Genomic DNA, 72089 nt, shown 5'->3' with positions numbered 1-72089 from the left:
GTTTGTGTGTATTATGGTGTGTATTATAATTTCACATCATAAAAATGTATCCTCGTTCCCCAATCAAATACCTTCATCGATACCGCAAAATAAACTGACAATCCGGCAACCTTCATAAAATTCAACATATCCTTGTATGAACTGCATTATGAAAGAAATGGTGTAATGTACATGAAAAAGTGGAGCCTTATTACTCACACCTGTCACCATCGTTCATCAGACTCGCCTGGACTCCATCACCTGCCTGATTACCTGATTATCACTCCCTAGGCGTTATTGATTATTTTCCTATGATTCATGCCTGTACGCTACTCTTGTTTCTTGTTTTGTTCCATGTTCGTTTATTTATTAAATTTACTCCCTGTACTTGTTTCTCCGACTCCTAGTGTACATGTCACAGGCCTACTGTTGCCTAAATGAAAAAAGAGCCTTTCTGACTACGAGTTCACCAGTATCACAAAGTATTAAGTGAAAACAAGCATAGAAAATAGTATTGGAATGAATAAAATAAAAAAATAAACAACTTAAGGCTACTATTACACTATTATAATTAACCTTGTTGATTAACAATATTGGATTTTTAACACATTTTTCTATATAAATAAATAAATATGGGACACAAAAAAAGGCAGTGTAGAACACCATTGCCCATCATGCATTGCTCTAATAACTTTTAAAAGATTGTGCTGAAGTGCCCTACAAAAAATGATTTTCCTATGAATGAAGTCGCACAAAAACACACAAAATCCCCATATGGGGGAGCCAACAGGAGTGGCATAAAGGGAAATCGGGTGTTTTCTACGTACATCCACGGTTGTCATGATCCAGTCACAATTCATATGCAATGTAGGCTATGGGATGGGAACAAAATTGTGCAAACAATTTGAGAGAAATAAGCTGTTTGTGCATATGAAACATTTCTGTGATCTTTTATTTAAGATCATGAAACATGGGGCCAAGACTTTACATGTGTTTACACTTTACATTTGTTTAAATCCTGTTCTAGCTGTGTGTGGCAATTTGGTGCTTCTATCACCAAAGTTACAATCCAAAAACATGGCACAATATGGGTGATTTTGAGTGGTAGCTGGTGCTTGCAAAGTTGGTTATATTATACTGAAGAAAAATATAAAACGCAACATGTACATTTTGGTCCCATGTTTCATGAGCTAAAATAAAAGATACCAGAAATGTTCTTATTAAAAGTCTTATTTCTCTCAAATTGTGTGCACATGTTTTTTGACATCCCTATTAGTGAACATTTTTCCTTTGCCAAGATAATCTATCTACTTGACAGGTGAGGTATATCAAGAAGCTGATTAAACAGCATAATCATTACACAGGTGTACCTTGTGTTAGGGGAATATAAGGCTACTCTAAAATGTGCAGTTTTGTCACACTACAATGCCACAGATTTCACGGGAGCATGGAATTGGCATGCTGACTGCAGGAATGTCCACCAGAGCTGTGGTCAAAGAATTTAATGCTAGTTTCCCTAACATAAACTGCCTCCAACATCATTTTAGAGAATTTGGCAGTACGTCCTCACGACCGCAGTCCACGTGTAACCATGCCAGCCCAGGACCTCCTCATCCGGCTTCTTCACCTGCGTGATTGCCTGAGACCAGCCACCCAGACAACTTATAAAACTGTGTGTTTGCACAACCAAAGAATTTCTGCACAAACTGTTAGAAAACGTCTCAGTATGACCAATACAATTTGATTTGATTGGGAAGCTCATCTGCATGCAAGTCGTCCTCACAAGTGTCATGACTTTACTTTCATTAATCTGATGACTGTTATTTATCTAATCAACTAATTATGTGTAATTGTTACCCAATTAAATTAATCATATAACAATTACCTCATGAGGAATTTGGGGCACCACGAGAGTGGTTCTTTAAAGAATTACATCTCCCGAATTAAACTTGAAATGTCTTTACCTATTACATCTATAAACAGTCAACTTATTAATCATAACCTCATATCATATCATCATTCTGAACAGTCATAACCTCCTGCATTTGCAAAAACCTCAGCCCTACTTATGATTCAGTACTACACAAATTGGTATAATTATTTATTTACTATCTAACAAAATGATAACACAGGATAAACATACACACGTGATATATTACAAACAGATTCCTAGCGGACTGACACAATATTGCAGCTTGTTACAAAAGGACGAGAGAGAGAGAGGGACAGAGACATACTTTTGGACCTTTAGAAACTACTCTCACATTAACCACATACTTTGCAAACGAACCGCCACCCGTTTCGTGTAAGAAATCATGAATGTATTTACGTATAAATGTCTTGGTTCGTCGTGTAGTCCTGAACAGAACTACAGAGTTGATTTCCCTTCCATTCGCTCCTGAAACTGCCTCTTTGAAGATAGGCAAGCCAGCCGTGTTGATGGTTCCCATTGGGTAATGAGAGTAGCGTACTACAGTGATTTGAGAAAAGAGGTTGAATGGTCCCACTTAAGTTCACTTTTCTAGATGCTTTACTTAGGACAGCTAATCAGCCGTACCAGTGATTGTCCGGGAGGTGACGTTATCGTCTCTACCTCATGTTGAGATTTCAGAGTTCAAACCACTTTGGACGTGAGCTGCAGCTACACGCCTCTCTGGTCTCAGACCTCACTCAAGGGGGCAGTGACTACTCACTTGTACAAAGTTATAGAAACAATTCCCTAACATCACATCCCTCTCAACAAAAACACTCTCATTGTTTTTCATTATTTCATACACAACGTAGAGGACGGAGACTTCGTATTTGTAGTGTATATACTTTAAGTTACAGTATTTCCTTCTTAATGACATAATAAAATAACAACCGCAATTACATCATTATTCTTTAGATATTCTCTGACCATTCCCCACGTTCTATGTTAGAAATATTGCTCCAGGATTCGCTTTAGAACATGTTAGAGTTTCGGCGGAAAAACGTCTGTGTAGACAAATGCACGTTCCTGTGTGAACATTGGAGAGGAATGATCTCTGTTTGATTTGCAACAGGATGTGAACTGTCAACCCCCCACCAGTTTCACCCCCCCCCCCCCCTCCACGCGGAGGAGATAATGGGGTCTGGCCAAAGTCATCCACTGCAAAGCTGACCTGACTCATCTGGTTCCTCAACAGTACCGTCGTGTCAGTCATTCTTGGAAGGATTTTGCAAGTTGCAATCCACCACAAGAGTGACCACGTGGTGTCCTGTTTTGTGGATCATCATGACAGTCCTCCTCTGGTGGTTTAACCTGGTAGAATTTCTGCAAGCTGCAGACCACCACATGAATGGCCATGGGATGTCCTGGTTGTGGATCGTGCTAGGGATTTTTGCCATACAAGAGACCACAGGAAACTTCTTTGATCAGAGGTTAGTTTGTTTAATAACGATTGCAATCCGGAATGCAACCCAGAGTATACACTTACAGTAATTTGCAAGTAACACACTCTGTTCTCAAGATGGGGTTTACCCTTTTTATCTCCTACTGAGGTTTACCGTGCCCAGGGTGATGTCCTTTAACTTTAATACCATATAAGCTCATAAGTTCATAATTATCAGTTGCTAATACAAAGATGTCTCTGCTAGGTGGAGTTCAGCTATATCCTTATTGGCAGTTAATTTCCCAATCCTTCTTCCTCTTATTGTTATCATGTGCCAGCAGAAGTAAGACTGGAACATAGTTACAGCAGGAACTGAAAGTATAGTTTCAACAAACAGGCATATGACTTTTGTACAGTTGACCTCTTTATGCACTTGCAAGGTGTCTACCACTGATTCTTAATCTCAAAACTAAAGCAAAACATGAATCATTGTACTTTTGTAATTTCAGGTGTTCCTATAATGTACAGATATTATACAATTTCTTTCAATCGTCGTTCCGGACCTGTCGTCCAGTTGTCCAGGCTGGTGGATCTAGGCAGTAACTTAGACAAGCTTTAATAACGCACAACATTCACCCAATATATCATTACATTTCTTCCCCAAATGAGCGCCATTGTGGCACTAACTGGTGGTTGTATGGGGAACTTGTTTGTGGTAGTATCACTTTCTAAGTGTCAAATAACATTTTATACAAATGAATTAACACACAATCAAAAGATATACAAAATCTAACACTTTAAATCATCAAATTGGACTCTATTCTACATACAGTTGAAGTCGTAAGTTTACATACACTTAGGTTGGAGTCATTAAAACTTGTTTTTCAACCACTCCATACATTTCTTGTTAACAAACTATAGTTTTGGTAAGTTGGTTAGGACATCTACTTTGTGCATAACACAAGTATTTTTTCAAACAATTGTTTACAGACAGATTATTTCACTTATAACTCACTGTATCACAATTCCAGTGGGTCATAAGTTTACGGACACTAAGTTGACTGTGCCTTTAAACAGCTTGGAAAACTCCAGAAAATGATGCCATGGCTTTAAAAGCTTCTGATAGGCTAACTGACATCAATTGAAACAATTGGAGGTGTATCTGTGGATGTATTTCAAGGCCTACCTTCAAACGCAGTGCCTCTTTGCTTGACATCATGGGAAAATCAAAAGAAATCAGCCAAGAACTCAGAAAAAAATTATAGACTTCCACAAGTTTGGTTCATCCTTGGGAGCAATTTCCACGTTCATCTGTACAAACAATAGTACGCAAGTATAAACACCATGGGACCACGCAGCTGTCATACTGATCAGGAAGGAGATTCCCAAGGAACCAGACCCTCTCCGGAAGTTGCTGTAGCCCTACTTGGGATATTTAGCCTACATCGGCTATTGGTTGAGATGCAGGGCCTGTTCTAGCTTGGTATGTCAGGGTAGGCAATTGGAAATTGGAATTGTCAATGGGAATGCATTTAGGTTATTGTTTATTGAGATGCATGAATACACCATATCAAAAGCTTGATTTTATGGCTGTTTTAAACAAATGTCCTGCAATTCTATGTAGTAATGATTTACAGTGCCTTGCGAAAGTATTCGGCCCCCTTGAACTTTGCGACCTTTTGCCACATTTCAGGCTTCAAACATAAGGATATAAAACTGTATTTTTTTGTGAAGAATCAACAACAAGTGGGACACAATCATGAAGTGGAACGACATTTATTGGATATTTCAAACTTTTTTAACAAATCAAAACTGAAAAATTGGGCGTGCAAAATTATTCAGCCCCTTTACTTTCAGTGCAGCAAACTCTCTCCAGAAGTTCAGTGAGGATCTCTGAATGATCCAATGTTGACCTAAATGACTAATGATGATGGTTTGTACAAATAGTAAATAGGCCTATTCCTCAAAATCAAATACATTTGAAGAATATTCCCCCAAAATGCAATGAAGTCTAAAGATGAATCTATATGAAATTTCAGTAGGGTCATCAACATCAAAAGAGACAATAGGATTATGTTTAGTAGGGAGAAAAAAATCTAAATCTCAACAGCAGAGGGCAGTGTTGTAACAGAGTCAAGCGACAGCACTTCATGAAAACATTTTGTGATCTTGTCTGGGCTGGACAATCCTTTTCTCCAGCCCAGCACTAAAACACTGGATTCAGCTAGTGGTCAACGAATCATAGTTTTATATTTTTACCTCCTTAAAACACTGTTAGTTTAATGCAATAACTGGGAACATAAATAACGTCTCTTCTGTAATCTCTCTCAATGTTGAATTTGCTACCTGTAGGTAATGTGTTACCTATAAACTCTTGTAGACACTAGTTCAAGGACAGGTATAAGCCTGTCTGGCAAGTGACACTAGAACTTTATTGCAGGTTGTAATGTGAAATGCTGCCAGCTTGCTATCCAAAGGCCTAAAATTAGAAATATAATCAGAAAATGTATTTGTCCGGGAATTTTTCTTATGTTCAAGAGCACTGAGTAAAATACAACATTATTAAATTCACTTTCTAGTGAAATTATTTGTATTTATTTAACTAGGCAAGTCATTTAAGAACAAATTGTTATTTACAATGACGGCCTACCGGGGAACAATGGGTTAACTGCCTTGTTCATGGGCAGAACGACAGACTTTTACCTCGTCAGCTTGTGGATTCAATCCAGCAACCTTTCGGTTATTGGCCGAACCACTAGGCTACCTGCCACCCAAGCTAACACTTTTACAAGTTAATATTCTGTTAATAATGTTGTTGGCTCATCCTATACTTGTATTTGTGGTCAAAGCATAAATTGGAGAGAAAAAAAAACACTTCAAAAACCCCACCTCAAACCTCACAAAATGCTTGCTATTTCCTCATAGATGAAGTCATTCTCCTGAAGAAGATGAGCTGGCCAATCAGCGGTCTACTCGCGTTCATATTTTTAATGACCAGTATACGCCGTCATCGTTCTGTTGTTGGGGTATGCCCACACCATTCCAACACATAAAAGCTGCTTATTTTTTTGAAGGAAAAATAATTCACTCATATTGTAAATAATTATAGGTCACATTTCCTAGAAATCTGGAAACACAAGACAGTTACTTAAATATTCCACAATTAGACAAATGACATAAATGCCTAGAACCACATACATGAAAACAGATTGAGCAGATGGGACTTAAATAGTGTGATACTAGTTAGACAGACGTGACCTAATCTTCACGAGCCTCTGACGCTTTGCCCTGGATACCACCAATATCACATGAAACCGTGTGATTTGATTTGAAAACCCATGTGAAACTGTGACTCCACATTGATAGTTCTGTTCTATACATGACTGGCTGCATCACATTTCAGGGTACTCCCGCTCATAAGACTTGAGAACAAACGGCACACTATAATACCACATACAGTGGGGCAAAAAAGTATTTAGTCAGCCACCAATTGTGCAAGTTCTCCCACTTAAAAAGATGAGAGAGGCCTGTAATTTTCATCATAGGTACACTTCAACTATGACAGACAAAATGAGAAAAAAAATCCAGAAAATCACATTGTAAGATTTTTAATGAATTTATTTGCAAATTATGGTGGAAAATAAGTATTTGGTCACTTACAAACAAGCAAGATTTCTGGCTCTCACAGACCTTTAAAACCTCTAGTGACTCCCCATCCCGCATGAGGGAGCGTAATCATTGACTGACACTAATTAGCATAACGCAACGGACATAAATATTCCTAGAAAATATTCCTATTCATGAAAATCACAAGTGAAATATATTGAGACACAGTTTAGCCTTTTGTTAATCACCCTGTCATCTCAGATTTTCATAATATGTTTTACAGCCAAAGCTAGACAAGCATTTGTGTAAGTTTATCGATAGCCTAGCATAGCATTTTGTCCAGCTAGCAGCAGGTAACTTGGTCACGGAAATCAGAAAAGCAATCCAATTAATCCCATTGTTTACCTTTGCAATCCCATTGTTTACCTTTGATGAGCTTCAGATGTTTTCACTCACGAGACTCCCTGTTAGACAGCCAATGTTCCTTTTTTCCCAAAATATTATTTTTGTAGACGAAATAGCTCCCGTTTGTTCTTCACGTTTGGCTGAGAAATCTCCCGGAAATTGCAGTCACGAAAACGCCGAAAAATATTCCGAATTAGCTCCATAATATTGACAGAAACATGGCAAACGTTGTTTATAATCAATCATCAAGGTGTTTTTCAAATATCTATTCGATAATATATCCACCGGGACAATTCGTTTTTAGTAGGACCGATTGGAATAATGGCTACCTCTGTATTTTACGAGAATCTCTCTGGGAGCATCAGGTGACCACTTGCGCAATGTAGCCGCTTACGGGTATTCTTCAACATAAATGCGTAAAACTACGTCACAATGCTGTAGACACCTTGGGGAATACAGAGAAAAAGTAATCTGGTTGATAGCACATTCACTGCTCAATGGGGACGCATTGGAACGCAGTGCTTTCAAAACATGAGGCACTTCCGGATTGGATTTGTTTCAGGCTTTCACCTGCAACATCAGTTCTGTTATACTCACAGGCAATATTTTTACAGTTTTGGAAACTTTAGAGTGTGTTCTATCCTAAGCTGTCAATTATATGCATATTCTAGCATCTTGTCCTGACAAAATATCCCATATCCCACTACGGGCACATTATTTTTCCAAAAATGAAAATACTGCCCCCTAGTCACAAAAGGGTAGAGGCTCCTCTGTCCTCCACTTGTTACCTGTATTAATGGCACCTGTTTGAATTTGTTATCAGTATAAAAGACACCTGTCCACAACCTCAAACAGTCACACTCCAAACTCCACTATGGCCAAGACCAAAGAGCTGTCAAAGGACACCAGAAACAAAATTGTAGACCTGCACCAGGCTGGGACGACTGAATCTGCAATAGGTAAGCAGCTTGGTTTGAAGAAATCAACTGTGGGAGCAATTATTAGGAAATGGAAGACATACAAGACCACTGATAATCTCCCTCGATCTGGGGCTCCATGCAAGATCTCACCCCGTGGGGTCAAAATGATCACAAGAACGGTGAGCAAAAATCCCAGAACCACACGGGGGGACCTAGTGAATGACCTGCAGAGAGCTGGGACCAAAGTAACAAAGCCTACCATCAGTAACACACTATGCCGCCAGGGACTCAAATCCTGCAGTGCCAGACCTGTCCCCCTGCTTAAGCCAGTACATGTCCAGGCCCGTCTGAAGTTTGCTAGAGAGCATTTGGATGATCCAGAAGAAGATTGGGAGAATGTCATATGGTCAGATGAAACCAAAATATAACTTTTTGGTAAAAACTCAACTCGTCGTGTTTGGAGGACAAAGAATGCTGAGTTGCATCCAAAGAACACCATACCTACTGTGAAGCATGGGGGTGGAAACATCATGCTTTGGGGCTGTTTTTCTGCAAAGGGACCAGGACGACTGATCCGTGTAAAGGAAAGAATGAATGGGGCCATGTATCGTGAGATTTTGAGTGAAAACCTCCTTCCATCAGCAAGGGCATTGAAGATGAAATGTGGCTGGGTCTTTCAGCATGACAATGATCCCAAACACACCGCCCGGGCAACGAAGGAGTGGCTTCGTAAGAAGCATTTCAAGGTCCTGGAGTGGCCTAGCCAGTCTCCAGATCTCAACTCCATAGAAAATCTTTGGAGGGAGTTGAAAGTCCGTGTTGCCCAGCAACAGCCCCAAAACATCACTGCTATAGAGGAGATCTGCATGGAGGAATGGGCCAAAACACCAGCAACAATGTGTGAAAACCTTGTGAAGACTTACAGAAAACGTTTGACCTCTGTCATTGCCAACAAAGGGTATATAACAAAGTATTGAGATAAACTTTTGTTATTGACCAAATACTTATTTTCCACCATAATTTGCAAATAAATTCATTAAAAATTCCTACAATGTGATGTTCTGGATTTTTTTTCTCATTTTGTCTGTCATAGTTGAAGTGTACCTATGATGAAAGTTACAGGCCTCTCTCATCTTTTTAAGTGGGAGAACTTGCACAAATGGTGGCTGACTAAATACTTTTTTGCCCAACTGTACACAAACAACAGCATTATTAGGAACAAGACAAAAAACTGTACCGTCCAAGAAAGGACAATTCTATATTATAGTATCAAATGTGTTCTTAAAACTATATTATATAATTATACTCACCTCCCTTTAGATAATCCCTATCTTTATGTCATCTGTGATGGCATTGAGACAGCAACAGGTTGCAGTGTGAACGGCCGTGACCCACTAAACGGTTGTTCATTAGGCCAGATCAGTAGATTTCTCTCAAGGACATTTTGTATGTTCTTCCAGCTGTTTTTACGACATTACTAGAAGGACATCCACACATTGGAGTTGTTCAATGTTAAAAGCATTCATTCACAGTTACTATCAAGACAGGTCAGTTAACTGAGGATCTGTCACTCAGAAATCAGGCCTGGAATGTTCTGGAAATGTTGAATGAATTATTTTCAATCTTACTTTTTTAGTACGTAACATTCGATCAAAAGTCAAAATGATCAAAGTCCTTCCAACTCTGAACAGGATCTTGAGCACATCTTTGTGTAATATATCATACTCATTTGAGACTTTATACTTGGGCGCTTGGGAGCACACTGTGTTTGTCTATTGTTGTGACTTAGATGAAGATAAGATCAATTTTGATGACCAATTTATGCAGAAATCCAGGTAATTCCAAAGGGTTCACATACTTTTTATTGCCACTGTATATTATGCTGTAAATATAGATCACAGTAAGACCTACCATTTTATTCACAAAACCTTGAACCAGTCCTGCAAAATTATGTATGCTTCCGAAAGCACAGGATATTCCCTAAATTTAGGAAACAAGTAATCTACTTTTTTTAGGATACATTTTGACTGGATAGTCAGTACAGAGGGAGACAGATCTCAACAAAGCCACAGAAAGGAAGGGCACCGACAGTGGCCAAGCAGGGCTTGAACCCCCCTCGCCTGGAGGCATGTGTGTTGGTTAGTGTTTCCACTACACCCGACTGGTACAAGAATAGCACTTCTTTTGTCATTAGTGGTGTATCCAATTGATTCATTTACTTGCCTTATTTAAAGATGAATCAAATATAATGGGACTATGATGCAGCATGTCCAGTGGTCCCTGACATGTCTGGGCTTTTCCCAAGATCCCCAGGGATGAAGACACAATGGTCTTCTATCCCCCTCGTGAATCAGGAAATACCAGCAAATGACTCTAGCTTTTGTTGATTATACTGCATCCCATGGGTGTTCCCAAACTTATTTTTGATATCTGAAAATTCTCGCAACCCCAGCCATGTGAAAACAATTCTGTAATTAACAGCCAATGTTAACTTTTTTTATTTGGGGCTATGGCAGTCAATTGAAAGACATTCTAACAGTATTTCTGATTGTCTTCTCAACTCACCATCACATACTTTTAATGTGGGGCTATGACAGTCAATTGTAAATGAGTCTGACATAATGTACCTTATCTCACCACCACTTATGAGATGGATGTGCTTGATGCATGTCACCTCTGAGCTTCTCAAAGCCAGGGGGCGTGGTCGACAGCACGCACCTCATCTCTGCTGTCACATCCAACTTGGATTGATTTTTGGTTTTAAAGCAGACAAGAGCACTGATGGTTCTTTCAAGACAACTGGGAACCCAGAAAAATACGAGGTCAAATCATGACGTCAGTGATCTTCAGGTCGGAAAGTCGGCGCTCTCGAAAGAGGCCCGAGATTCAGAGTTGGATGACCATCCAAAACTATTTTTACCAGTCGGAGCACGTTTATTTCCAAGTTCCTTGTTGTCTTGAACGCACTGATATCGGAAGTCAGAGAGTTCAATATATTTGACCTCTCAGCCTCCCTATCAAATCAAAAAAATTCAAGCAGACAACCTAAGAAAATTAGCAACAAATGGTTTGGTGAAAAATGCAAAAACCTAAGAAAGAAATTGAGAAACCTAACCAACCAAAAACATAGAGACCCAGAAAACCTGAGCCTATGCCTTTACTATGGTGAATCACTAAAACAATACAAAAATACACTACTGAAAAAGAAGGAACAGCACGTCAGAAATAAGCTCAATGTAATTGAAGAATCCATAGAATCTAACCACTTCTGGGAAAATTGGAAAACTCTAAACAAACACGAAGAGTTATATATCCAAAACAGAGATATATGGATAAACCACTTCTCCAATCTTTATGATTCTATGACAAAGAACAAACAACAAAAACATACATGATCAAATACAAATCTAAGAATCAACTATTAAAGAGTACCAGAACACACTGGATTCTCCAATTACATTGAATGAACTACAGGACAAAATACAAACCTTCCCAACCCAAAAATGCCTGTGGGGTTGATGGTATCCTAAAAGAAATTGTAAAATTTAGAGACAAATTCCAATTGGCTATACTTAAACTCTTTAACATCATCCTCAGCTCTGGCATATTTCCCAATATTTGGAGCCTTGGGGAAATCCTCTGCATTATCATTAACAGCAGACTCGTATATTTCCTCTGTGAAAACAATGTTCTGAGCAAATGTCAAATTGCTTTTTTACAAAATTACTGTACAGCAGTGTAACGGTTCTCTTCGGGTGAAGTAGAGGTGGACCAAAATGCAGCGTGGTTTCTTTGATTCATGTTTAATGACAAAACGATAAACACTACAAAAACAATAAACGTGAAAACCCCCAAAACAGCCCTATCTGGTGCAAACACAGAGACAGGAACAATCACCCACAAAACACACAGTGAAACCCAGGCTACCTAAGTATGATTCTCAATCAGAGACAACTAATGACACCTGCCTCTGATTGAGAACCATACTAGGCCGAAACATAGAAATAACCCAAAACATAGAAAAACAAACATAGACTGCCCACCCAACTCACGCCCTGACCATACTAAATAAATACAAAACAAAGGAAATACAGGTCAGAACGTGACAGGCAGACCACATATTCACCTTGCACACCCTAATTGACAAACAAACAAACCAAAACAAAGGCAGTCTTCTCATTCTTTGTTGATTTAAAAAAAGTTTGACTCAATTTGGAATGAGGGCCTGCTATACACATTTTTGGGAAATGGTGTTGGTGGACAAATATACAACATTATAAAATCCCTGTACACAAACAACAAGTGTGCAGTTAAAATTGGAAAAAAACACACATTTCTTTCCACAGGGCCAGGAGGTGAGACAGAGATGCAGCTTAAGCCCCACCCTGTTCAACATATATATCAACGAATTGGCGAGGGCACTAGAACAGTCTACAGCACCCGGCCTCACCCGACTAGAATCTAAAGTCAAATGTATACTGTTTGCTAATGATCTGGGGCTTCTCTCCCCAACCAAGGAGGGATTACAGCAGCACCTAGATCTTCTGCACAGATTCTGTCAAACTTGGGCCCTGACAGTAAATCTCAGTATGATTTTAAAAAAATAATGGTGCTCCAAAAAAGGTCCAGTTGCGAGGACCACAAATACAAATTCCATCTAGACACCGTTGCCCTACAGCACACAAACTTTACATACCTCGGCCTAAACATCAGCGCCACAGGTAACTTCCACAAAGCTGTGAACGAGCTGACAGAGAAGGCAAGAAGGGCCTTCTATGCAATCAAAAGGAACATAAAATTTGACATACCAACTAGGATCTGGCAGAAAAACTTGAATCAGTTACAGAACCCATTGCCCTTAATGGTTGTGAAGTCTGGGGTCCGCTCACCAACCAAGAATTCACAAAATGGGGAAAAACCTAATTGAGACTCTGCATGCAGTTTTCTGCAAAAATATCCTCCGTGTACAACGTAAAACACCAAATAATGAATGCAGACTAGAATTAGGCCGATACCCGCTAATGATCAAAATCCAGAAAAGAGACGTTAAATTCTACAACCACCTAAAAGGAAGTGATTTCCAAACCTTCCATAACAAGCAGGTCCTGGGGCTCTGTTCACAAAAACAGAGCCCCAGGACAGCAACATAATTAGACCCAACCAAATCATGAGAAAGCAAAAAGATAATTACTTGACACATTGGAAAGAATTTACAAAAAAAGTGAGCATACTAGAATGCTATGTGGCCCTAAACAGAAAGTACACGTGACTGACAAATAATTAAGGACATCTTTGACTTTTGTACTTTAACTATTTGTACATCGCTACAACACTGTATATAGACATCATATGACATTTGAAATGTATTTTGTAAGTGTTAATGTTTTATGTTTATTTCACTTTGGTTTATTATCTATTTCACTTGCTTTGGCAATGTAAACATAAACTCAGCAAAAAAAGAAACATCCTTTTATTCAGGACCCTGTCTTTCAAAGATAATCCTTAAAAATCCAAATAACTTCACAGATCTTCATTGTAAAGGGTTTAAACACTGTTTCCCATGCTTGTTCATTGAACCATAAACAATTTATGAACATGCACCAGTGGAACGGTCATTACAACACTAACAGCTTACAGACAGTAGGCAATTAAGGTCACAGTTATGAAGTCTTAGGACACTAAAGAGGCCTTTCTACTGACTCTGAAAAACACCAAAAGAAAGATGCCCAGGGTCCCTGCTCATCTGCGTGAACGTGCCTTAGGCATGCTGCAAGGAGGCATGAGGACTGCAGATGTGAGCAGGGAAATAAATTGCAATGTCCGTACTGTGAGATGCCTAAGACAGCGCTACAGGGAGGACAGCTGATCATCTTCGCAGTGGCAGACCACGTGTAACAATACCTGCACAGGATCGGTACATCCAAACATCACACCTGCGGGACAGGTACAGGATGGCAACAACAACTGCCCGAGTTACACCAGGAACGCACAATCCCTCCATCAGTGCTCAGACTGTCCACAATAGGCTGAGAGAGGCTGGACTGAGGGCTCATAGGCCTATTGTAAGGCAGGTCCTCACCAGACATCACCGGCAACAACGTCACCTATGGGCACAAACCCACCGTCGCTGGACCAGACAGGACTGGCAAAAAGTGCTCTTCACTGACGAGTCACGGTTTTGTCTCACCAGGGGTGATGGTCGGATTTGCGTTTATCTTCAAAGGAATGAGCTTTACACCGAGGCCTGTACTCTGGAGCGGGATAGATTTGGAGGTGGAGGGTACGTCATGGTCTGGGGCTGTGTGTCACAGCATCATCGGACTGAGCTTGTTGTCATTGCAGGCAATCTCAACGCTGTGCGTTACAGGGAAGACATCCTCCTCCCTCATGTGGTACCCTTCCTGCAGGCTCATCCTGACATGACCCTCTAGCATGACAATGACACCAGCCATACTGCTCATTCTGTGTGTGATTTCTTGTAAGACAGGAATGTCAGTGTTCTGCCATGGCCAGCAAAGAGCCCCAATCCCATTGATCACGTCTAGGACCTGTTGGATCGGAGGGTGAGGGCTAGGGCCATTCCCCCCCCAAAATATTTGTGAACTTGCTGGTGCCTTGGTGGAAGAGTGGGGTAACATCTCACCCCCCATTATTAAATGTCTTATCCGTAGTGACCCGTGAATGCATTCGGTCACATGGCAGCTCGATCAGCTGTTCAATTTCACTTACCGGCATGTCAACTGGGCCAGGATCACAGTCAAACAGATTGGGAAGTAGGTCCAAAAGTGCTCTTCCAAGCGTTGGAGGAGAATGATCATCACCCGTGTGGGACACTCACTTGATGCTTGATGCTGTTTTCTGTTAGAAACATGCACAACCGAGGGAAGGGGGTTAGCTTTTGAAAGACTATTTCCAATAATAATAATAATTCCCTCTGAATCCCCTGATTCGGTCACTCATCTGTAGAATGTTTTTGTATTTCCCCTGCGTGCTTGTGTTCCGTTCGTTCAGTTTCACAAATATGTCTATTACATAGGCAATGAGAAACATTTTCTTTTCATTACACAAAGTCAACCAAGTCTGTTTTTTAACGTCCATTTTGAATGAAAACAGTTTCTCTCTCAATGAGAAAAAATCTTTACAACACTCCCCCTCGATAACCACCAAGCCTTGGTGTGAAATAGAACATCGTCATGCTCTGATCCCATATCTCCACATAGTTTTGCGAACAGGCGTGTGCACAATGCATGTGATTTGATGTAGTTTACAATCAAAGTTACCCTGCTGCAGTATGTCTTCGAGTTCTGTGCTAGCTCTTTTGCCGCCAGTTTCTCTCCATGTATTGGAGAGAAATGAGTCCATATGGCAGAGGGAGACACATTCACATGCAGAGGCCTGCCCGCTTTCCCGCCATAGATGGAGACCCATCTGTGCAAAACGCCCACCATTCAATCCCATGGAATCTGTTTTTCGTCAATATAGATACGCAGCACACTGAACATAGCCTGTGACATTTCATGCTCGGGAATCGTGAAACACAACAATATGTCCTCGTGAATAGCATCCCCCAACATGTATGGCAACAAAAGTCAATGCATGGGCATTTCGGCCCTCACAGCTAACGTCAATTTGGAGAGCTTAAGCTGGGGAGTTTTTGAGTCGTTCAGTCATTTTCCTCTTGATTACTAGCAACAGCATACATTTTTTGATTAACAGTGTTAACTGACAAAGGGTATTGATGTGCCTTTGCCTCCCCACACCTTGTTTTCATCATATCATTTGCGGCGGTTAATATCAAAGTCTCTGCAATAGTGTGTGGTTTCATAGCGTAGCAGGCCTGCCCAGCCAGAACTGATTGAATCGGCCTGGAATCTGGTTTCGGGTTCGACCTATGTTCAAAATGAGTGACTGCCCAGAATCGGCCCAAGTACATCGGGCAATTTTCAATAAATGTATACAAAATTACACAAAGTTACTATTATACATTTTAAACATACAAATTATACCCATCCACAATTTGTATTTTTTCCCCCTTTTCGTTATATTCAATTGTCTTGTCCCATCGCTACAACTCCCGTACGGCCTCGGGAGAGGCAAAGGTCGAGAGCCGTGTGTCCTCCAAAACACAATCCCGCCAAGCTGCTTCTTGACACAATGCACGCTTAACCCAGCCGCACCAATGTGTCGGAGGAAACACCAGTGTGCATGCGCCTGGCCCGCCACAGGAGTCACTACAGCGTGATGGAACAAGGACAAACCCCGGCTGGCCAAATAAATGACATTATTACGTGCTCCACCACCCATGTTATCTACGTGATTAAATGTCCATGTGGGCTGTGTTATGTAGGTCAAAATCTCTCCTTCTCTGCAGAAAATGTGTGAACATAAAAGTTACATTAGGTGAAACGGTTATCCAGTGGCGGTACATTTTAATGATCAAAACATGACATTTCTACCTTTTAGATTTTGTGGCATAGAGAAAATGAAGATATCTGACAGGGGAGGTGATTTAAATAATCCTCTGAGCAAAATATGTTTGGGGATTTTCACCCTACAGACATTTTTCTAAATGTCTTAATGATAAAATGCCTATGTATGTTATGTTGTAAATGTGAACATGAATTAATGCCCCCATTTATTAAGATTACTCTGACTTTTTTCTTGCGCTGTACCCAATGATTTAGGCTAAAAAGGCTCAAATGCAGCACAAGCCACCAAGTAGCCTAATGCTGGTGAGGAACACCCTTCGATCTCCTTATTCTGGATCATTGTATTTGAGAAATGCATTATTGTAAAAACAATTGACATGTCCAATCTTTTATTGCAGATAATCATCTTGGTCTCTCACATGGATTAACCCTGGAGCATGAGGGCTCAAGGCTCCTTCTCTCTTAATTGAGCGATTTCCCCCTCACAAAATCATTGCAAAGGATCAGAACATTTTCCTGTTGCAGATGCAAGTATGAAACTCTCCATTTAGAATTTTGGTTTCAAGTTTGGTAGAAATTATATTGTGTTTATATTGTATTTGAGTGTAGAAAAATGCTGCATGTTGCTGTTTTTTTGGCCTTCCCAAGCCTTGACTAAAATCTGCTCTGAAGTGCCAGAGGGGAAATGGCAAACTAAAACACCACACAAGCCTTCAAGTGATTATAATGAGGAGGACGCTTTACAACGTCAGCCAACCCCTTATTCTCATTCTAGATCAATGTATCCGGGAAAGGTATTCTAATTGTACTAAGAATTGCCATAATGCTGTCCAATATTTTACTGCAGAGAATCTTGAGCATTCATGCTCCGGAAATTTGGGAAATGAGAAATGAGAGATCCCCTCAAAGCGTTGCAAAGGCTCAGACCGTTTTACCAAGCCGGAAGCAAGTATGACACATTTCGTTTTAAACTATTTTTAATAATATTGATAAATGAGGCTGTTATATTTTGAAGTGAACAAATGTCAAACTATGTTGTTTCAGAATTTTAAAAAAATTGTCCTATACAGTGGGGTAAAAAAGTATTTAGTCAGCCACCAATTGTGCAAGTTCTCCCACTTAAAAAGGATGAGAGAGGCCTGTAATTTTCATCTTAGGTACACTTCAACTATGACAGACAAAATGAGAAAAAAAAATCTAGAAAATCACATTGTAGGATTTTTTATGAATTTATTTTCAAATTATGGTGGAAAATAAGTATTTGGTCACCTACAAACAAGCAAGATTTCTTGCTCTCATAGTCTACATAGCATACATAGTCAAAATCCCACAAAGGGGAAATGGCTGCCTAAATATGATCCCCAATCAGAGACAACGATAAACAGCTGATTGGGAACTGATTGGAGCTGATTGGGAACCATACCAGGCCAATATAATCACCTAGTCACACCCTGACCTAACCAACATAGAGTATAAAAAGCTCTCTATGGTCAGGGCATGACACATATATAAATCTGAAATGTCATTGACTACTACATGCCAGACCCTTTAGGGTCATATTGTAACAGGTTTTGTTTTTTCTATTTGTATTTTGAGATGGCACATGGGGGCACATGGGGCGCACCGATTGGTTTCACTTCGTTGGTGAGTATTTGTTGTACCTGTTCTGGCTTGTCCATCTTGTTGGTCGGAAGGTTTTTCACCAGGGCTGGCCCAGGTGATATTTAAGAGTAGCTGGCCCAGTGCTCCATTTGAGCTTGAGAGATGTGGGGAAAGCTACGCTTCACCGCAGCTGAGCTGAGAGTTGAAAGAAGCCTGAGTTTTCCCTGTTCGTTTTGCTCCATGTTATTTTTACTTCCTATCCTAAGTTGTTGTGTGTTTTTCTTTTCATTTGTTTTTTCAGAGAGAAACCTAGTGGGCATCCATGGTGGCTGTCTTTTAGAACCCCTTACTAGTGGCTTTGACAACTTTGTGGGCACCTGCATGGGTGCCTTTCCACACCATCAATAATTGTTTATTTATTTTACCTTTATTTAACTAGGCAAGTCAGTTAAGAACAAATTCTTATTTTCAATGACGGCCTAGGAACAGTGGGTTAACTGCCTGTTCAGGGGCAGAACGACAGATTTTGTACCTTGTCAGCTCGGGGATTTGAACTTGCAACCTTTCAGTTAATAGTCCAATGCTCTAACCCCTATGCTACCCTGCCGCCCCAATGGCGTGGTGTCTTTCATGGTTTGGGCTAGGCCTCTTAGCTCCAGTGAAGGGAAGTCTTAAAGTAAGCATACAATGACATTCTAGATGATTCTGTGCTTCCAACTTTGTGGCAATAGTTTCGGAAGGCCCTTTCCTGTTTAAGCATGACAATGCCTCCATGCACAAAGCGTGGTGCATACAGAAATGGCTTGAGATTGGAGTGGAAGAACTTGACTGGCCTGTACAGAGCCCTGACCTCAACCCCATCGAACATCTGGGATGAATTGGAACGCCAACTGCGAGCCAGGCCTAATCGCCCAACATCAGTGCCCAACCTCACTAATGCTCTTTTGGTTGAATGGAAGCAAGTCCCCACAGCAATGTTCCAATATCTAGTGGAAAGCCTTCCCAGAAGAGTGGAGGCTGTTATAGCCGCAAAGGGGGGGACCAAGTCCATATTAATGCCCATGATTTTGGAATGAGATGTTCGATGAGCAGTTGTCCACATGCTTTTGGTCATGTAGTGTACATGTTTAAATTATTTTCAAAAAACTATTGGCCTTCTCTGAGTGCCCATGCTATTTCCTCCTTGAAATCATGAATATTATTTGCGTAGGCCAAAATCATATGAGCATGTTAATTTTTATGACTCACATGGTCAATATTGATAGACTATACAGTTTATTGTATACTAACAAAGTCTTATAGAGCTATTACCATGGTATTTTGTTTTCTATCATGTTGGTGCAACACAGTTCCTCAGTTGTTCCTATCCAATCAAATGCCTGGGATGAACTGTGCCCTGACGGTTACTAGAATATGACTGGTGCTGTAGGAAAAATAGATATCAAATGTGTAAGGCCCAAAACACTGAACAATAATATAAATGTAATGAAAATTACAAAATATCCCCATGTTTCATAAGAACCCACTCCACTGAGCAATTATCAAAAATCCCCACCACGCCCATATGACAACTGATCTTTATTTTCATTATATCCCTTTTCACAATATCCTCAACATATCCCCATCAACCTCTCCCAGCTCTATTATAAGCCTTGTTTCCTAATCCTCTACTGCAAGCACCCTCTTTGTTTTCCTGTCAACCGGACATCCAGATTGCTAGAGTGTGGAGTGTTTGCTGTGTCATGTGGCACTACAGTGCCTCCTCTGTTCCTTATGTGAAGACACAGCTAGCACATTTAGTTTGTTGGAAGTTGTGGGAACATGTGTTTTTGGTTTCACATTGGTTGTGGGAACGAAGCCATACGTTTCTTGACTGGTAAAACTGATTTCTAAATTGTTTTACATTATGAGAACCGAAGTGAACATTTAGTCTCCCTACAACCTAACTTTATTTTTAGGTTGTAGGGAGTTCTGAGAATGTTTTACTCTGGTTCCTTAAGTTTTTCTGGTAGGTTTTATTTAAAGCTCCAATGCAGTCGTTTTTGTCTCAATGATATAATTTCTGAGTAACAATTAAATGTGCAATATGCATAAATCGTTGGTCGCTAAAAGTTAGCCTGATTTCAGTTTATGTAACAAAACAAGCAGTAATCGTGTATAGAGAATTATAGTACCATCTAAACCATGAAATATATTTTCCATAACCTAAAATACAGTATTTCAGCTGCTTGGAGCTGGTGTACAAAACCAAAAAGTAAAATACGCAAAACCTAAACTTAAGAACGGGAAGCATAGAAATAGCGCTCACAGAACAAATCTTCCACTTCTTAGACTTGCTTTAAATGATAATGGCAGATCAATAACTCACCTTTCTAACTGCATTTGGCCAGCTCACCCAAGAAGTTGCATATTGTATCTTTAAGTACCTTATTGTGATTGTTTTTCATAAAAATTGTCAAAAAGAAACAAATAGCTTTTTAGCAAAGAGCAATTTCTCAAACAACAATTTAGTTACAACTGTCTAGGAATGGTCTGAGTGGGAAGGGAAAACTGAAAAACGATCTGTTATTGGCAGAGAGCTTTGGAACTCTTTGTCTAATTTACCACCTGGTCATGTCACCAGGCAGGCCAAAATGCCATCCCATCAAAACAGGCTGAAATTTCAGGTCGTCTTTTCAAACCGCTCTTACATGCTGGCCACACCACTCGCGTTGCATGCGTGAGCGTTGCAAAAATAAATGCGCCCACACTGCTAAAATAGAACTTGGTTCTATTTGTGACGCTTGTGATGCTTGAAACGCTGCAACTCCCACCTCTCCCATCTCCTCATTGTTTTTTTTTGAGCATATACCCACGTGGGCGATTGAAAGATGAAGTGAGGTTCACACTCCAGTCCAGTTGGTAGTGGTAATGCACCTTAAAGTTGGTTGCCAACTGCCATATAAAGTCCAAAGAAGAAGAAGCCGGGAAGGAGGAGAGATTACTAGAAACTAACTAGGTTGACCCTTTTATCTGTGGTTTAATTGTCAGACTAGAGGACCTTGTACATTTCAGGTAAAATAACATCCGAATGTTTATATCCCAGGACAAATTAACTAGCAACAGTAAGCTAGCTAGCTAAATTGCCTTAAATGTTTAATGCTTTTCAACCTGTCCCCAAATTAATATAGTTGGTTCAGAGTTCGTTTTTATATTTCAACATGCGTCTCCTGATCTCGTCTGGTGTGGTAGGACAAAATCAGCATGAGCGTGATGGCGCACGCGGATGCACGTGAGCGTTCTGGTCAGCATGTTACACTAAATTATAAGGGCAATGTCATAATCTTTACAATTTTACAGTATTATTCCAACCTCATAGTGTGGAAAAATATTTCATTAGGTACACCCATATAGTACAGGATTGGACCCCCTTTTGCCTTCAGAACAACCTGAATTATTTGGGGCATTCTACAAGGTGTCGGAAACGTTCCGCAGGGATGTTGGTCCATGCTGAAATGACGGCATAACGCAGTTGCTGCAGATCTGACGGCTGTACATTCATGCTGCGAACAGCCCGTTCCATCTCAGCCCAAAGATACTCTATTGGGTTGAGGTCTGGGGACTGTGCAGGCCACTTAAGTAAACTGAACTCGCTGTTATGTTCCAGACAATGTTTTTCCACTTCTCAATTGTCCAGTGTTGGTCATCGTGTGTCCACTGGAGTCGCTTATTATTATTTTAAGCTGATAGGAGTGGAACCCGGGGTGGACGTCTGCTGCAATAGCCCATCCGTGACAAGGATCGACAAGTTGTGCGTTCCGAGCTGCCATTATTCACACCATAATTATTACCATTACCACAACATTATTGTTATTTGTCTGTTTGCAGCCCGCCTGTTAGCGTGCACGATTCTTGCCATTCTCATTCGACCTCTTTCTTCAATGAGCTGTTTTCACCGACAGGACTGCCGCTAACTGGATGTTTTGTTTGTAGCACCATTCTCGGTAAACCTTAGATGCTGTCGTGTGTGAAAAGCTCAGGAGGGCTGCTGTTTCTGAGACACTGCATTCAGTGTGCCTGACGCCGACGATTATCCCGCTCTGAGTCACTTAGTTTACTCGTTTCGCCCGTTATAACGTTCAATCGAACAGTAACTGGATGCCTGTCTGCCTGCCTGCCTGCCTGCCTGCCTGCCTGCCTGCCTGCCTGCCTGCCTGCCTGCCTGCCTGCCTGCCTGCCTGCTTACTTTATATAATAAGCCACGGCCACATGACTCACTGTCTCTAGGAGCAATCCATTTTGGTGACTGGGGTGGTGTACTTCATAAACTGGCTGGTGAGTGTAAATAAAACACAGGGAAATCATGTTTTTGACTGCACTGGGCGATTAACACTCTGAGAATGGTTATTTGAAGATAATGAAATAATAACATTAAATGTTGTGAAAGTTTTCTTAACTCTAAGAACTACAGTGGGGCAAAAAAGTATTTAGTCAGCCACCAATTGTGCAAGTTCTCCCACTTAAAAATATGAGAGAGGCCTGTAATTTTCATCATAGGTACACTTCAACTATGACAGACAAAATGAGAAGAAAAAAATCCAGAAAATCACATTTATAGGATTTTTTATGAAATTATTTGCAAATTATGGTGGAAAATAAGCATTTGGTCACCTACAAACAAGCAAGATTTCTGGCTCTCACAGACCTGTAACTTCTTCTTTAAGAGGCTCCTCTGTCCTCCACTCTTTACCTGTATTAATGGCACCTGTTTGAACTTGTTATCAGTATAAAAGACACCTGTCCACAACCTCAAACAGTCACACTCCAAACTCCACTATGGCCAAGACCAAAGAGCTGTCACAGGACACCAGAAACAAAATTGTAGACCTGCACCAGGCTGGGAAGACTGAATCTGCAATAGGTAAGCAGCTTGGTTTGAAGAAATCAACTGTGGGAGCAATTATTAGGAAATGGAAGACATACAAGACCACTGATAATCTCCCTCGATCTGGGGCTCCACGCAAGATCTCACCCCGTGGGGTCAAAATGATCACAAGAACAGTGAGCAAAAATCCCAGAACCACACGGGGGGACCTAGTGAATGACCTGCAGAGAGCTGGGACCAAAGTAACAAAGCCTACCATCAGCAACACACTACACAGTCAGGGACTCAAATGCTGCAGTGCCAGATGTGTCCCCCTGCTTAAGCCAGTACATGCCCAGGCCCGTCTGAAGTTTGCAAGAGAGCATTTGGATGATCCAGAAGAAGATTGGGAGAATGTCATATGGTCAGATGAAACCAAAATATAACTTTTTGGTAAACTCAACTCGTGTTTGGAGGACAAAGAATGCTGAGTTGCATCCAAAGAACACCATACCTACTGTGAAGCATGGGGGTGGAAACATCATGCTTTGGGGCTGTTTTTCTGCAAAGGGACCAGGACGACTGATCCGTGTAAAGGAAAGAATGAATGGGGCCATGTATCGTGAGATTTTGAGTGAAAACCTCCTTCCATCTGCAAGGGCATTGAAGATGAAACGTGGCTGGGTCTTTCAGCATGACAATGATCCCAAACACACCGCCCGGGCAACGAAGGAGTGGCTTCGTAAGAAGCATTTCAAGGTCCTGGAGTGGCCTAGTCAGTCTCCAGATCTCAACCCCATAGAAAATCTTTGGAGGGAGTTGAAAGTCCGTGTTGCCCAGCAACAGCCCCAAAACATCACTGCTATAGAGGAGATCTGCATGGAGGAATGGGCCAAAATACCAGCAACAGTGTGTGAAAACCTTGTGAAGACTTACAGAAAAAGTTTGACCTCTGTCATTGCCAACAAAGGGTATATAACAAAGTATTAAGATCAACTTTTGTTATTGACCAAATACTTATTTTCCACCATAATTTGCAAATAAATTCATTCAAAATCCTACAATGTGATTTTCTGGATTTTTTTTCTTTCTCATTTTGTCTGTCATAGTTGAAGTGTACCTATGATGACATTTTCAGGCCTCTCATCTTTTTAAGTGGGAGAACTTGCACAATTGGTGGCTGACTAAATACTTTTTTGCCCCACTGTAAATGTAAAGGTTATTTGGAAGTTTTTGAATAACTTCCTTTATTTTGTGTAAAAAATAAAATACCCCAAGCACCAAAACAGTAGGACCCATGGTAATGTATTTGCTTAGGCATTAACCATGCAAACCGTTTTTATTGTGACATTGTATCAGTGAGAATCAAACCTATGATCTTCTGTTCTCTTTTTATTTTATATTTAACCATGAAAAGCCTATTGAGACCGATAGTCTCATTTTCAAGGGAGACCTGGCCAAGAAGGCATCAACAATCAATACAATACATAATTAAAACATACAACAATACATGATCCAGGCTAAAAAAAGCATTTACACTCCTCTGTAACAGTCTCCTATCAAATTGTTTTATTAATTCCGTGATACTAACGTATCTAGATGAAGCATGGATTGTAGACTATTGCATGCCTCTGGTGCACAAGATGAGAAAGCAGTCTTGCCTAATACTGTAAATGTCCTGGGGACTTTAAGTAGCAACCACCTAGCAGACCAGGTATGGTAATTGCTGGTGGTGAAGGTGACTAGACTACAGAGGTAAAGAGGGAGTTTACCCAAAAGGTCTTTGTAGTCTTTGTAGAACACATACAAATGCAGCTTTCTGCGCATATAAAGTGAGGTCCAACCCACCATTTGTTACAAGGTACAATAGTGGGTGAGGGACTTGGCATTTGTAATAAAGCACAAGGGTGCATAATCAACATTTTTATTTTACTAGGCAAGTCAGTTAAGAACAAATTCTTATTTTCAATGATGGCCTAGGAACAGTGGGTTAACTGCCTGTACCTTGTCAGCTTGGGGATTTGAACTTGCAACCTTGCGGTTACTAGTCCAACGCTCTAACCACTCGGCTACCCTGCCGCCCCATGATAAACAGAGTCCAGTCTCTGTAAGACTGAGGAGGCGGCCTCCCGGGTGGCACAGTGGTTAAGGGCGCTGTACTGCAGTGCCAGCTGTGCCATCAGAGTCCCTGGGTTTGCGCCCAGGCTCTGTCGTAACCGGCCGCGACCGGGAGGTCCGTGGGGCGATGCACAATTGGCCTAGCGTCGTCTGGGTTAGGGAGGGCTTGGTCGGTAGGGATCTCCTTGTCTCATCGCGCACCAGCGACTCCTGTGGCGGGCCGGGCGCAGTGCGCGCTAGCCAAGGTTGCCAGGTGCAGGGTGTAGCCTCCGACACATTGGTGCGGCTGGCTTCCGGGTTGGATGCGCGCTGTGTTAAGAAGCAGTACGGCTGGTTGGGTTGTGTATCGGAGGACGCGTGACATTCAACCTTCGTCTCTCCCGAGCCCGTACGGGAGTTGTAGCTACTACTACAACAATTGGATACCACAAAATTGGGGAGAAAAAGGGGTAAAATTCAAAAAAATAAAAAATAAAAAAAGACTGAGGCTGCATGCATATACAAAAATTAAGTGATAATGCCAGAGAAGCCAGTGTTTGGAGGATATATTGGCACGTGTTGTTCATCAACGGCTGGCAAACCGTGCCAATATATCCTCCAAACCCCGGCTTAGAGGGCATCATCACTATACAACGGGTTACCAACACATTCAAATAATGATTGATGTATTTTCATTCAACTTTATTTTGATTCATTTATTCATCCTTCCAAAATATATAGTACCGACACCAAATCTAGGGTTGCTAGAGACGCGCCAGTCGTTCAGTATTGTTGTTCTGTATCTATGGACGCAACCCAGTCGTTCATTCTAAATGTTCCACTGCCATACTGGCTGGCAACGCTCTTATCCCTCGCTTGCTATCAAGCCAAACACGGCTAACTTAGTCACATTCAAACAAAAAAAGTGAAGCCAGAATAACTGCAAAGTAGCTGCATTTGCATTTGTTTAAGTTGTTTTCAAGTGAAAGTTATTTATTTGGATACATCCATAACAATGAGCTTATTCACCTGGCATAGAAAATGCACTCAATCGTCAGGACACTGTTGTTCAGAGTAACTAACCACAGCTAGAGGAACACAATCATTTCAAACTGAAGCTGGAAAGATTGCAAATTAGATCCATAGTTACCTCTGCTGCAGAGGATAAGTTTGTTAGTTACCAGCCTCAGAAATCGGCAATTAACTGCAAAAAGTTCAAGTAACAGACACATTTCAACATCAACTGTTCAGAGGAGGCTGCGTGAATCAGGCCTTCATAGTTGAATTTCTGCAAAGAAAACACTAATAAAGGGCACCAATAATAAGAAGAGACTTTCTTGGGCCAAGAAACACAAGCAATGGACATTAGACTGACCGTGGAAATCTGTCCTTGGTCTGATGGGTCCAAATTTGAGATTTTTGGTTCCAACCACCATGTCTTTGTGAGACACAGAGTAGGTGAACGAATGATCTCTGCATGTGTGGTTCCCACCGTGAAGCATGAAGGAGGAGGTGTGATGGTGTGGGGGTGCTTTTCTGGTGACACTGTATGTGATTTATTTTGAATTCAAGGCACTGTTAACCAGTATGGCTAACACAGCATTCTGCAGCGATACGCCATCCCAACTGGTTTGCGCTTAGTCCCACTATCATTTGTTTTTCAACAGGACAACAACCCAAAACCCACCTCCAGGCTGTGTAAGGGCTATTTGACCAAGAATAAGAGTGATGGAGTGCTGCATCATATGACCTGGCCTCGACAATCACCCGACCTCAACCCAATTGAGATGGTTTGGGATCAGTTGGACCGCAGAGTGAAGGAAAAGCAGCCAACAAGTGCTCAGCATATGTAAGAACTCCTTCAAGACTGTTGGAAAAGCATTCCAGGTGACTACCTCATGAATCTGGTTGAGAAAATGCCATTACTGGGCAATGCTGTTATCAAGGCAAATGGTGGATACTTTGAGAACATTCCCAAGGTGTAGCCATTTGGATAACCAAAGAATGTTTTTCCTTAACGTTCTGGGAACCATTTGAGAACATTCCCAAGGTGAAGCTATTTGGAGAACGATCCTAGAACATTTCCAATAAAACAATTAAATGTCAAGTCAGTGTCAAATGTCAAGTCCTTAAATATGCTGAGAATGATCCAAAGCCAAGCAACTATCCTGCACCATTTTCAGAAAGTTGGGAAGGTTGTATGTAAAATAACCACAGGACAACCACACTCTCACCAAGCTGTAAGAAACATGGTTCTCAGAACGTTATATGCTGGCTGGGGAGATGGTTCCTAAATACAGTCATATGAGCTGGCCTGCCAAGAAAATATTTTCACTGTCTATTTGTGAAAAGTCTCAGCATTTTTATAAGGAGACAGATGGACTTCCTGTATTAGGCTGTAGGAAACCTCTCAAGGGATTTCAAAGTTGAGAAATTAGGGTGAAATAGCAAGTACTCTGAATTGCTATGGGTCAGAAGAAAAAGCGTATCATGACCATTTGGTGCTGCAGTTGCTGTCTCACAGGAAGTGGGGGAAGGGAGAGCAACGGACAGTGGTCACTGGCCACAGTCCAGTGTGGCTGTAAATATCCTGTGGTCGAAAGACAAAAGTCACCAACTGACATTTTGACTGCCTCTGCAGTCTTGTGAATCACTAGTCTTTTTGATCCATTCATAACCATTGTAGTTAATTATTTGAATTCATGAGCTATTAAGACTCGATGCAGCTGACTCTATTTGCTTTTAGCCACACTTTTTTAGGGCATCATGTAATTGCTTATGGAGCCACTGTTGTAGAGGTTGTTATGTTGAAATACATTACCATAAGTGAATGCTTTTAAAGCTATTGAACTTCTCACATACAGGTTAAACGTACTAGATAGGGGAGGCGCCACTTTGTCTTTAGAAGTGGGGGGGACATAACCTGGCAGGGGGTGTGGGGGAGTTTAAAAAAATGAAAGATGTGAATTGGGAAGTAAATTGTATTGGGAGAGAGTTAACTTATTGACTAGACTGGTGGGGGTCGGGTATGCAGGCGGCTTATTTGGTTATTACAGATCATTTGGAAACACTCCTTTCTTCTTTGTATACTTTGACCTACCTATTTTCATTAAAAGTACATATTTTTTTGCATTATTCAAACAGAATTCAGTAGCCTACCTCCTAGTTGGACGTGAGAGTTCAAGTTCGCCTAGTATGTGTGGTCTCATTGAAATAGAGTAGGCTGCCTACATGAGTGTAGAATCAAGTGGCAGTTAACTTGAATATGAAATTAACTTTAAAATGATTTAGACCGTAGTTTACTACAGTGTCTGTAAATTACACGTTCTGACCTTTATTTCCTTTGTTTTGTCATTATTTAGTATGGTCAGGGCGTGAGTTGGGGTGGGCAGTCTGTTTGTTTTTCTATGATTTGGGGATTTCTATGTTTTGGCCTAGTATGGTTCTCAATCAGAGGCAGGTGTCATTAGTTGTCTCTGAGAATCATACTTAGGTAGCCTGGGTTTCACTGTGTGTTTGGGTGTTTGTTTCCGTGTCTGTGTTTTTCACCACAGGTACTGTTTTGGGTTTCGTTCATTCCACGGTTATTGTTTTTTGTATTCAGTTGTTCATGTGTACTATTTCTTATTAAAAGAACCATGGACACTTACCACGCCGCATATTGGTCCTCCGATCCTTCTCGCCTCTCCTCTTCGGATGAAGAGGAGGAAATCCCTTACAGTAAACAAATATTGATAATGGAAAAAAGTGTAGGGTGCCCAACTAACGTGATTCGAAGTGCAATCAAAAAATTTTATCATTGAAAAGGAAAAAGCACAACGCAAACAGGTTATGCTGAGCGAGCGTTTTAAATGTCAATTGATTACCCATGTATGTGCCTCTGCCTGTCCTCCTAAAAGGTAGGCTACATCCTATAGGCCTATGCAAAACGTAGCAACTGTTGCTGTCATCATTCTTGCTGTGCTGCTTCCAGATCAGTAGCCATACCTGCTAGATCCGGTGCGCATGTGGTCTCAATTAAATAGAGTAGGCCTATAGCCTATGCATGGATGGAGAAGCACGAGGCAGTTATCTTTCCAAGGAAATGTACTTCCTAAATAGGCCTATGATTAGGCTACAGTTTACTACATTGCCTAGAACTAGGCCTAAATATTGATTACCCATATTTCTCTGTCTGAAAATCTTCCCACTCCTAAAAGGTAGGCTATAAAAATAGCAGTAATACAATATAAGGGCCATGTGAGAATCTCTGGTAATTTAACCTATTTCTTAAGTTATTTTTGCGCATTTGATATTGCCTAGATTGCTGGCACCATGGCTGGCGTCTCACATGCCTAAAATAACATTGCAGGAGGGTTGGGTTTGGGACCAGTTCTTGTGGTAGCGGGAGGGATTTGAACAGCTGTTTATTACTATATCAGTGTGAAAAGTAGGGAATTAGCTAGGGAAACTGACAGATCAATAACATTATTTTGCCATACTGACGAATAAAACTCACATTGCACAAAAAACATCAGAATATCAATCGTTTTGATTCAGGTCTAGTGTGATTGAGGCAAAGAATAGCTAACTTTAGCCAACTTTTGGCCAGCTCTCTAACAGTACATCAACTGGTGAAAGCTAGTCAAGTTCATTTACAGGACAAAAGAAAGAGTCCAAAACATTGCTTTAAAAACAGCTGTTAGATAGTAATAATAGTCACCTTATATCGATACCTGACAGAGGCTAGCACTGACCTGGCTGTGGTAGCTACTAGCAAGAGTATATTTTTCATTCACATAATTCGAGAGGGGGTGAGACATTAGCTAATGTTACTTGTCAATTACAATACTAGCTCAACACTGCGAATAAATACTATTAAATTATTTATTTTTTAAGTTAAATAGCAGTTACCTTGCCAGCTACATCAGCCAACTAAAGAGTAGCCAGTTTCTGCCATGCTTGCTTTTACAGCTCGGTGAAAAAGCACCACACACTGAACTATGCTCAACTCAACCGTGCTGATCCAGCCAGCCTTCCAGAAGCTTTGCCATCGCACAGCCTATCAGCCCACTCTGTGGTGTCCACGCAGTCCTAAATCCAGTCTGCTGAACATTCCAAACAGCCTACCCGACTGCTCAGAGGAGTCCGCATGGTCCTAAAGCACACCGTCGCTGCTTTTTGTATCACATTGCAACGATAAAACTGGGGAGGATAAAAATGCAATTTGAGAATGTGGGGGGGACATGATTCCCAAGTCAAAGTTGTGCCCCCGTTAGATACAGTGCATTTGGAAAGTATTACGACCCCTTGAATTTTCATTTTTTTTTTACGTTACAGCCTTTTTCTAAAATTGATTAAATTGTTTTAGTTTTCATCAATCTACACACAATACTCCATAATGAACGAGGAAAAAAAGCACATTTATTACAAAAAAAAAAAAAATGAAATATCACATTTACATAAGTTTTCAGACCCTTTACTCAGTGCTTTGTTGAAGCGCCTTTGGCAGCGATTACAGCCATGAGTCTTCTTGGGTATGACGCTACAAGCTTGGCACACCTGTAAATTTGGAGTTTCTCCCATTCTTCTCTGCAGATCTACTCAAGCTCTGTAAAATTGGATGGGGAGCATGGCTGTACAGCTATTTTCAGGTCTCTCCAGAGATGTTAGATCGGGTCAAGTCCGGACTCTGGCTGGGCCACTCAAGGACTTGTCCCGAAGCCACTCCTGTGTTGTCTTGGCTGTGTGCTTAGGGTTGTTGTCCTGTTGGAAGGTGAACCTTCACCCCAGTCTGAGGTCTTGAGCATTCTGGAGCAGGTTTTCATCAAGGATCTCTCTGTACTTTGCTCTGTTCATCTTTCCTTCAAATCCTGACTAGTCTCCCAGTCCCTGCCGCTGAAAAACATCCCCACAGCATGATGCTGCCACCAACATGCGTCACCATAGGGATGGTGCCAGGTTTCCTCCAGATGTAGCGCTTGGTATTCAGGCCAAATAGTTCAATCTTGGTTTCTCATGGTCTGACAGTCCTTTAGGTGCCCTTTGGCAAACTCCAAGTGGGCTGTCCTGTGCCTTTTACTGAGGAGTGGATTCCGTCTGGCCAGACTGGAGTGCTGCAGAGATGCTTGTCCTTCTGGAAGGTTCTCCCATCTCCACAGAGGAACTCTGGAGCTCTGTCACAGTGACCATTGGGTTCTTGGTCACCTTCCTGACCATGGCCCTTCTCCCCTGATTGCTCAGTTTGGCCCGGGCAGCCAGGAAGAGTCTTGGTGTTTCCAAACTTCTTCCACTTACGAATAATAGAGACCACTGTGTTCTTGGGGACCTTCAATGTTGCAGATTTTTTTTGGTGCCTTTCCCCAGATCTGTGCCTCGGCACACTCCTGTCTCTGCGCTCTACGGGCAATTCCTTCGACCTCATGGCTTGGTTTTTGCTCTGGCATGCACTGTCAATCGTGGGACCTTTTATATATACATGTGTGTGCCTTTCCAAATCATGTCCAATCAATTGAAATTACCACAGCTGGACTCCAATAAAGTTGTAGAAACATCTCAAGGATGATCAATGGAAACAGGATGCACCAGAGCTCAAATTTGAGTCTCATAGCAAAGGGTCTGAATACTTATGTAAATAAGGTATTTCTGTTTTTTATTTGTATTAAATTAGCAAAAACATCTAAAAACCGGTTTTCGCTTTGACATTATGGGGTATTGTGTGTAGATTGATTAGGAAACATATTTCATCCATTGTAGAATAAGGCTGTAACATAAGAAATTGCAGGGAAAAACGGGAAGGGGTCTGAATACTTTCGGAATACACTGTAGTGCCCTTAAATAACATCCACAACAATGTATAAGCAGAAGCCAGTCTACATAGGATGCGCATAATATACTGTAGGGCAGGTATGTTCTTGAATGTATTTGAATGTTTTGGGAATTTGCACATTAAAAAACGACCTGTAGCAGCGCTGGTCAACCCAGGTTCATAGCCCTTAGTAGCAGTAATAAGTCATAATTAGTCATAAAATAGTCTACTTACTACCTGTAATTACAGTCCTCTTGACAGGATATTTTTTTCAAACATTTTTTTTTTTTTTAACAACAAAATATATGTACTTAATTGTATGAAATGTCATGTAACACATGCAGCACAATATTGCTGACAAGCGAAAGTGTGGTTTTCTAGGCTATATACTGTATATTGTCATATTTAGGCTACATCTGTCATTTAAAATCATTAATTGAAGCAACCTCGCTGGTACAATCGCTGGATACAGGGCCAGCATGTGTTTATTTATTTTTTTAACACCAGTAAAAATACAAGAAGTATACAAACAGACGATGATAACATATGCTAGGGGATACAACAAATTACAGATTATACATGACCTTAAAAGATACACACACATTGATTGTTTTATCAGCTTTCTTATTAGAATAATGTAGAATGGTCTTAATGTACTGCTCAAATTCCTTATAGAAAACACGGAAGAGTGTTTTTTTTATTAGTGAATTTACATGTATGAATGTGACATTTTGCCATTGCACAATTAGATTCACGAGGTAAAATTGTTTTTCTTTGTCCTTATTATAGTTAAGGAAACCGAGCTGCACATTCTCCCATAAAAAAACAAAAGTCATCAAGAATATTAACAATTATAAAACTATAAATATCTTTGCCATAATTTAGACAATGCCAAAATAAATGCAAAACTGTTCATTCTGAAAGAGACCTCTTTGACCTTGTTAACAAGCAGGTATTTGTGTGGTAATAAACATACTTTTTTCACAACAGATATTATTAACAAATGTATTCCAGGAAGTTGTGATTTAAGGAATAGATACAATATCCCTTTGATCTAAAGCACATACAGATATGTTGTTCTGAGGGAGCAAGGAGAAACACATTTTTCTTATTGGAGAGTCAACTGGATTAAGCGAGGGAAGGTCAAGAAACTGAGGTCTGGTAACATCTCTGAACGATTTGAGAGTTCCAGATGGAATAGCATCAAAGACTCTGGCAAACTCTCGAGGGACCACACCCTCTCGATTTGATAACCCATTAACAGAAGGACGCAGGTTTGGTGTCCCATAAAAGGCAATGGGCGGAGACGAGGAGTCATGTACCGCAATTTGATTGGAGAATTGGTCTGACATGATTTTTTTTTTTTTAAGAAGTTGCCTCCTCCCATTGGTCGATAGGCTTCGTCCGATTTGAGCTCATTTCCCCTATCAGCATAGCTAGATGGAGTTGGAGAAAGAAAAAAAAGCAGAAGCTAAACAAATCCAAAGACTCCGCGTGCAATATTTCTGGTGGAGCGGCGTTTCGAGTCTTATACCCGAACACCGGTTGGAAGAAGAATGCTCGAAAACAAGAGAGAGAGGTTGAAAACCTTCATAAGAAAAATAGATGAAAAGGCAATCTTTAGAATCAAGCACTTCATGAAAGAAAGGTAAATATAACTGTTCTCTACCTAAACCGCTATCACGCCGCGAGCCCTCTAGCAGTGGGTGGATGTGTTAATAGAGATGCTAACTTGGCTAGCTGGCTTTTCGCTTCTTATAAGAAACAACGTTTGGAATTCAATACAATTAGTTACGTTCTATTGTTGCATTAAGCATTTGCCCTGAATTACTTTTTATAGTTATTACTTGTGTTGCAAGAGACGTTAAGGTTCTTCCGAGTGGTGGCTACTGTAATGGGTCGCCCTGTGCACTCTTGCGGGACTACGTTAACATGCTGGAATTGAACTAGGGAACTATACTTAACACAAATATAAACGCAACAATTTCAAAGATTTCACTGAGTTGCAGTTCATAGATGGAAATCAGTCAATTGAAATAATTGCATTAGACTATGGATTTCACATGACTAGGCAGGGGTGTAGCCATGGGCCTGGGACGGCATAGGCCCATTCACTTGGGAGCCATGTCCAGCCAACCAGCATTCGTTTTAATCTCGAAATGTGCATTATTACTAACAGAAATGCTTCTCAGCACCCCCTCGCCCTCAGACTATCCTGCGGGTGAAGACGCTGGATGTGGAGATCCTTGGCTGGCGTCTTTACATGTGGTCTGTGGTTGTGAGGCCGGTTGCATGTACTGCCAAATTCTCCAAAATATGTTGGAGGTGGCTTATTGTAGAGAAATTATCATTGAATTCTCTGGCAACAGCTCTGTTGGACATTCCTGTAGTCAGCATGCCAATTGCATGCTCCATCAACTTGATCTGGGACATTGTGTTGTGACAAAACTGCACATTTTAGTGGCCTTTTATTGTCCACAGTACAAGGTGTGTAATGATCATGCTGTTTAATCAGCTTCTTGATATGCTACACAGGGGGTATGGATTATCTTGCCAAAGGAGAAATGGTCACTAATAGATGTAAACAAATTTGAGACATACGCCTTTTGTGCGGATGGAACATTTCTGGTATCTTTTATTTCAGCTTATGAAACATAGGACCAATACTTTACATGTTGCATTTTATATTTTTGTTTAGTTAGCTAGCTGCCTCCTAGGTGACATCCTGTGTCTAGTAAAAGCTGTAAGTTATTGACCACATTGTAAAAGGTAATCATATTTATCTGCTGTCTCAAATGCTTGTCAGCTAGTAGAAGTGTCTCAAATAGGAACATTATTGTGCAAACAGCTGGACCTAAGGCAATTTAAACAATGTATTTTATTGCATAGAACTTCCTATAAAATTAGCAAGCTAGTTTTGGGAGTTACACTTTGTAATTAGGTCGCAATTTAGACAAGTGTATTCCTGTACTACAGCTAGAGGATGCTTTGACGTCATGATACAGAGTACAATAGATCAGGAATTAATTTCACAGAGTTGCTGTTATTTAAAAAAAAAACATATATTTTTTCTTATGTGTCAATTATGAGTAAAGGAAAACAGCTAGGTAAACATCCAGGCAATGTTTTTGTATACACATGCTTACAGTCAAGGAAAGGTGTTTTCTTTACATTCAAAACAGGTCCAGAATATTGGCGTTACACCACCAAGTTAGCTGAAAGCGGTGTGTGGTGAGCTGTATGGAAACTCTGTTTACATTGTATGGAAACTCATTTCATGTTCCAATGCTTGGGTTCTTCTGGACAGTTCTTAATCTCATCATTGCCTCTCGCAGATGAAAATGCGTTACCTCATCGTCCTCCTGCTCCTCCATGTGGGTCAGAAGGAGACTACTATTTACTTATCCTCCTAATGGCAGGGATGATCCTGCTCTGAGAATAACCACAGACAGCAGGACCGGTGTTACAGCAGAGGAGACATGTCGGGGACACGTATGGGAGACATACCGGGGACACGTTTTCTTTGAGAACTCTATTTTTAGTCTCCTTGGGTCACCCACAGGGGGTCTCTCGTTATATAAAGGCCATAACATATCGCTGTTTAAGCCCCATCCAATAGGAACTGTGCTACACCCCCCCCCCCCCCCCCCCCCCCTGGGAGCCCTGGGCCGTTATCTCCTCCGCTCTTAGCGAGCTATGGTATGTGAATGTGACATTAATGGGGGTCGTCGCTCAGGTTGTTAATGTACAGTGATAACATGTACGGACTTGTCTACGAGAAAAGCTTGTTGAAGGAAACCTAGTTTTGTAAGTCTAGTAGTACTACATTGAAGCTAGGAATAGACAGGGAGAGGCTGCAGTGCCGGCGTCCATTTGGAAGGAGTGCACAACCAGTGGCCAAGAAAGGCCTAAATTACCAGCTGTTTTGCATGCCAATGGGAGTAGGCCTAACTTTAAATTAAATGGAGAGAGACACATCTGCAGGCTTGAGTGGGGTTTATAGTTAAACCTGAGGTTAAGTCAGGGTTATGGTTAAAGGGGCATGTGTGTCGCCTCCCAGCACAGTGCTAATGAGCACTCTCCCAGACTTCGTTCACAAAGTCAAGAAATGTTCTTTCCTTTTTCACCCAGGAACCTTTTCACTTCACAGAGGACTGGTGAATGCCTCATAGTTCTAGCTGTCTCTCCAAACTATACACAAGTCTTTAAACACTGTTGTTCACGTGACTAATCTGTACAGTACCATCTGAACGTTAAGGTAGACACTGGCTTACCCAGGAGCCAGGTGAGAATTTCCTGCCTGGTGGTGGGAATTTCCTGCTGTTGAATTTCCTACTGTTGAACTATCATGAGGCAACGGTGGAAGAAAGGCCTTCTGTCTCGGTCAGCTGAACGTGGAGGAAGTGGCGAGAGCCCTGCATGCATGGGCCACATGACTCTCACAAACGCACACTGTTCTGCAAGCCCTGGGCCTGGCGGCACGCCACAAGCCGCTTGTTGTTGTTTGGCCCCAGTCTCTGGTGACTTGTCTTTTCTTGACCACTCTGCTGCAGAGCAAATCGACTCCCTCACAGGCCAAATCACTTGGAGTGTCTGACTTTATTTTGTTCTAGCCAGTTGCTGGGACTTATAGTTGATTTGGCATATTCACTTGAATTGTTACTGAGATGTTAACTTGTGTTGATATATTGGATTTGTTTTTTGGATTCTACTGTTAGCCTTGGAGTTATTTTGTACAATAGGTTTTTTTCTGGATCAAAGGGCGACTTGGGTGGTGTACCCTGTCAGCCTGTCTGAATTTGAGGCCCCCCTCCTGGCGGTGTAGAGACACATTTAGCATTTAAGCCACTTTCCTGCAATTCTACACATTTTCTATGGAGCTGAGAGAAATTGTTGGTGTTTTAAGCAAATCTCCTGCAATTCTCTGAATTGTGCCATGGCTAATGCTGTTCTTTTGCTCAAACAATAAAATACTGTTAAATCTTTTTTTTAAATGTTCAGTTCTCCCTGACACTAGCATTTATTTTGGTGATTGTTAGTTCTGAAAGGATATATGTCCATTTGTCTTTTCTACATTTATATCTGGTTTTAGTGGTTAAATTGACACTTTTTCCATCCCTAAAATTAATTAAAAAATCCCACCTAAGGATTTCATATGGCAGAAAAATCCCTGTACAAAGTATTAACGTATGGTTCGGCTATGTGCGAAAGCTTTGGAGTCTGTACTTTCCCTTGTTTTTAATCTGAGCACTGAAAAGTCTCTTTTAAAAAGCTCCAAAAAGCCCAGCCTTAGTCATCTGATCTTTGCATATGACTAAACTCGATATGATTGGACAATAGAAAATCTGCAGTTCACATGACTGACTGGGCTGTACAACTTTTTCTGTTGTCCACTAGATGGTGCATTCATGCTGTTCATAACCGGACAATATACTCCTCATTGAACTGATGTATTTGTCATGGCCCATAACAATTAAGCCAGTCTTTGCATGTGAATATAACACATGTAAAAGTTAGAACATTTTGAGGTTGAAGTTATAGGGCAGATGCACACATTCTGTGCAGAGCCATGTGCCTAGAATAATATGCCTTAACAGAAATTTGCATTACAGACACACGACTCAAGAATGTCGTGTCCAGGAGCACAAGCTGTTTTTTTTACTGCCTTGCGCTGTAAGATCCATTTCTCAGCCGGGGGCTCTGAAATGCCGTGTTGGGAACACAAGAACTGACCAGTGGGTAACCCGTTTCCCCACAACTGCTCTCTGTTTACCATAGAAGGGGGGGGGGGGGGGTTTATCTAGTCCACTCATATTAATGCCCTTTAGCTTATGCAATGCAGCTGCTTTTGCAGACTTGATGATATTGTACACCCGCTCAATGCGGGTACAGTGTACTACCAGTTCCATAACTCTGTGCCCAGCCGCACATCGTCTGTACAAACTGATATGCTCATCTCAACGACAGCCTCTTATCAGAAGGCTGAGTGTTTTGTTTGATACTAGGAAGTATATTTTAGGTGTCAGGATTCTTTCAGGAATGGCAATGGTACAAGCTTTTTGCGATAAGCCCTCGCACCCCCATGTGACCATAGCTGTCGCTATAAATGTTATCCAGTGATTTTTAAACCTGAAGCGGATAAAGGGAGACATCAAGTGGATACGGAGTTATTGTTGGTCCAAGCTCATGCAATGCGTGCAAAGGTAAAATAGTGTGTGCAGACATGACATAATGGACTGTTTTTTTCAGCAGAGAAGTGGATGGTAGCGACCTCTTGCCTACTTGGCGGCATTACAGTACAAAGTTGACTGGATGTCTTTAAGCTATATTTTAATCCACCTTTTGACATGCAAGTGAAGTGATTTCAATTTCAAATGTCATTGAATTGACGTGGTCAGCAAAAGGGCCTGATGATGCGGAAGACCTCATCAGCAAATCTGTGTCTTTGTTGCACACTACCACCAAGTCTTGACGACTCGCTTGATCATGCCAATGTTATGTAGCCTATGTAATTACCCTGAAGAAATGTGAACCACACACATGCTAAAAAAAAAAGTGACCCTTTTGCATTTGACACTTTTTCACAGCCCGTTTGGTAACCTCCTGTATTATAGGTGTCTTATGTGGATTTACATAAGGAGTTCATTTAAGACTGCTGGCCATTTGCATAAGGGTTTATGCTGTGGAAATGCCCCTCCATTTACATTAGGATTTACACAGTGCATTTAACCTATTGACCTTGCACTGAAATTGGATGAACCTATGGGGTTAATTTGACCTCCTGACCCTGAAAGGTGTCATTTTTAACAGGTGCCATTGTCCATGTGTATTTTGGTTCTGTGTACGACCTCCACAAAGAGGACAAGTCAACCATTTAACATGCTCATTGTACTCGTTGCTTTGTAGCCATTTCCCTTCAGGCATTCTGAAGTTGACTGCCATTCAGCTGACACAGTGTCATTTGAAGCCATTTCATGCTGTGTTGAGAAGAGAGGCTGGTGTTATTCCTGTGGTGAGAATAGAGGCTGGTGTTATTCCCCCACCTCCCACTGTTCTCTTCCCACTGTTCTCTTCCCACTGACAGCTGTTTCCAAGCTAATGTCAGTTGACCAAATATCGGAGGATGACACAGCGTGAGGGACAGTGCCGCTTGGAACCCAGCCATCTCTCTTTTTTTTTTTTTCAAACCCACTCTGTGTGCTGCTGCTCTTCTAACCCTTCCACGTTTTGAAATGCATCAATAAAAGCTAGAAAGACCTTTACACCCTTTTGACTGCCTGCCATTGCTCCCGGGTCCAGAGCAGAGGGCAAAAAGCTCACTCTTTATTTTTCACAAACGCTGCTTGTGTTCAGACCGGCACTCTCTGTAGCAACTGAAGAAGCGGGTTAGGACAAGCTTGGCTGGTCATGGAGAGGGGGAAAAGCCAGTGGGACAACCAGGATCCTGTGGATCCTCCTCGGGCAGGGGATGAGGCGAGGTAGGGCAAGCGTGGCTTTCCACTGCTTTTTATCTGCACCTGTCCACAGCCTATTCAGTGCCTATTTTCTAGTGATTAGGGTTTAAGCCTAAGTGAATGTCAATACTGAATAATTTGTGACTATGACGTCAACAGACGTCCTCAATGTATCGACTGCTGATTTTAGCCTGCTGTTGACTCCCATCAGGATTAGTCATCAAGGTCTCTGTCTAACCCCATTACCAGAGGGAGTCAGTAGAGCACGTCCTCAATGTCTCAAGAGTCATGATCATGTTTGTCTTCGAGGCTTATCAAATGGACAATCTATTAGCCTACGATTATCAGGTTCACCACCACTTGAGGGTATCACTGTTTGTTCAGTGGACTTGTGCTCATAGACAGTACATTGTGGTCAGAACAGATTAACATGACAAGTTACTATCACCATTCAGCGATATCATATCTCTATCGATTTACAACCTAAGAGATTGTATAGGCTTATGTCACAGATGTGCTTGTATTGTTCCGGTTTTGTTTTCTTTTCAATCTGTCTCTAGTGCTGGGCTAGCTGAGTTGGGTGAAAAGAAACTGATACTTTTCTCAGCACGTAGGTAGTGGGCCAAGGTTCAAGGCCTCTGCTCTGCCAGCAGATATAGGAGACTAAAAAAATAATAATAATAATTGGGGCACTGACTTCCTTGTTTGTCTAGGTGGGAACAATGCCACAAAGGGTTTGGACCTTGTTCCAGTAGTACGAGTTTGTACAAAGGATGGGACAAGTGTTAACTTGAGCCCTTTCAATGGAGAGAAACATTCCCATAGTATAGAAAGTTGTAGGCCTATTGCTTAGAGTTGACATGATTGTCAGATATTCACATGTCTATACAATACATTCCAGCTGATTTTAATATCGGCTGACGGTGTTGGCAATAAGGTGAACATGTAATCTGTACTGGCACAGACCTCAATGGCAATTGGCCTTGAACAATGTCATATAACAATGTGAATTACTTCAGTAGACCACAATTGCCCCTAAAACAACGTCTAGCATGTGACAAATTGGTTGCTTGAATTTGAGTCATTCCCATGCATTTCATGTGCAGTTGCATTAGAAAAATGTGATTAGGGCCTCACTAGCCCCATGTAACATGTACAGTGGACTCAGTGAGATGGTCCAGAATTCTTTCATGATGGATTTAATTTTTCATTTAACCTTTAACTAGGCAAGTTGGTTAAGAGCAAATTCATATTTACAATGACGGCCTACACCGGCCAAACCCGGACGACGCTGGGCCCTATGGGACTCCAATCACGGCCGGGTTGTGATGCAGCCTGGAATCGAACCAGGGTGTCTGTAGTGACGCCTCAATCACTGAGATGCAGTACCTTACAGGCTGACTACACCGCTCGCGTTGCAAATACATTTAGAAATCTATATTATTCAATTATTGCACCCACACAGCTCGCGCGCACCAAAGATCGTCTGTGTTGCCAAGGGGTAAAATAGAAGTCAGTTCTATTTGTGAGGCAGATCGCGCTGCAAGTCCTGCTCTCCTGTCTCCTCATTGGTTTGTAGAAGCAGGTACCCATGTGCCATCTCCTCATTGGTTATACCCACGTGGGTGACTGAAAGACGAACAAGTTCAGTGGCGGTAATGCACTTCAATTATGAAAGTTGCCAATCGCAATCTAATGTCAAGAGAAGGAAACGGCCTGGAAGGAGGAGAGATGACTAGAAACAATACACGCCAATAATTGGCGGGGTAGAGGACCTTGTGCATTTTCAGGTAAAATAACAACTCACTGTTTATATCCCAGGACTAATTAGCTAGCAACAGCAAGCTAGCTAAATAGGACAAATTATCTAGCAAGTGCAAGGTAGCTAAATAGGACAAATTAGCTAGCAACAGCAAGCTGTCTAAATAGGACAAATTAGCTAGCAACTGCAAGCTAGCTAGCTAAATTGCCATACATGTTTAATGCTTTTCAACCTGTCCCCAAATTAATATAATTGGTTGAGTTTGTTTTGATATTTTAACCTGCGTGTCGTGATCGCGTTTGGTGTGGGGGGGTACAAAATACATTCATGCACGATGGCGCAAGCGCGCAGCCGGTTTGGGTTCCGTGTTAGACCGCTGTGCCACTTGGGAAAGCAAACTGAAACTGATAGCCTGCAGTACTGTATGACTGGTTGGCAAGCAATGCTCAAAAGCACACACTACAACATCTGTGCATATTCGTGTGCTACGTGGCAGGGCCTGCGAGTTCTACCATCAGTCTAAGCATACACATTCCGTCCCATGCTTCCTCTCTTCTGTAACGGACAGATAGAACAGGTCCTATCAGATTCTCATTCTCTTCATTAAAGAAAAGCACAGTGGCATGACCTAACCGTCAAAAACATGCCCCCATGAGGTGAAACCCAATGCCAGGTGTATTATGAAAGAAATTTAAATTCAATGTAGAGTAAGATCTGGTCAGATGCAGACAACTGTTTACATTAACACATTTGGTCAGGCTATAGATCTGTCTGTAAATACGCACTGTAGGTTAGTTTTTCTCAAAGTATTCCCTGGCACACTAACATGTAAAGGAAGGAATGGAATTTCACAGGGTTTTCAAGAGCTCCCATTACCCTGCTTTCATTGTTTTATACTCCTATATCAGCCCCTCCCCCACCCAGGCTTAGTCATGTGAGTATGACTGGGACATGTATCACCTAACCCTCCACACTAATAGGCCTGTTTACTGGTACAGAACCTGTACCCGGGGGGCCTTGTTTTCTAGCTGGATTACCCACTCCCCCAACGTGTAAGTTAGCCCTCAGTCAACTAGGTTACCTTCTCATTCCCGACTCACTCAAAGGTTGGAATGTATGTTCTCACTTTTAATGCCTGTATGTAACATGCTCCATACCCAGACACTCGGTAGCCTAAAGAGAAACAAACAATTTTTAACCTGGCTTCCTGAAACTGTAAAGTGTTTTATTATTTGAAGGTTTTGCCAACTGAAGTGAGATAATGGCATCCAGGGAAGTAACTTACACAGCTTGAGTGATGCAAGTAGTTATCCAGTCAACTTCGCATACATTTCTCAATCGTCCTTGACTGACGTTTTAGACAACGCCTTATTTCTGAACAGACTTGACCTATGACATATCCTAGGCCTAGGTTTTTCAAAGGGCTATGGTGTAATTGGAACTTCGTACAGCAGTGAGTGGCATGTTGACAATTAGTGACAGCTCATGTATATCATGTAAAGGTTACTACAAGCTCTAATCTGTTGAGCTGCGTGCACGTGGGTGGAGTGGGATTTTTGGAATACCAGACACCTTTTGGTAACATGATATCCTCGCCGGTCTCACTCCCATTCACAAGGGGGCGATTTCGAAGAGTCACCTTCCCTTGCTAGTAGTGGCTAGCTGGCAGCCTTTTTAGCTTCCCACATGTGATATAATACAATATTGAAAAAATATCTCTGGCAAATAGTTATACTTGCTGGTGTAACGTAAAACATACCCCAGTTCGAAATGTTGCTTGTGTATTCATTACCATTTTGGCAAAAAATAGAACCTTCTAATCAAATGGCTACCCCTCTTACACTGCTGCTGTTCTGTTTATGCATGCATAGTCACTCTACCCCTACCTACATGTACATATTACATACCGGTACCCCCCTGTATATAGCCTCGCTATTGTTATTTTACTGCTGCTCTTTAATTATTTATTACTTTTCTTTCTTATTTTTCCTTTTTTTTTTTACTTAACATTTATTTTTCTTAACTACATTGTTGGTTAAGGGATTGTAAGTAAGCATTTCACTGTAAGGTGAACAGATAGGGCCTGTGAATACCTGTTGTATTCGGCGCATGTGACAAATGAAATTGGCTTAGATTTATGAAGTGTGTGTCCGTCAAGGGGGTGGCCCTGCCTTTGTTGCCAGGGGCAATGGATCCCAGTGTCTTTTTAACGAGCGTCGCAGCAGTATCTCAAATAGAACAGTGGACTAACTAGGGAAAACCTTGACTATAGTTGTTCACCATGAGCCTGTTCTTCTGGTGCAATTCCCCCCCCCTTTCGAGTGTCCCTCGGTGGGGGAGTGGCACTTAAACGGAACAACTAGTGGTAGGGAGAGCAAAATTGGGCTTAATGGGACAAACGAATACCACAATTGAATGATGACGAGCCTTGTTTTTCACAATGCCTGTAGTGGTGGCAATAATAGCTTTCCTTATTTCCCATGGAACAAATACGTACTTACTATATGCGCAACAAATGAGAACAGCAAAACAACAATGTGCCTGTACCAATGTACCCATCTTCTCGCTGTGGTTCGGTGTGGAGTCGTACTGAAGCAGGACTTTCATCCCATAGCTGTTTGACATGTAACATTTCCTTCACTCGGTCATAACCAGTGGAAGCATTGTAGTTAGAACAATTAAAACCCCTGTTCTGAACTAGGCTAATATTTATGCCAAATGTATTCAGGTCCATACACCAATCGGCTACATGGCTACACAGCCATAGCATACAGGTATTTTTAACCTCTGCACAATAAGCATGAAAATAGTTAGCTACGTTACCTGCATTGGCAAATATCTTCAATCTCTAACATCACTACAAATAAAGAACCATGACTAGTTATTGAGTTTGAAATATTTTTTAATGAACGGCATGGAAAGCTTACATAATTGGACATTCAATTTGCATTAAAGCCTTTAGCTAGCTAGTTAGATTATTTACATCCTCTGGGTTTCACAAGATGACTTGCTGGGTTGCTCAGCAGTCCCTAAAACAAAGACTAATTACAATTCATACAAATGGCATATGCCCAAAGAGCAAGCTAGTTGGCTAGCTTGTTAAATGGCGATTTTGGGAAATTTGACATGTATGCATCGTTCTTCTTTACGTTAATTAACATATTCCTCTGAACTGTACATTATTATTATTATTTTTTTTACATGATTTGTTATGAAGCTATAATAACTTACATTTTTGTCAGCCATCTTCCTGAAGTAACTTTAGAGCCTTGGGTCGCAGAGCTTTATGGGACTTTTTGATAACCCCTTGATAGGAAGTCTGCATTTCACTTTGTTTGGGGTGGGTATTGGGATTGACCCCAAGTCTAGCTTTCGCAAATGATGACGTGTTGATTTAGTATATTCTTGTGCTGAACATCAAGTGGCATACCATGTGATCTGTACTGTTGTGGATCCATAGCCTTGGGAGAATAGGAAGTTTGAAACTCTACTCCCTGTCAGAACACTTGATGGGCTGGGTTTGAGCAGCTCTCTGGCATCACCACACACCTGGGCTTCTCAGACTTTCTCTGCACTAATGTAATTATGTCTTCAAGCTACGATCATATGTAAAGGATCCGTATCTTTCATTTCAGTCTAGCCTAGCTACTCTGAGCTTGTGGACATGTTTTTAAATACGGGGAAATGATTTATTGCTCCGCTGACTGTTAGTGCAGAAGGCGTGTGCCCTTACGTCACCCACTATGACGTGTCACACTATTTCAACACGAAGCCACTTCCTTTTAGATAATAGAAAAATCAGCTTTCACTGGAAGGATGTGCCCATACTGAGCTGAACTAGTTCAGAAGTCACTCGGCACCCATCATTATGCAGTAGCAGGTTCAGACTTGAAGGCCTTTGTTCAACTGTTTTCGGGTTGGGTTTTGTTTTGACTGGCTGCAAATTATGGATTGAAATCAGTGCTGCTACAGTGTGTTTTTATTCAGATAAGGTGGTCTTGCTATGAACAGGTATGAGTTTTCGGTCATCAAGGAGACTGCATCTGAACGGGTAAGACTTTTAAACGTCAGTTTGTGCTAAGTTGGTTGTCGATTGCTTTTCAGGCAAATTCTTTGAACAGCTGTGCAAATAGGCTAAATACCTAGGTTTGAGACTGTCCTGTTGTGTAGTTTTTATTTTTATTTTTTATTTTTGTGTAGTTTTTTGCCCTGTGAAAGGTCTAATGATGTCTTACACTTTGTAGCCTAGAAATGGCCATTATTTGACTTGGGCTTGTATGTTTTGACATGGGCTTGAATGTTTCATGCTTTCATCTACACCATAGCAGGCTCATCACGTGTGTGTGTGTGTGTGTGTGTGTACCTAGAAGGCCAGGATCCCGGAGCCGCCTCTTCACTGTTGACGTTGAGCCCCGTGTTTTGCGGGTACTATTTAATTAAGCTGCCAGTTGTGCACTTGTGAGGTGTCTGTTTCTCAAACTAGACACACTAATGTACTTGTCCTCTTGCTGAGTTGTGCAACGTGGACTCCCACTCTTTCTATTCTGGTTAGAGCCAGTTTACACTGTTCTGTGAAGGGAGTAGAACACGGCGTTATACGAGATCTTCAGTTTCTTGGCAATTTCTTGTATGGAATAGCCTTCATTTCTCAGAACAAGAATAGACTGACGAGTTTCAGAAGAAAGTTATTTGTTTCTGGTCATTCTGAGCCTGCAATCGAACCCACAAATGCTCCAGATACTCAACTAGTCTAAAGAAGGCCCATTTTATTGCTTCTTTAATCAGGACAACAGTTTTCATCTGTGCTAACATAATTGAAAAAGTGTTTTCTAATGATCAATTAGCCTTCAAAAATGATAGACTTGGATTAGCTAACACAACGTGCCATTGGAACACAGGAGTGATGGTTGCTGATAATGGGCCTCTGTAAGCCTATGTAGATGTTCCATAAAAAATATGCCGTTTCCAGCTACAATAGTCATTTACTACCTTAACAATGTCTACACTATATTTCTTATCAATTTGATGTTATTTTAATGGACCGAGAATGTGACTTTCTTTCAAAAACAAGGACATTTCTAAGTGACCCCAAACTTTTGAATGGTAGTGTATATGTGATGAGCCTAAACGCAAGTTAATCGCCAAGAAAGCATGTGGTTTACTATCTGTTTACAGCCTTGTCACAGGATGCGTTGATGCAGTCACTATAAGGCAGATTACTCAAATGGTCACCTTTTCTGTGAATCATAGAGATAAGCCTTTGGCCTGTCCATTTTTCATTGATCCTTTATTGCAGTTAACCTAGTCAAGAGTTGAGGAAATGTACTCCGTTTGCAGCGAGTCCACACAAACTACCATTTACATACTACTCTATTCCACTTATTAGACCAGACCTCTATCCATTATTTTAAATTTTTTTATTTCAGCTTTATTTAACCAGGTAGGCCAGTTAAGAACAAGTTCTCATTTAGAACTGTGACCTGGCCAAGATAAAGCAAAGCAGTGCGACACAAATACAGAGTTACACATGGAATAAACAAACATACAGTCAATAACACAATAATTATACACGGTGACAAGTGTCAGCAAGACAAAATAATAGGTTTTCACTCCTTTTGCAATTTTGCTTGTATCGCAGGGGCTGAAATGTGACGGTGGTTTGACTTTGAGCCAGTGGTGATATTCATATCCATCTGAATGGTGTGTACTTAAGGCAGCCCTCTGAAAGCATTAGGCTACACGGCGTGCTTGGAAAGCAGTGCTTCATTATTTACGTAATATTCATATTCGATACGTGGTTCGACATTGGCCGAGTCTATAAATCCAAACATTTTATTTATTGTCTCTATCTCCTCAAACTCCTCTGCTTTCTTCGGTTTATCCGTTTTTGCCCTGACAATGAACCCTTCTCGTCTCCTCTTCCTCTCTTCCAGCTACCCGGTGGAGAGTGGGGGACTATTGGTGAAGAAGGAGAGCAAGAAGGTGAAGACCAGGAAAGCCTTCAGTCTAGAGGAGGCCCAACTGGAGCTCCAGCAGAACAGAAACCTCACCAGACAAGCCCCCGTCAGGTAACCACACAGACGCACTGTGCAACCGTAGGCTGCATTTACACCAGCAGCATAATTCAGATATTTTGCCCAATTATTGGAAAAAGGATATCAAATGGGCTGCCTGTGTAAACGCAGCCATATGGATTTCAAGATTTACCATAGATGCTTAAACACACTTGTTTTCTCTTTTGTGAATGTGTCACACCTAAGGCTTCTGTGTTTGACTATTAATATCTGTCAAGAATTCGCTAAGCCCACAGACTTCACGTAACGTCATGCTGATGCTTTGTCTTCCAAAGGTCTCAGACGTTCGACGCGGATAGAAGTTTTGAGAAGACTGAAGGCAGTGGTTCACAAAGTGTACGTTCACAAATTCTGACTTTTTTTTTTTACCTTGTTTATGAATATTACGTAAATAATGAAGCACTGCCTTCTCAAACCACCGTCACATTTCATTTTTAGTCATGCTTTTTTCCCTTCTGTTCAACAGAGTTTTATAAAGCACAACAAAACATTCCACAAGCTGTTTCCTGACATTCCGGAGAGTGAAGACGTGCTACATGGTAAGTGACATTTGGAATATTATTGGTAAAATACTCATGTCATGGAAACAGCTATTCATGCTTCTCAGTCAAATCACATACCTGACCTGTGACATATTGTAAGCTAATCGTTAAAACGATAGAATGGTTCGGCGACGCTGCGGCACGTGTTGCCACAAAACCATATCTGGCAGCCTTTACGGCCATCACCGTCAGACCGGCAGCCTGTGCTTGCTGTGTCATCACGCTGCAAGGCCTTAAGTAACTAACATTCTCATGTCCTCCCTTTCTCCCCAGCCTACATCTGTGCCCTGCAGAAGGAGGTGCCCTACCACGGCAGGCTCTATGTCACCGAGCACCACGCGTGCTTCCACTCTTCCGTGCTGCTCAAGGACACCAAGGTAAGCAAACCTGACCCTTGATTGGCGACTAGGCTTTTCAGTTGAAAACATGGTTTGAACTTGGTCCTACTTGTGAATAGATGGTTTGGCCATCCTATTCGTAGCTAACGGAGAAATGTATTCCTGTACCTCTGTTTTCTTTCCCAATTATGTGTTAAGTTGAGCACACAGTTTATTAGGTTTGGCCGATACCCCGCGTACGGTACATTTTTAGAAAAACGTACAGATTTTTTTATTAATACCTGTTAGGGTCACCCCTGCACCGCATGCATGGCCTGTAGGGGTATGGTATGGAAACCTGGATGCCGCCCAACCCTACAGTTTCTTAATATGCATTTTACTTGGTACATCTACTGACTTGATTATTGTTTGAAAAGCCTTTTTCTTAGTGTAATGTGAAGGTCTGTTGCTCCTCTGTGTGTTTCTGCAGTTGGTTATCCCGGTGACCAGCGTGCACATTGTGAAGAAGCAGAACACCGCCCTGCTGGTGCCCAACGCCCTGTCTATCCGCACCATCGAGGGGGAAAAGGTCAGGGGTCACTTGCTCACCTATCACATTGACACTGCATAGTCCATCCCTTAATCAAATGATAAGATCTACACTGGTGGTTGTATTATCAATCTTCAATAGAGGGCAACCGATGAGTTACATAACACCCATTGACCTCTGATATATAACATTTTAATCTGTTCAATAACTGGGCTCATTTTAAGGGCAAAGGTTTGCAACCTTGTACTTTCCAGTTTGACGAAAGGGCATCCGAGCTGAAATGTCTCTCTCGCTCCTGTGTGCATTTTTAGTACCTGTTTGTGTCTTTGCGGAACCGAGAGGCATGCTACAAGCTCCTGCGGTCCGTTTGTTCTCGACTGGAGGATGGAAGTGCCAACAGCAGCCCCTTATTCTCTTCTACGGACAATAGCTTTGATCAGGGCAAGCTAGTGGTGAGTTAGAATCACTAGTATTTGTCTGCCTAAAGTTAAATTATTTTTTTTATCCCTGAATGAAAATACTGCAGATACGACAACAGCCCTTCATAACCTAACGTTACTGCCTCGTATTCTACTGTAGATGTTTTGCCCTCCATTTTGAAGATGATTTTAACCCAGTCTTTTTCCATCTCCCCAGAACTCCAGTCAGTCCAGTCTAGACCAGCTGGACGGGTCAGACCCCAAGCTATTCCTTGACTCGCCCCCACCCAACCCACACACAGGTGAGTGAACCTAACTGGAATAGTAGTCTGGAAGAAGATCAGCCTTTAGTCTGGGGGGTCTACTCTGGACTAGTACTTTTTAACTCTGCGTTGTTGGGAAAGGGCTCGTAAAGTAAGCATTTCACTGTAAAGTCTACACCTGTTGTATTCACTACATGCGACAAATCAAATTGTATTTTTATTGGGGGCCGGTTTCCTGGACACAGAGTAAGCCTAGTCCTAGATTAAAAAATCTCTTTCAAGGGAGAATTTCCCTTTGAGCGTGCTTAATCTTAAGCCCTATGTTCAACCTCTCCTATAGTCCCTAATGTGTAGAATGATAGTTTTACATGCGAGTGTTCTCTCCTAATGAATGGTGTATTGTCTAGGTTAAAGGGATATGGTGTGTTCAACCTACCCTGAAAGTACCCCCATTGTGTAGACTAACAAAGTTTTAGTCGGCTACGAGTGACCGTTATCTGTTGCCTGTGTACGTGCCTGACCTCCACATGCAAAGTCCAAGGTCATGTTTTTTAGAGTGACTAATGTGTATGTTATTTCTCTTCTTCAGACCTAGTGCCTCAAGGGAGCAGCTCCAGCCATAGGAGCACGCACACGCAGCAGAGTGATGGCTCCTTAGAGAACGTCTCAGGTAAACACACACAACGTAGGCCTGCGCGTCTGGTTGTCTCCTTTTCCCACTCGAACAGAAACTCACGTGATCGTACAAAAATAAGCTTTATCACAGCGAGCCACTGACGTGCAAGTCGTTTCACAGTTAGTCATGTGGGATTGCTTGATTTTATTTGGCGATGGAAAATGCATATAAAGCTGCCCATTACACCCATGCGCCCAACTCAGTGTCGTTCCCTCTCTCCTTGGCCAGGTGGCTCGTGGGTGTGGAGTGTGACGGAGAAAGCCCGCTCCCTTCTCATCCACAGAGAGACCAGCAGCCTCAACACGCTCCTCTTCATCTACCTAATACTGTAAGTGACCTCTAACCTCTCCACACTCATTTACCGAATCCTACTTCCTATCTCTACACTTAGTCTCTATTTGCTCAGTTTAACCCCCCCTAAGGTTGATTGTCCGTGCCCCCACAAATCTAATTTGTATAATAAAAAGCCCCATCAAAATCTGTCAGTTTAAGCAAGAGATGTCTATTTATTTTGCATTGGATGCGTCTCAATCCACCGCATCCGCTTATGTCCCACTTCTGCATCTGCAGTGAAAGGTGACAGAGCTAGAACGGTGTTTGTCAGACCATGAGACATCCCAAAAATCGTTCTCACAAAATCGGCTGTAGCGGTTCAAACGTTTACGATGGGGTTGTTGTCAGGGTTCTGTGCAGGCCAGTAAAGGTCTTCCACACCGATCTCGACAAACCACTTCTGTACGGACATCGTTTTGTGCACGGGGACATTGCCATGATGAAACAGGAAAGGGCCTATGATGAAACAGGAAAGGGCCTTCCCCAAGCTGTAAGCACAGCATCGTCTAGAATATGCTGTGGCGTTAAGATTTCCCTTCACTGGAACTAAGAGGCCTAGCCCGAACCATGAAAAACGCACCCAGACCATTATTCCTCCACCAAACTTTACAATTTGCACTATGCAAAGCGTGATTCATCACTCCAGGGAATGTGTTTTCACTGCTCCAGAGTCCAATGGCGATGAGCTTTACACCACTCCAGCAACCCTTGGCATTACTCATGGGGATCTTAGGCTTGTGTGCAGCTGCTCGACCATGGGAACATGAAACATTTCATGAAGCTCCTCAATACTCGAACGGTCCCGTTCTGTGAGCTGAGCCGTTGTTTCTCCTAGACTTTTCCACTTAACAGCACTTACAGTTGACCGGGGGGCAGCTCTAGTAGGACAGAAATTTGACGAACTGACTTGTTGGTAAGGTGGCATCCTATGATGGTGCCATGTTAAAAATCACTGAGCTCTTCAGTAAGGCCATTCTACTGCCAATGTTTGTCGATGGAGATTGCATGGCTGTGTGCTTGATTTTTATTTATTTTTTACACCTGTCCGCAGCGGGTGTGGCTGAAATAGACGGATCTACTAATTTGAAGGGGTGTCCACATACTTTTGTGTGTATATATAAGGAGACTGTTTAGTGCCAAAAAAGGGTTAAATAGTTTAAAATATATTTAAAAATCCTGATCTTCTATCTGTAAGATATGAATGAATGACAGACACTGCAGAACAAACTTCCTTAGAATGTTTTGGGGATTCTGTTCCATTTAGTGATTTGTTATTCAATGCGTTTCTAGGCTTATGCTCTGCAGGTAGAGATGAAACAGTATGAACATTTCATATCAGGGTATTGTTAAAATGTTCGGAAAGTACTGACACACCCATTGAAATCATTTCACCAAGTTTTATATTGAAAACCAACAAATGTAAAATTAGCAGCACTATGCATTTTTTGTGTGCATTAACAATTAAAGATGGCACCATGTGGCCATGCGGTAAACATTTCCCCGGTGCTGGTTTAAATGAACACAACCTTTTTTTTAAAGTAATCAAATAAATAAACAAATAAAATTAGCAGCACTCACTTTTGATAAAGGTTGCCGTGCCTCAGAAAGCCAGGCCTCTCAATTTGAAATGGCATCATGTCCTTTGCAATGTAATATGAAAGGGCTGCACTGAGGTCTTGAGCATTTTTGGATGCGGGTGCATAAGCAGCCTGCCTTTTTTAAGCGCTTGCTCGAGTGTCTGTCACAACTGTAGATGATGAAGGGACCAGTAGCATCACTGGGTTTACCTGCTGCACGCCCACTCTGTAAACAAGGGGACAGCAAATTGTATTATTGGTGTTACATTATAATTATTATTTTTCACTTACACACACACACACACACAATCTTCTGTGTTGCATTTGAGTATATGCAATGATCCCATGCACAATTTACATAAATACAATTAGTATTTATACAGCAGGCTTGTATAGGAGTCTATAGTGTTTCTCCTATTGGAGCACTTACAACCAAGTTGACGTCTGACTGATTCTTTTTTTAAATGAACAAAATATGTTGGTTGGGTGACTAGACTACAACGTGTTATCATGTGCAATGGGAGAATAGTCTGCAGACACGACGCAAACAACGTGTAGTGTTTTTAGAAGAGTAGGTAACACTGAAAGCATGTTTACATTATTGACAAGCTAAGCGGCAAGTTGGCTAGACAATGACACCCCCCCCATTCTGAAGTCTCCACATCATGCATTGAGATAAAAGTGAACTTACCTTGCATTCGCTATAAAGTAGTGGTTGGTGGTCATGAAGATGACTCAAGATTTGAAGTGTTACCCCCTTTCGCAGCGATATTTATTTTTGCATGCTCTGCAGACAGGGTGACCATCTTCAATTTTAAGTTTCCCTCAGCACTCTTGTAAAATCCAAAATACGACCACACTTCAGATTTGGTTCTCTTAGAAGACATAAAAATCTCCTGAGTGCTGTCACTACCTTCCGCCATGTTTTCAAACAAAACAAAACCCACGTTGCATGCTGCGCCTGCGTCCGACTGTTGCGAACTTTGTTTGATGCGGGACAATATTTACCGTGAGTTTTAATTTAAGCTGCATATGCGGGTGTGACTAAACATTGTTTGTGTTTAGGGTGGTACTACTGCTGCTATCATCCGGGTACATCGGCCTCCGTATCGTGGCTCTGGAGGAGCAGTTGACCTCTCTGGGCGCCCTCCCTGAATTCTCCCTACAGAGCAGGTATGACAACCCCACAACAACCATAATACAACTTCCACATAACAGGTCACAACCGCGGGACAACCAGCAACCATGTCACGTCTCAAGCAAGCCATGTACACAATTGCTTAATTTAAACTCATCCTTGATGTATGAACGTAAGCACAACAACCATTTTCATTGCGTGCCAACAGATCCTGATGGGTTTTAGCCCTCCTCTGAATATCTTTGCTCATGGCAGGACAGCTATATTCAGAGGAGTTGGCTAAACCATATATAGATCTTGGACCAGGCTTCTGCACGTTGGAAGACATGCCTCATCTGTGTGTGTGTGACTGTTCTATGCAGGCGTAACTGAGATATCTGATTATTTTAAGATGTCAGTTACGATATTTTGTGGTTATGCAAATTGCCTCTCCCTCCCTTTCAGAGCTGTGACTTTCAAATTCCCATAAGAGGTGCAGCTCAGTTGACTCGAAGCCAAATCTTTTTGTATCACGTGGGGTGTATTGTGTGTTCAAAGCTTTCTCGAAGTATACTCAACGGCCTCCTTTCTCTTTTTTAGGTACAAAGACACAACCATGATTGGCCAGAGGAGAGATTGACTCATGTTTGGAGGACGTGAAAATATAGCGCCAACTGGAGCTCTCGTGTTGAAGATATTCTGTCCTATAAGAACTAGGAGCAATTTTGAAAGTGTTCCAGAGTTGGCCCGTCGTCCCCATGCATATATGACTTTTGGAGCACCTCCCTGTATGAGTTCAAACACAGACTGGTAAACTAAAAGGGCTATATTTAAGAGAGCTAGACCCAGGCCAGCCACAACTCGCAGCAAGCGGAGCCAAGCCAACACATATGCACACAAATGAGCTGCTGTGTGACTTGGAACCAAAGCCAACTCTCAAACTAAGAATAAACTGAAGGTAGGTGGTAGTCAACTCCACCTGCTCTCAGATCATATTGACGAAGCGATTTCTCTGATTTCTAAGAGAACTCTGAAACCTGCGTGTGCGCTTCCAATCTGTATTCTCTTCATGAGCATGTGGTCTGTGCAGACTAGTCAAATTGAGTGTAGTCCTACGTTTTGCTGCTTATTTTTATTTTTATTTTTTTAACACCTACCGTAAGGTACAAGTGCTATGCAGAACCAAAGATGCACGTCTTTGGCATGAGTACACAGAGATACATTTTATTCTTTACCTCCTATCTCAGCATTTCATCACGGTGTTAAGTCTATCTGTATTTAATCTTTCACTACTAAGCCATCTGAGGGTCTCTTGAATGATTCTCCTGGTAATCAGCCATAATGATAACAATGAATTATCTTGTCTTCCACGGATCAGCCAGCCGAGCAGCCATTTTGAGCTTATCTCCTGAAGGTCTCTCCTCTCTTTTAAAGATCAGCAGTAATTTAGCCTGGCATTCGCATGATTTAAACCAGTTTTAATGATCAATACTTTTGGAGGCCACTCCCTCCAGTCTCACTGGATGTATGCATCTTCAATGCACAAAAAAAAGTACGATCAGGTTGAGTGTTGTCGCATTTGTAGCCGTAGAAATGTTCAACTTTTTCTTTTAAATTATTACTTTGATCATCAAAGTAGTTTTTGATATACCAATACTATTCTTGTTCAGATTAATATCTGATGACTTCCGTACTGTATAGAATGAACTGATGTTGTGTAAAAGCAAAGAATCAAACCTCTGTTCTCAACAGGCCTGTCAATGACTAAACGCTTGTTCCTACCGGTTCGGCTGTTTCAGGACTGTTCAATGGCTATTTAGATTAAGAAGCGCCATAATGTATTGTATATTATTGCACGTGTCTGGAACATCAGATACTTGACTGATATATTATGCACACTTTAATCAAGCGATGTTACGGAGGTCCTATTTCCAACGAAGGAAATAAATGTGGTCGAGAGAATTTATTTCAATATGCAAAAAAACATGCAGGCAAAAAGATGCATTGGCAAACCTGTAGTTTTTTTTTATTATTATTTGTTTTAAAAAATAAAGCAAAAAGAATGGCTCGTGAGCGAGCAAGTGCACTTTAAAAGTTGGGAACCTGTCAATCCAAAGACATCACATTTGACAGATGGTGGGGAAGCAGGTGTTAGTTCTTTAGTATTTTATGGCGCTAAGGCCTTTTGTTCTTCTCAGGGGTGAGGGCAACCTGCCACAGTTTCAGGTTCCCTGCTTTTCTTTCGCCATTTACTTTGTCCATCGGAGCGATAATGTTCTCTACTTTTCATTGAGCATCACTTTGTAACTTTGCAATATGTCAGTCTCTGATTTGTTTGAACTTATCTCGTGACATGGGATGATTGGTCGAAAAACATGAGAAAGAAAATCCATTAAATTGAAACACTTTCTCTATTGACGAGACATTAAATGCGTTGAAGTGACGTCTTATGTCCTAATGATTGGGTAGTTGTAGTCAGGTGTTGGGCTCAACTACACGCCATAAAGCAGTACTGTCTGTTCCTGTACTTCCCCACCAGGAGACAGCACACTTCTTCAAACGGATACAATGCAAGAATCTCAATGAAGAGTGCAGTATGTGTGGTTTTGCACTATTGAAGTGGTGTAAATTATTGTAATGTCCTTAATTCTATGGTCATATGTATTTATTTGCATTCTGTGTAATTCAAAGTATTTGTCTCCGTGAGATTTTGTTTTGGTATTGTTAAACAAATAAATCAAATGTTGCACAGAGTACTTTTTTTATAAGTTACATGCATATCATATTCATGGAAGCAACCTTTTCTGGCCTGGGAATGTAGCAAAGTATTTGACGGCTCCTGTGTTCCCTTTCTGTTCATAGTTGCACCACTCCAATATCGCCTTTACACATTACTAAAGCACCACTGAGGTGAGTGAAGTACTTGTGGCAGAAAATTATTTAGTTTTGTCATCTATACAATGTTTGTTATAAACTCAGCAAAAAAGAAATGTACTCACTGTCAACTGCGTTCATTTTCAGCAAACTTAACGTGTAAATATTTGTATGAACATAAGATTCCACCACAGACATGTGAATTAACAGAAACGGAATAATGTGTCCCTGAACAAAGAGGGGGGGCAAAATCAAAAGTAACTGAGTATCTGGTGTGGCCACCAGCTGCATTAAGTACTGCAGTGCATCTCCTCATGGACTGCACCAGATTGCCAGTTCTGGCTGTGAGATGTTACCCCACTCTTCCACCAAGGCACCAGCAAGTTCCTGGACATTTCTGGGGGGAAAGGTCATAGCTCTCACCCTCCGATCCAACAGGTCCCAGACTTGATCAATGGGATTGTGATCCGGGCTCTTCGCTGGCCATGGCAGAACACTGACATTCCTGTCTTGCAGGAAATCACGAGCAGTATGGCTGGTGGCACTGTCATGCCAGGATGAGCCTGCAGGAAGGGTACCACATGAAGGAGGTGGATGTCTTCCCTATAATGCACAGCGTTGAGATTGCCTGCAATGACAAGCTCAGTCCGATGATGCTGTGACACACCACCCCAGACCATGACCGACCCTAAACCTCCAAATCGATCACACTCCGGAGTACAGGCCTCGGTGTAACACACATTCCTTCAACGATAAATGCAAAGCCGACCATCACCCCTGGTGAGACACAACTGTGACTCGTCAGTGAAGAGCACTGTTTGCCAGTCCTGTCTGGTCCAGCGACGGTGGGTTTGTGCCCATAGGTGACGTTGTTGCCGGTGATGTCTGGTGAGGACCTGCCTTACAACAGGCCCACAAGCCCTCAGTCCAGCCTCTCTCAACCTATTGCAGACAGTCTGAGCAGAAGATGGAGGGATTGTGCGTTCCTGGTGTAACTCGGGCAGTTGTTGCCATCCTGTACCTGTCCCGCAGGTGTGATGTTTGGATATACCGATCCTGTGCAGGTGTTACACGTGGTCTGCCACTGCGAGGATGATCAGCTGTCCGTCCTGTCTCCCTGTAGCGCTGTCTTAGGCCTCTCACAGTACGGGCGATGCAATTTATTACCCTGGCCACATCTGCAGTTCTCATGCCTCCTTGCAGCATGCCTAAGGCACGTTCAGGCAGATAAGCAGGGACCCTGGGCATCTTTCTTTTGGTGTTTTTCAGAGTCAGTAGAAAGGCCTCTGTAGTGTCCTAAGATTTCATAACTGTGACCTTAATTACCTACCGTCTGTAAGCTGTCAGTGCCTTAAACGACCGTTTACAATGAAGATCTGTGAAGTTATTTGGATTTTTACGAATTATCTTTGAAAGACAGGGTCTTGAAAAGGGGACCCCCCCCCCCGAGATTACATCGCTTGAAACCATGCCCCAGGCTTATGGATGTATGGTCACTCTGTGACCTGGAAGGTGGCTTCATTGTCCATCTACCCGGAAAACAGATCAAAAGATATGTATAAGCAATGAAGTAAAGAGACCAGGCCACAGTCAAATATTCCTATTTATTCTGTTCAGTAGATTTTGCCAAAGGACACCGGTAGTTTCCCTTGTGGTCACATTGCTATCAATGATAATGGTAAAGACTAGAGGTTGATTGTTTTGTGCAAGTAAAATATGTGCTCCATTTAGCTTTCTTGAATGTTAGGAGGAGGTGGTTCGGAAATGTTCTTCTGGTAGGCACAGAGTTGGAACACACCTGAAAGATCAAGCAACAATGAAATGGATGAGGCACAACATTGAAACTATTCCACGAGCCTGTGCTGAGAGGGACTTCTTTTAAAGTCTGAATTTGGACAGCCTGAAAAGCTAGTTGCAACCCAGCTAACCCATGGGACCTAGACACAATATCTACAGCACTGTCCGTTGGTGGCAGAAGTTGGATCCATCCTAACCACAGAAGATGTACATTATGTACGTTGAAGTGTTGCTAATCAATGGATTGCAGCTGATCCTAACACCAGATTGTACAGTACCAGTCAAACGTTTGGACACCTACTCATTCAAGTTTTTTTTTTTTTTTTTTTTTTTTAAATGTAAAAAACTTTTTCTACATTAATAGAAGACATCAAAACTATGAAATGACACACATGGAATCATGTAGTAACCAAAAAAGTGTTAAAACAATTATTCAAAGTCATCACCTTTTGCCTTGACAGCTTTACACACTTGGCATTCTCTCAACCAGCTTGTATATTGTAAAAAAAAACAAAAAAACATCTTAAACACAAAGGGATAGTTTGAGATTAAAGTTCGATGAACTCATGGATACCATTTTTCTGGCTGCGTGCAGTTTGAAGGTAGTTTCTGGAGCCACTGTTAACTAGCATTGGCGCAATGACGAAGTCCATAGGAGCAGCTACTGGAAGCTACCTTCAACATCCTTCAAACTGCACGCACTCTGGATAAGTAGAAAAAAGTGCTTAACCCCCTAGAGCACATATGTCAGAGTCAAGGCCCGCGGGCCACATCCGGCCCGCAAGAAGGTTTTTTACGGCCCCTGGGATGATCTTGATTTATTATTAGAACCGGCCCGCAGCAAGCCGGCAGCCCGCAGATCTTTTACACGCACCAATACTACATTTCCCACAATGCAAAGGTGACGCACCGAGCAGTAGGCTGCTTCATTTCAATATTTATTGGCACAGCAGTCGTCAGCATCACAGTAAAATTAACTTTCAGATACCCATCAAAAATGGCAAAACGGAAGGTGGATACTGAGAACCGGGGGTTTCAAACAAGGTGGGAGTCGGAGTATATGTTCACGAAGGTAGCTGGAAAACCTGTGTGTCTTCTGTGTGGAGAAAGTGTGGCGGTACTGAAAGAGTATAATCTGAGACGACATTATGAAACGAAACACGCGGACAAAAACAAGAATATGGACATGGAACAAAGGCTACAAAAGGCAGAGGAATTAAAACGAGGCCTCAAATCTCGACAGGCTCTGTTCAAAAAAGCCAAATCACAAGGCCAGGCTCTGTTCAAAAAAGCCAAATCACAAGGCCAGGCTGCTGTCAAGGCCAGTTTTATTTTGGCAGAAGAGATCGCTAAATCAGCCCGGCCATTTACGGAGGGGGATTTCATCAAAAACTGCATGATTAAAGTTTGTGACGAAGTTTGCCCAGAAAAAAGGCAACTCTTTTTAAATGTGAGTCTGAGCAGAAACACCATTGCCGAGAGAGTAGACCAGTTGTCCATCAATCTAAAAGAGCAGCTTGTGAAAAAGGGAAAAGATTTTATTGCATATTCCTTGGCTGTGGATGAGAGCACCGACATTTCTGACATTGCCCAGTTGTCAATTTTCATCCGCGGAGTGGACTCCAACCTAAGCGTGACAGAGGAGTTTTTGGCTTTACGTCCTATGCATGGCACAACTACGGGGCATGATTTGTATGAAGAGGTGTCAAGATGTGTAAATGAGATGGAGCTGCCTTGGGAAAAACTCGTGGGTTTGACAACCGACGGAGCACCTGCGATGTGTGGACACAGGAGCGGACTGGTGGCGAAGATACGGGAAAAGATGCAAGAGGAAAACGCGACAGGTGAGCTGACAGCTTATCATTGTATCATACACCAGGAAGCGTTGTGCGGTAAAGCCTTGAAAATGGAGCATGTAATGAGCATCATCACGCGCACAGTTAACTTTATCAGAGCCAAAGGTTTGAATCACCGCCAGTTCAAGGCATTTCTGACGGAGTTAGAAACGGAGCATGGTGATTTGCCTTATCACACAGAGGTGCGATGGCTAAGCCAGGGAAAGGTGCTTCAAAGATGTTTCGAGCTTCGTGAGGAGATTTGTCTGTTCTTGGACAGCAAAGGGAAAGACACAACACAACTCCGAGACGAAATGTTTCTGTGTGAAATGGCTTTTCTGTGTGACATTACGAGTCATCTGAATGCAATAAACTTGCAGCTGCAGGGTCGGGATCGTGTCATCTCTGATATGTACAGTACAGTGAAGGCATTTAAAACCAAACTGACTCTGTGGGAGACGCAGATGCGGAAAGAAAATTTGAGCCACTTTCCCAGCTGCCAGACCATGAAAGAGAAGCTCTCTACCAGTGCGTTCCCGAGCACACAGTTGGCTGATAAAATAGGTATGCTTGCCGCTGACTTTCGACGCCGATTTGCTGACTTTGAAGCACAAAAAAGCAGGTTGGAACTGCTCGGTAACCCATTTGCTGTTGACGTGGAAAGCTCACCACCAAACCTCCAAATGGAGTTGATTGACCTCCAATGCAATGATGCACTGAGGGCAAAATATGCGGCAGTGGGTGCTGCGGAGTTCGCCCGTTTCCTCCCCGGCACAATGCCCCAGCTGCGCATCCAGGCTGCTCAAACGTTGTCTATGTTTGGCAGCACATACCTGTGTGAACAACTGTTTTCTTTGATGAACCTGAACAAAACATCACACAGAAGTCGACTTACTGCTGAACACCTCCACTCAATTCTGAGGATTTCTTCAGCTCAGAGCCTTACCCCGAACATTGATGAACTTGTGGAAAAGATGGGACACCACCAAGTATCACCCTCAACCTCAAACAAGTGAACATTACTGTGCAATCACATATTTAGAGTTTTTACTCAGTTCAAGTTTAAAAGTTAAAATTTTATATTTGTTTTCACTGCATGTTACTTCTCCTTAAACAAAGTGTTGTTTTTGATTAATAGATTTTTGCACTTTATTTTTTTGTATTTCAATCCAATTATATTTTAAAAATATTTCAGTTGAGTGGATGATAGAAAATTGCTATTATTGTTTTTTCTTTGAAGTAAATTTAGCCCACTTTTGCTAAAATAGAAAATATAGTCTACTGATGGTGCCTTGAATACCGGTTTCTTTCATTTAATGTTCATGTTATGGGGATATTTATATAAAGGAAATTTGTCTTTTGTGTCTGTTGAAAATTAAAGATTACTGACAGAGCCATAAGAAAATATTGCTTTATTTATCTGATCATATTGTAATATATTTGTTAGGTTTTCAGTAGGTTCAATTAGGTTCACTAGACTATATGCGTCATTTAAAAATTTTTCAATGAACATTCGAACAGTCCGGCCCTCGTCTTGTAGCTGATTTTTTTATTTGGCCCTCCGTCCATTTGACTTTGACACCCCTGCCCTAGAGTCTGTGTCTGCGGTTCTGAGAAATCCAATTAGCATAATAACAAAGATATCCACATCAAAATCCAGCAGTTTAAGCTAGAGATTTTTTTTTTTGTTGCATGGGCTGCATCATGTTGTTGCATGGACTGCATCATGTTGTTGCATGGACTGCATCATGTTGTTGCATGGACTGCATCATGTTGTTGCATGGACTGCATCATGTTGTTGCATGGACTGCATCATGTTGTTGCATGGACTGCATCATGTTGTTGCATGGACTGCATCATGTTGTTGCATGGGCTGCATCATGTTGTTGCATGGGCTGCATCATGTTGTTGCATGGGCTGCATCATGTTGTTGCATGGGCTGCATCATGTTGTTGCATGGGCTGCATCATGTTGTTGCATGGGCTGCATCATGTTGTTGCATGGGCTGCATCATGTTGTTGCATGGGCTGCATCATGTTGTTGCATGGACTGCATCATGTTGTTGCATGGACTGCATCATGTTGTTGCATGGGCTGCATCATGTTGTTGCATGGGCTGCATCATGTTGTTGCATGGACTGCGTCTCAATCCACTGCATCTGCCGACGTCGCCCTCCACATCTGCGGTGAAATGTGGCAGAGCTAGAGCTGTGTTGTCAGACCATGAGACATCCCGAAAATCGGTCTTCTCACAAACGTCTGGACGGTGTGGCCCACAAACTATTATGACCCCTATATGGAAAGGTGAGACTTTCACGAACACTGACTCTTCTAAGTCCGTACATCCGATCTGCAACATCTGTCTGTAGCGTCTGAACCATTTAGGCTACACACTAACACATACTTATCGGTTGTTTTGCCCTAGGAAGAGGTAGACGGTACCAGATAAAAATACAATTAATGGAAGTATATATGAATATAGTTTTGTGCCTAAAATAAAAGGTAAATGCATGTAAATTACAAAAAACAATCCTGATCATATATCTCGGATCTAGAACAAACTTCCTTTAAAATGTTTTTGGGGACCATCTGATTATGCATGTACAAAGCTGTTATTCAGTGCATTGCTCAGTAGTGTAAAGTTTACTTAAGTTGTTGTTTGGGGGTATTTGTACATTACTTTACCATTTATATTTTTGACAAATTTTACTACCTGACACCCAAAAGTACTTGTTACATTTTGAATGCTTAGCAGGACATAAATGGTCCAATTCACGCACGTCCCTGGTCATCCCTAATGCCTCTGATCTTGCAGACCCACTAAACACATGATTTGTTTGTAAATTATGTCAGTGTTGGAGTGTGCCCCTGGTATCCATAAAAAGTTATACAAGAAAATTGTGCAGTTTGGTTAATATAAAGAGTCTATTTAAAACAAATTACTTTTACTCAAGTGGTATTTTACTAGTGATTTTTACATTTACTTGTCATTTTATGTTAAGGTATCTTTACTTTTACTCATGTATGACAATTGGGTACTTTTTCCACCACTGGCGTTTCTATTGGCTAATAGCAGTAAGGCCAAATAAAATAAACAATTTGATAAGTTAAGGGGTCCTAAAACTCAATCAAATAGCTAAATGATTCTTGGTATGACCATCTTAAAACAATTCCATGTTAGCCCCCCACCCCGCTTAGACTCCAGAGGGTTTTTTAATCTCAAACTATCCCTTTAAAGACCAAAGGGTTTATTAGAGGAGTTTACCAGCAACGAACGTTAAGATGATGGCCACCCAACCTAAGATGTAGGACCAGGAGAAGCGCCAATCAAGGAAGCGCTTGCCAAAAAAGTTGACAGTCACGCCCGTGTAGATGGCCAGAGCTAACAGAGCAAGAAAACCTGAGGGATGAAAGAAAATGTGGTGGGATAAAAGAGAGAAACATGTTGATGTGGCCAAGACAGACGTTTTTTTAAATAATGTTGATGTTTGTTCAAGTCTATACAATTCTACAAAATGTAATTCCTGATTTATTATATATACAGTGGGGAGAACAAGTATTTGATACACTGCCGATTTTGCAGGTTTTCCTACTTACAAAGCATGTAGAGGTCTGTCATTTTTTATCATAGGTACACTCCAACTGCTGCAGTGTGTGCAAACCTGGTCAAGAACTACAGGAAACGTATGATCTCTGTATTTGCAAGCAAAGGTTTCTGTACCAAATATTAAGTTCTGCTTTTCTGATGTATCAAATTCTTATGTCATGCAATAAAATGCTAATTAATTACTTAAAAATCATACAATGTGATTTTCTGCATTTTTGTTTTAGATTCACAGTTGAAGTGTACCTATGATAAAAAATTACAGACCTCTACATGCTTTGTAAGTAGGAAACACTGCCAATTTTGCAGGTTATCAAATACTTGTTTTCCCCACTATATATTTTTTCCTGACTGGTCCGCTATCCCATACTTTCTACTTCCATTGTGTAAACTGGTGTCTTCTCCTTGAAGGAACTGGACAGGTCAAGGCAAACCCCCTGTTGGCCTTCCATGCTTTCTTCTTTCCTGTCTTTTCACATAAGGGCCGGTATCCATAAAGCATCTGAGTAGGTGCTGATCTAGGATCAGGTCCCCCATGTCCATGTAATGTTATTCATTGTGATCTAAAATCCAAAACAGATCCTATATCAGCACTCCTACTCTGCAACGCTTTATGAATATGGCCCCTGGTGTTTACCTGAGAGGAGCAGAGCGATGCCCCCCATCCGGACCCTCCTGCTCTTGGTGCCATTGGCGAAGGCACTCAGGCCCAGCACCACGCCAGCGAAGCAGCTCAGCACGGCCAGCAGCATGAAGGCCCTCGTCGCATCCCAGAAGGCTGTGCAGAGAGGACAACGTCATATACATTGCATTCGGAAAGTATTCAGACCCCTTGACATTCCACATTTTGTTACATTACAGCCTTATTCTAAAATAGATATAATTATTTTCCTCATCCATCTACACACCCTATAATGACAAAGCAAAAACAGGTTTATATTTTTAAGCAAAAAAAAAAATATATATATATATATATATTACTTATTTACATAGGTATTCAGACCCTTTGCTATGAGACTTGAAATTGAGCTCCGGTGCATCCTGTTTCCATTGATCATCCTTGAGATGTTTCTACAACTTGAAGTCCACCTGTGGTAAATTCATTTGATTGTACATGATTTGGAAAGGCACACCTGTTTATATAAGGTCCCACAGTTGACAGTGCATGTCAGAGGAAAAACCAAGCCATGAGGTCTAAGGAATTGTCTGTAGAGCTCCGAGACAGGATTGTCGACGCACAGATCTAGGGTAGGGTACAAAAAACATTTCTGCAGCATTGAAGGTCCCCAAGAACATAGTGGCCCCCACCATTCTTAAATGGAAGAAGTTTGGAACCACCGTTACTCTTCCTAGAGCTGGCCGCCTGGCCAAACTGAGCAATCGGGGGAGAAGGACTTGGTCAGGGAGGTGAGCAAGAACCCGATGGTCACTGACAGAGCTCAAGAGTTCCTCTGTGGAGATGGGAGAACCTTCCAGAAGGACAACCATCTCTGTAGGCCTATTATAGTAGAATGGCCAGACAGAAGCCACTCCTCAGTAAAAGGCACATGACAGCCCGCTTGGAGTTTGCCAATAGGCACCTAAAGGACTCTGACCATGAGAAACAAGATTCTCTGGTCTGATGAAACCGTCTGGAGGAAACCTGGCACCATCCCTATGGTGAAGCATGGTGGTGGCAGCATCCTGCTGTGGGGATGTTTTTCCAGTGGCAGGGAGACTAGTCAGGATTGAGGGAAATATAAACAGAGCAAAGTACAGAGAGATCCTTGATGAAAACCTGCTCCAGAGCACTAAGGCCCTAGACTGGGGCGAAGGTTCACCTTCCAACAGGACAACAACCCCTAAGCACGCAGCCAAGACAATGCAGGAGTGGCTTTGGGACAAGTCTCAATGTCCTTGAGTTGCCCAGCCAGAGCCCGGACTTGAACCCGATCGAACATCTCCGGAGAAACCTGAAAATAGCTGTGCAGCGACGCTCCCCATCCAACCTGACAGAGCTTGAAAGGACCTGCAGAGAAGAATGGGAGAAACTCCTCAAATACAGGTGTGCCAAGCTTGTAGCGTCATACCCAAGAAGCCTTGAGGCTGTAATCGCAGCTAAATGTGCTTCAACAAAGTACTGAGTAAAGGGTCTGATTGTAAATGTGATATTTCACTTTTTTTAATACATTCGCAAATTTCTAAACCTATTTTTGCTTTGTCATTATGGGGTATTGTGTGTAGACTGAGGGGGGAAACTATTTAATCAATTTTATAATAAGGCTGTAAAGTAACAAAATGTGTAAAAAGCCAAGGGATCTGAATACTTTACTATATTAGCATTGGTAAAAAATCTCCTTCGTAGCTATCAAAAGTGTTTTATTTATAGGTTGGTATGTAGGCCAACATGTGTATTGTAGTTATGAGTGATTCAAAAAATCCAAATAGTTAGCAGTTTTATGTAACTATAATTTGACTCACCTTACAGTATCTCTATAGGCTATTCATAATCGTTATCGTTCAGGGTCAGTTTTAGTGGTTAGGCCAAAAACAGACTCTTGATCACAAGAGTTGAGGTTAAAGGGGTAGTTCACCAAAAATACAAAATGACTTGTAGGTTCCTTACCTTGAAAGTAGTTTATGGGCCAAGAAAAATAATGTATATTTAAGCAATAAGGCCTGAGGAGATGTGGTACATGGCCAATATACCACGGCAAAGGACTGTTCATAGGCACGAAGCAACGCGGAGTGCCTGAACACGGCACTTAGCCGTGGTATATTGGCAATATACCACAAATTCCCGAGGTGCCTTATTGCTATTATAAACTGGTTTCCAACATAATTAGAGCAGTAAAAATAAATGTTTTGTCAATCCCGTGGTATGCGGTCTCATATTCCATGGCTGTCAACCAATCAGCATTCAGGGCTCAAAACCACCCAGCTTATAAATAACCATAGCCACTATCTGCCTTAGCCACATTAGCATTGATTCTCAGTGCTTTTTTGTTGTCAATGGACCCCAGGTAGCATGCTCTTATTTGCATGCCAAAATCCCCTCAAAGTAAGAAAAATTCATAGTGGATCCTAAATTATTAGTTAAACTCACCCACAGTGATGGTGTGGGCATGGCACTTGTGATTGATGCAAAACCTCCAGAGGCCCTGGTTGGCCGAGGCGCCTGAGTAGCGGTACTGCATCCAGAAGTCGGTTGCCGTGGAGACTATGAGGAGCACGAGGGCGGCCACACCACAGAGTGTGCCCCCTCCTGCTAAAGTGTACAGCATCAAGGAGAAGCCTGGGATAGCACAGTCCTCCTAAATGCACGGCAACTGTTTTGAGGTAAAAATGAAAAATAAATGAAGATTTGAAAGAGTTTATCACTATGTATCACTCTAACCAATACAAGCTTGAACAAAATCATATCGAAGTGGAGGATAACATTTGTTACTTTTAAAACGTGTACCATGTGTTGAGTTTTTACCACCTGTTTGTCGAACAGATCAGAAGGAAAGAACCACGCTTCAAACTTATGGCATACATTGGATAGAAGACTGGGTGAGGAAGTAACAACAACAAAAATGCCGGTAGGGGGGGGACACGGGTGGACATGTGTTGGGGTGAACATTACAATGGTGGCATTGCAAACAGCCTTAAGCTCAATTTTATGAAATGCATCTTTACTTGGGTCTTATCTGACATCCTTTCATATGCGAAAGCAGTTTAGTCTAATCTGTGATTAGGCTTGAAGGAAGAACTGAAGGAAGGATGCATTTTTGAAGTTCAAGCAGGGCCTTCATTTGGAAGTCAACACTAACACCTTTAGGCTTCAGAGTGGACACATCAAGTTTTAATGGCATGTGGTTGTGACACCTACCCAAATATAAGCACACTAACAACAACTGCACTTCTAGTCACCATGCAAAGCGTCTTTGCAAAAAAGATTGCTCAAGTTAACTCCATTTCCAATCCATTAAAATGTCATTTAAACATTATTGAATGCATATTTCCACCTATCTGATCAAGAGCCACCAAGAACAAAAGCAAAAACCTGCACATTTTGCCAAACCAAACAAAGCACTTAACCAAAATGGCTGCATGTCAATGAGAGTGCTGAACAGGCTGATTTCAAACCATTGTTTCCAACTAATTCCCCCAGCGCATCACAACTAATCTTCTAATGCTGAGCAATAGATCTGTCAGCATGTTGCTCTGTGACCAGCGTGATGGGGTACCAATACCCTTTCCAAACTACTGAGCCGAACCAAACCATCCACCATATGCTGCTTGGAACCCTGCTGGAAGGGCAATGTGAAAAGATCTGGTGTGAAGAAATATCCCAGCCGTTCGTGGCAGCACGATGGTGAAGAAATATCCCAGCCGTTCGGGGCAGCACGATGGTGAAGAAATATCCCAGCCGTTCGGGGCAGCACGATGGTGAAGAAAGGGTACTATATTCCATAGTTGCCATTTCAATTCCTGCAGCAGCCTCAATGCACCCGAAGACCAAAAGCTCAATCAAATGTTAACTGGCCCATTTATACTCTAAATTATATTTGTTCTTTTGATTGAAATAGCTTAAATAACAGACCAAATATATAAAGTGAGTTTTCTCCAAAGAGCAGTTCCCTCATATTCTTGTTGCTATAATGTGTTTTTGAAAATATAGTCCATTTATATCCACGTAAAAAAAAAAGAAGGAAAGTTTGCAGATACCTGTTGGTTGCTGTCTCTGTGCTGGGTGGTTTGCTGTCTGCGTGAGTCTATCCTTTTTAAACCCTCTACCCATGGCCCTCATTGTCTGCCTGTACAATAGAGGGAATGATCGAGTGCAACGTGAATGAAGGTAATCCCCCTCTCTCTCTCTCTCTCTCGTTCACTCCCTCTCCATCCCTCTATCGCGCACCGTAACCCCGTTGCCTCCACTCTCTCCCTCGAAGCTGTACACTTGCTTGCTCACTCCATCTGCATTTCTTACACCTTCACTCATGGCCTCTTCCTCCTTACCTATTCTGCCTTCCTCTTAGAGAGTGGCTGAGTTGCCCTGGCAGGCAGCCCTCGGCGTCGTGGGACTCTTTTGTGGATAGAGGTCCACAACACCACCTGGATTCGGCCATGCCAGGGCTGGGTTCACCATGTCCTCACCGCCATGGTGGGTAGTGGGTACCATCCAGGGTCAGCATGTCATGCTGTACATACAGTACATGGTCACTCACTGGTCCAGGGTCCAGCCCTATAGTAACACTGATTGATAGTTTCATATGGAATAATTTAACCTGGTGTGTTATAACAGGGCTGGATTGTACACTTGGAACAACTAGAAGCTCTTCGGGACCGGATTTGGCAAACCCTGCACTAGTCAGTGGTAACCCTCTGGTCACTAGGGTAGGTCTTGGAGGGCTCAACTGCCCCAACAGACAATGCAGAGAATATCCCAGTTAGAATTGGAATTGGGTTTATGCCTGCCATGGTCCATCACCTGCAGTTCTGCAGTAATGCTAGGATGCAGAGCAGCTCAGAGTATTGCAGATCTAAATGTAATGCATAAAATGGACTATATCATGTGGAGTAGAGAGTTGCGTACACCTTGTATTTCTATCTGCAGTGTTCTGAACATCAAGCCAAATTGAGTAAAACCGGGATTAAATCCACTCACTGGTAACAGGCAATGTGGCTTTTAATAAAGGCAATGTCCAACCCGACATATGCAGCGTTAACTGTGAACGCGATCTCCGCGAATGCGGGAACATTGCCTTTAATGCCTTTAAGACCGCAGTGACTGCGGTTGTATTGAATCCTGGCCTAATTTATTGAACTGAGAAACACTTTTGTAGAGGGTACCATATTTCTACACGGAGCATGGCTAATAATATAGTATATTCTAAGAGTGAGAACATGCTGTCCATCCAGGGGCGCTGCACTGCTGCTTTATTTTGAATATATAGTTTATTTATTTGGCTTTTTAACAGCTTCTACCCCCAAGCCATAAAACTCTTGAACAGTTAAACAAATGGCTACCCGTACTATTTGCATTGTCCCCAACCCACCCCCCATTTTTATGCTGCTGCTACTCTGTTTATTATCCATACATAGTCACTTTACCTCCACTTACATGTACATATCACCGCGACTAACCCGTGACCCCCTGCACATTGACTGCACCGGAACCTCCTGCATATAGCCTCGCTACTGTTATTATATTGTTGCTCCATAAGTTTTTTTTTCTCCCTTGACTGCATTGTTGTTTAAGGGCTTGTAAGTAAGCATTTCACTGTAAGGTCTACCTGTTGTATTGGGCGCATGTGACAAATAAAATGTGGTTTTGATTTAGTGGACTCAATGCGCAACCTATTCTGGTCCCACGTTGAAGCTCAAAGGGCTCTGAGAGGAGGCTGTTAACACAGAGGCAGAAGGGGCATCATATAAAGTCTTAATCCATTAAATACAATGATTACAAAAATCAAAATATGTTTATCTACATCAAATACTCCCATTCAACACCATCAAAAGCCTTTTTGGCATCGAGAGAGAGAGAGCAATACTTGGAGAAGTTGTCCTGCATAGGCTACTGTGGGTTGACCAGTCGTCTAAATTTGACGATACGAAATCTTTGTAGTATGAACCCAGACTGGTCCGGGTTAATGATAATACCCACTACCTTAGACAGTCTACTAGAAAGTACTTTAGCCAGCACCTTTTCATCAGAGGGGAGGAGAGAAATTGGGTATAGTTGCCTGGAGCCAGAGGTTCTGTCCTGGTCTTGTGAATTTAAAGCAATAATGACTATGTGCATCGAGGGAGGAAGTGTTGAAGACATGTCGGAGTCTTTGAACACCTCTAGTAAGATATCCTGTAAGTCAATGGGTTGTTCAAGCATTGCTTTGTCCTTTTCTGATAAATGAAGTAGTTTTAAGTTTGTCAAAAAGCATTCCAGCTTTTGCTTGTCGAGCTTCCCTTGAGAGGAATATGAGCTTCTGTAGAACGACCAAAATTCCTTTCTGTTGTGTACTGAAGCACCTTTTGGGATTTTAATTGCTGCTATGAGGTTTCTACAACTATGCTGTTTCAATCTATACTGAACAAAAATATGAATGCAACATTAAACAATTTCAATGATTTTACTGAGTCACAGATCATATAAAGAAATCAGTCAACTTAAATAAATTCATTAGGCCCTAATCTATGGATTTCACATAACTGGGAATACAGATATGCATCTGTTGGTAACAGATACACTATATATATACAAAAGTATGTGGACACTTCAAATTAATTGATTTGGCTTTTTAAGCCACACCCATTGCTGACAGGTATGTAAAATTGAGCACATAGCCATGCAATCTCCATAGACAAACATTGGCAGTAGAATGGCCTTACTGAAGAGCTCAGTGACAATGTGGCACCATCATAGGATGCCGCCTTTCCAACAAGTCAGTTCGTCAAATTTCTGCCCTGCTAGAGCTGCCCAGGTCAACGGTACGTGCTGGTATTGTAAAGTGAAAACATCTAGGGGCAACAACGGTTCAGCCTCAAAAACGGGACCGCTGAGTGCTGAAGCGTGTAAAAATCGTCTGTCTTCAGTTGCAACACTCACTACCGAGTTACAAACTGCCTCTGGAAGCCACGTCTGCACAAGAACTGTTCGTCGGGTGCTTCATGAAATGGGTTTCCAAGGCCGAACAGCCGCACACAAGCCTAAGATCACAATGCGCAATGCCAATCGTCGGCTGGAATGGTGTAAAGCTCACCGCCATTGGACTCTGCAGCAGTGGAAACATGTTCTCTGGAGTGATGAATCACGCTTTACCATCTGGCAGTCCGACGGACGAATCTGGGTTTGGCGGATGCCAGGAGAATGCTACCTGCCAACTGTAAAATTTGGTGGAGGAGGAATAATGGTCTGGGGCTGTTTTTCATGGTTCGGGCTAGGCCCATTAGTTCCAATGAAGGGAAATCTGAATGCTACAGCATACAATGACATTCTAGACGATTCTGTGCTTCCAACTTTGTGGTAACAGTTTTTGGGGAGGCCCTTTCCTGTCTCAGCATGACAATGTCCCCGTGCACAAAGCGAGGTACATACAGAAATGGTTTGTTGAGATCGGTGTGGAAGTACTTGACAGGCCTGCACAGAGCCCTGACCTCAACCCCATTGAACGCCGTTGGTATGAATTGGAACGCTGACTGTGAGCCAGGCCTAATTGCCCAACATCAGTGCTTGACCTCACTAATGCTCTAGTGGCTGAATTGAAGCAAGTCCCCGCAGCAATGTTCCAAAATCTAGTAGAAAGCCTTCCCAGAAGAGTGGAGGCTGTTATAGCAGTAAAGGGGGTACCAACTCCATATCAATGCCCATAATTTGAGATGTTTGACAATTAGGTGTCCACATACTTTTGGTCATGTAGTGTACCTTTAAAAAAAGTAGTGGCGTGGATCGGAAAACCAGTCAGTATTTGGTGTGACTACCATTTGCCTCATGCAGCGCGACACATCTCCTTAGCATAAAGTTGATCCGAATGTTCATTGTGGCCTGTGGAATGTTGTCCCAATCCTCTTCAATAGCGGGAACTGGAACATGCTGCCGTACACGTTGATCCAGAGTATCCCAAACCGGCTCAATGGGTGACATGACTGGTGTGTATGCAGGCCATGGAAGAACTGGGACATTTTTAACTTCCAGGAATTGTGTACAGATCCCTGTGACGTGGGGCCATGCATTATCTTGCTGAAACATGAGTGGCCCCAGCACAAGGTTCATGTGTGTAATGACCCTACTTTTTAAATCAGCTTCTTGACACGCCACACCTGTCAGGTGGATGGATTATCTTGGCAAAGGAGAAATGCTCACTAACAGGGATGTAAACAAATGTGTGCACAACATTTGAGAGAAATAAGCTTT

At 41.9% G+C, this 72089-nt stretch overlaps 2 protein-coding genes across 4 annotated transcripts; one reads left to right on the top strand and one right to left on the bottom strand.

The window, feature by feature from the left end:
• Window positions 1–33450: 33450 nt before the first annotated feature.
• LOC139408978 (GRAM domain-containing protein 2B-like) lies at window positions 33451–55859 on the top strand. 3 transcript variants are annotated; one of them, XM_071153525.1, is made up of 12 exons: window positions 33451–33669; window positions 47171–47305; window positions 47587–47647; window positions 47778–47850; window positions 48127–48230; window positions 48661–48759; window positions 49032–49172; window positions 49357–49441; window positions 49992–50072; window positions 50307–50406; window positions 53054–53161; window positions 53706–55859. In XM_071153525.1, the coding sequence occupies exons 1-12, from the start codon at window positions 33578–33580 to the stop codon at window positions 53743–53745; spliced, it is 1119 nt and encodes a 372-aa protein (XP_071009626.1). In that variant the 5' UTR covers window positions 33451–33577; the 3' UTR covers window positions 53746–55859. The 3 variants fall into 3 exon arrangements, with proteins under 3 accessions (XP_071009626.1, XP_071009624.1, XP_071009625.1); XM_071153523.1 differs by lacking the exon at window positions 33451–33669 and adding an exon at window positions 39087–39499; XM_071153524.1 differs by lacking the exon at window positions 33451–33669 and adding an exon at window positions 45026–45288.
• Window positions 55860–57564: 1705 nt separating this feature from the next.
• On the bottom strand, window positions 57565–67982 carry LOC139408977 (lens fiber membrane intrinsic protein-like). Its single transcript, XM_071153522.1, has 5 exons — window positions 67907–67982; window positions 66300–66522; window positions 63852–63992; window positions 62876–63010; window positions 57565–57777 (listed from the first exon to the last, which is right to left on the bottom strand). Exons 2-5 carry the CDS (start codon window positions 66475–66477, stop codon window positions 57707–57709), a joined length of 525 nt encoding a protein of 174 aa, XP_071009623.1. The 5' UTR covers window positions 66478–66522; window positions 67907–67982; the 3' UTR covers window positions 57565–57706.
• Between the last annotated feature and the right edge of the window lie 4107 nt (window positions 67983–72089).

The sequence above is a fragment of the Oncorhynchus clarkii genome, chromosome 5 (genome assembly GCF_045791955.1).
Source record: "Oncorhynchus clarkii lewisi isolate Uvic-CL-2024 chromosome 5, UVic_Ocla_1.0, whole genome shotgun sequence".
In the NCBI taxonomy this organism is placed as follows: domain Eukaryota; kingdom Metazoa; phylum Chordata; class Actinopteri; order Salmoniformes; family Salmonidae; genus Oncorhynchus; species Oncorhynchus clarkii.
The sequence above is the reverse complement of the archived record's forward strand: the minus strand, read 5'-3'. Positions and strand labels throughout refer to the sequence as shown.

Coding starts and splice junctions, on each gene's coding strand:
- LOC139408978 (XM_071153525.1), top strand. CDS start 33,578: ATGCTCGAAAACAAGAGAGAGAGGTTGAAAACCTTCATAAGAAAAATA. Junction 47,306..47,586: donor ACCAGACAAGCCCCCGTCAG/GTAACCACACAG, acceptor TGTCTTCCAAAG/GTCTCAGACGTTCGACGCGG. Junction 49,173..49,356: donor TTGATCAGGGCAAGCTAGTG/GTGAGTTAGAAT, acceptor CCATCTCCCCAG/AACTCCAGTCAGTCCAGTCT.
- LOC139408977 (XM_071153522.1), bottom strand. CDS start 66,477: ATGCTGTACACTTTAGCAGGAGGGGGCACACTCTGTGGTGTGGCCGCC. Junction 63,011..63,851: donor CATCGCTCTGCTCCTCTCAG/GTAAACACCAGG, acceptor TTCATCCCTCAG/GTTTTCTTGCTCTGTTAGCT. Junction 57,778..62,875: donor CATCTTAACGTTCGTTGCTG/GTAAACTCCTCT, acceptor TTGATCTTTCAG/GTGTGTTCCAACTCTGTGCC.